A 72,089-nucleotide genomic window follows, 5' to 3' on the forward strand; every position below is an offset into this window, starting at 1 on the left:
CCCATATCATAACATCCAGGGAATACTTCTGATGTTCCTAATGCAAGGAATATATCCTGTATTCTCTCAGCCGTGAAATATATGTCGTATTTAGCACAGCTTGTTACCATTATTGCTATACGTTGATTGATTGCCACGAAAACAACCGATATAAATGATTTGCAGAGAACGAGTAATATGCCTATTACATTTGGGGGTTATCGATTCCACTCAATTAGCATAATTGATTGAAAACCTTAATGGTTTGGTGTGGATTGAATATTCCTTTGAACTTTGTGAGCTTTTTCAAAACTTTGGGTATTGTCTTTGTAAGTTATTGTCGCTTTGATCTCCTATTGATTCTGCTGTAAATTCCAAATTAACGTGAGATATCATTCTTGAGATTGGTTTAATTAGAAATAGTTGTGAAATTGGATTTGGCAGTATATTGTGTCAGTGGTGATATATCTTAAGTTAAAACCTCTTCAGTTTATCACAACAAACAAATTATCAATTACACTTCAAGTTGACAACTGGTGTGGTGATTGCGACTTTGGAAATAGAATAATATGGTAATGAGGCTCCAGCCTGTGTCAAACATGCCCTTCCGCAAGACCCACATGCCAAGTTCATTAACCCCACAAGATGCCAAGGCATGATCGCTGCCTTCAGCCATTCTGTTTCAATTTGTATTTATTTGTGTATATTGATATCTAATTCTGTCAATAAATATTTTGTATTTTGTCGTCCTAATAAGCCAGCTGGCGGAGCTGTAGAACACCATATGTCACGTGGGGTAAACGGTAAATCGCCAGGGAGCAGTTCCTGGCTCATGCCTAATGATCTATGTTGCTTCAGAGATGGAGATCGCACAGGGCAAATTGCCTGTCCCTCGATGTTTGTGATGATTTCGCAGTCTGCTTTCCGCATATCTTTTCTACATCCTTTTCAAAAGTTTCATGCTTCGTTTTCTTTATCATTTTAACAGATGGAAAAAGCTGTCTCGTTGAAGGTGCTAAAACACCAACATTTTTTGCAGGCAAATTTTCTGAATTGTTATGACTTTGCACCGCTAGGGATGAAGTAAAACCTGCAAATGTCGCTCATAAAATGCCCATCAGTATTTTTGCTCCTACAAATCATGTCAATATTTTCCTGGCCATTTTCTCAAACCATGAAGGAGATTTATGTTGTTACTTGAAACAATTTGAGAGACTCTGTAAAGTTTTTCTTGTAGTGCTTAGGGTTTACTGATGTCGTAAACATTAGTTAGTCCTAAAAAAATATCTTTGGTAAAATCATCACAAGAAGTATAAATATTTCTCTGAGGTTATCAATCTACCATGGTTTGGCTGTTTCAAATTGAGTTATTCAGTTAACTGTTTTGTCTAGCTGATATATCTTACATTAATCTGCAAGGAATGATGTTTATTGTTACAAGTATGAAATAAGCACAGGAATAAAGTGTTTTTTCTGCTATTTAGTGAAAGGTTGGTGGATCCCCTGTCTTAATGTTGATCCAAGGTGGAATTTGTGATGCCATCTTTGGGGTTCCCTGCTGTTTATGTATGTTGCTGGAATGGTGGAGAAAGCAACCTCACTCACTCGCCCACACAGCCGATTCTTCTCAACCTTCTGTTCTCCTTCCTTCTCTATTCCTTCCCCCTTGAGCACACTCCCCAGACCTCCCAGCCTCACACACAAGATTCAGTTGCATCCTCTTCTTCCCGCTCTGTCTCTCCCCATACCGCCCCCCCTCCCCCAAGACCCCCTGGTCCGAGGTCCAGGTGGCTATCTGGTAAGGACCTAGAGTGAAATTCTTCAAAGAAATACATGTTCTTATCTCACTAATGTCAGAAGCTCTTTCTGCATGTTCTCACAGAAAATGTTATGAAAGCGATGTTTGGCAGATAGTACAGGTGGCTGCTCTTGGATTTATCAATCTTGCATGGAATATTCCACATGAAATAAACTTGAAGTTAATACAGCTAATTTTCTGATATTACCAAGGGAGTGAACTCCTTGAATTGTCTTCAAATAGCGCTGTCAGCTGTTTTTAAGTAAGAATATAAGAGGCAGGTTTGCTTCATAGTGAGAGTGCAGATAAATGAAAATGAAAAAAGTCACATTCCAGTCTTATTTGTGTTCATATCTTAAAGACTTTCCTACGTTTTTTGGTTAATGAAACTGTTAACAGTTTAAATGCTCCCACGTTGATATTTATGGTTGTGTATTTAAGAACATCATTTGATGGGAAGAAAACATGTATTTGCTTCAGAGTTTAATGTCAGATACAGCTGGCATGAAACTCTCTGGGAAGTGAAATAAACAAAACTAGAATTCAAAAAGGTTTCAGAAGCAATTGAGCTATCGTTTTTTGGTGTCCATCAACATACATGTTTTATTAGAAAGTTTGAAAATTTACATGTTTAAGCAACACAATGAAACCTGCTGAACTGGAGCTGTTTTGGAAATCACTGTCTGTCAATTATGAACAGAAATGCATGTCAGTGATGCAGTAACTCATGTGGGTTTTTAATCGAGAACACGTTTCTTGTGGACATCACCTGTTGCAGTTTACCTGTACAGCAAAGTCAGTCTGGGATGTATGATGCAGAGCGTTATTGTGGATCACATTCACACATCATAAGTTAAGAAGCTTTTTGTGAGCTGGTTCTTGTTTTAAACTGATTCTACTTGTTCGTCATGCTTGGAATAGATGAGTTACTGAGCCATTAAGATAAAATCTATGGGTCGTCTTTTTCCTCTACGATGTTGTTACAACAAAGTGACTATGCTACCTAAATGTGGAATGATGGTTTAACTTGTTCATAAACATATTCAGGTGGGTTTTATTACATCTTTTGTTTTGATTCATCAGCTTTAGGCATGAATGTATTCATGCTTCCTATGAACCTTGTGATGTTGTTTCACCTGATATTTGTCAGTCTGACTTTCACAGATCATTCATTGCAGACTCAAATGTGGAATCAGTTTCAGCTGCTTAAGATTTTTGTATCAGTATTGAATTACACAAAAACGGCAAGTCATTTCAACGTTGTACGTCTGCAAGATGGAAGATATCCTTTCACAATGTCTTAAAAAAATGTTTAGTTTAGATTCTTATTTTCCCGAAACTGCACACAGCAGTATGTTTCACCAGCTCACTGAGCATAACTATTGAACTCATAAAGACAGGAAATTCAAGAGGTCTGTTTTATGTAAAGTATTTGTTCAGAAGTGTTTTGTACAGACCGTCTAGTGTTTTAGAGCTCCAGAGCTGCTTAGCTAATGGCTTGTTTTCTGTTACACAGGCCTTGCCAGACGCCAGGGAAACCGACCTGCTTGATGAAAGCAGTAATAGGTTACACTGAAAGACGAAAAACACAAATCTTGTTCTCGTTCAATCATTTGCTACTTTGGCAAACACTATCAACAATCTTGAAAACTTCTAATGTGTATTTTTTGGTCAATTTGTTAAAATATGCTGTTTAAATTATAACGTAATTGAGTTTGCATTGAGGTGGATATTAGTTCCTCACAAAGATGCAGACAGTTTTGTTGAAATCTTTTGTGTTTGACTTCATTCATTTCAAGAATATTTTATACTTTCTACAGTTAGTGAATGACGTCTGCTCAAATGGTACAGGGTATGTTCTTGCATGGCCATAGAGCAGGAAGTTTCTTCTTGATCAAATTTCAACTGGGGTAGAGAATGACCACATATGTTGTGTAGGAATCTCCAATGCTTAAAATAGTAATGCCAGAGATGTTTTTTTGTCAAGTTTTACAGATAAACCTCAAGAAAACCTCCCAGGTCTGAAATTCTGTTATCTAGCTAATAAAACAGACCCCAACTTGATGAAAGTTTGAAACTAACAACTCGGCTATGAAGCACCAAAGACACAGAAATAAATGTTTTGCCATTTTCTAAGTACTAATGGATCGTTAAATTGACTCATATTTCAGGTAGCCTCATGTGTTGAGACATAAATTACTGCCATAATTACTTCAGTGTTGAATAGCCAGCCAGCCATCTTGACTTGAAGTATTTCCTCTGATGGGGTTTTCCTGACAACTGCTATTGTATACTTGCCAAAGTATGGCCAACCCTCATTATTTTTTCAGAAGGAAAATACCTTTTTTTGTTAGACAAAGAAAACAATACTCCTGTGGTTTCCTCAGAGTGAAGAAAACAATTATTTATGATGATACAAAACCTGAAGCATATAGAAAGAGGAATGTTTTCATTTACTGGTGAGTTTGTTGAGGGCACTGTTGGTGTGGATTAAGACAAAAGAAACAGTTGTTCTGTCTGTGGGTTCAAGTCTCCTAGGTACTGATATCTTGATCATAATGAAGTTAATGATATTGGAATGTCATCGTAGAGAGGTTTGCAGAGTTTGATCAGTTACAAGTACACATTCTATGAAAATGTTTTCTTTTGCTTTTGAAGTAACAAGGAATTGAAGTTTATACAGAAACAGCTTTGTGGAAAAGGGTGCATCCCATCCAGCACACAAGTCATACCAAAAGGTGGGGGCGGTGGGGTAGCCTAATGGTTAAAGCGTTGGCTCGTCACGCCGAAGACCCGGGTTCGAATCCCCACATGGGCACAATGTGTGAAGCCCATTTCTGGTGTCCCCCAAGGTGATGTTGCTGGAATATTGCTAAAAGCGGCGTAAAACCAAACTGAGTCAGTCAGTCTTACCAAAAGGTGATCTCACGACAGGGAAACGTCACAACAAAAGGGAGCTTAATTCTATAATCCTGCTGCAATTACACATGGCGTGAACCACTGCTAATTTTTATCCCTGAAGGTGATGCGAGGAATTTCAGTTGATATCAATAATGTATTGGAAACAATTATTCATCAAGGTGAGGAATGAGCAGCAGACTGTCAGTCATGTTAGAGGGTTGTTAGGACTGACTTGAGCAACTGTCCAGGTAATATAATATGCAATGGCCATACTCTGAATACCTTACTGGTGGCCATAGACAATCGGTCCTCAATAATGGATGACTTTGTGCGTGCTTCTAGGTGCTTCGTGATGAAGCCTTTACAATGTCGTGAATAATTTAGTTTGTTTCAGTTTAGACCAAATTATCTTTGAATGGACTTTTAAAATTGTGAGGAAGAGTTTGAACATTTGCGACAAGGGAAGCTGAATGATTGATTTCAGTGAAGATAACTCATAAAAGTGTGCATTTTAGGGGGGTTTGAAGTGGTAAATATGTTTATTTTGTCTTGAGGGAAAGTGCTCATTTGCACAAAGTGACCTTCGTGTCACGACTACCTCCTGACATGTGGTAATGTTTAATCCAGTTCCCATGTTGATTGCAGGGCAGAATAGGTCCCCTTTACCCTGACCTGTTTTCTTGTCTTGGCCTAGGAGTAGACTGTGTTTGCCTTGAGTGATCATGCTGCACGAACTAGCAGATGTTGTGTTATCATACCCAACTGCCAGGGATGAAAAAAGAGCAAGTTGATCTCTCATTTTGAAACATTCTCCAAACATGCAATTGATGCGAATCTTAAAAGCGCAAATTAAAACCGCTACTGGTCGTGTGGATAGAGCATGATAGGAGAGCAGAATGTTGTAGGTCTGATGCCCAGCAGTGTCTTTGCAAAAGAAGTTATAAGGTGGTACTTCTTGTTATCCTGCCTGATGCTTGGCATAAAGGTGATAAAACAATGGCTGCTGGGCTCGTGTTAGTACAATGTCAGGTGTCCATGTTAAACTGCAGCATGGTATCTCATTGGCTGGCACTACCAAACTGGCATTAGTCTGGGCTAGTATTAGCAGCCACACATACACTTGAATACACATCACTATGTAGAGTTAAGTGCAATAACCTTGAACACTACATTAAACTCCATTCCTCCTCCACTTTGAGGCATGAATTAAGCCAAATCATCTGAAATGTGTTCACAGCGTGATGGTGGAAGAAGTAAATATTCTGATTTTTCTACTCTGAATTATAACGTAATCATTGATTAATTACCACACCGGACAGAACAGCCTGGACTGAGAGGTGAGACATTGCCACAATGAGTTCCATCTAGATGGAGATATTGTACTCTCATCGTAACTCTCCTGAGTAATTAACGATAGATTGATAGAACAAATGTACGCATGCTGAACCTTCCTTGTTATTTATGTGGCCAGCAAGTGATCTTCGGGGACTGAAGCTATCTATTGCCCTAGCCGAAATCAAATCAACCTGCCTTATCGGCAAGGCCTTTACATGGAGACTTTGGGGTATGACGGCCATCAGGGACAGATCAGAACTCTTTTTCAAATCTGCCGAGTCAGGGCAATATTTTCTGACTGTCTGTTTCAGCACCTTTGCTCCTTAGAGAATGACAAAGTAAATCATATTGTCCACTTTTATCTTAATGAAATGTTTTTTCACCGTGGGACATTTTTATTGAGTTTAATAGGATCTTAAAGAGCATGAGATTTCCAGAATTGTTCATGGCTGTATAGCGTGATGTTCGGTGTGAAGCCGGAGTTGTTGATGGTCTGGCCTGCCAAGGGACAGTTGCATCAATAGGAGTAATTCTCATCTCCTTAATTTTCCTTTAAGCTGAATAAACCCATTTGCTCAGTGAATCATGTTTGAGTAGATGTGATTAGAATTAACACTGAATTGCAAGCAGGCAAAAATGTAAGGGTTTTTAATGGTAGTGATAGATGCAGTTGAAGTGTATGCTTCATGATCAAAGCAACATGAATTGAAACAAACTGTAATTGTTTAAGAGGCATGAATGTGCATTAGATGCGTTCTTGATTATCTGTTGAATTAAGAGAAGGTAAGGATCACCCAATTCTTTCTAGTGTCATGTGGCAGATTAGCTTGAGTAAAACGAAAGAATCATCTGGTCCTGAACTTCTTTGAGCAGCTGTAAGTATGTAAGTTAGCAATCTATCCTTTCCTTTCCTTTCCTTCCTTGTAATAATTACACAATAATGGCAGAATACATGATATCCTTGAAGCTTTATGTCCACGAGTTACTATCACAAGTGACAAACATGTTATCATCAGGTTCATTTGCACACCAAGATTACCTCCCTTTGTAATTACAGGAAATGTGATCTCCCCTCCCTTATTAGTAAGTACAGTCCCATGTCACTGATTATCAGAGCATATCTATTGCAATGGCAGGTTGTCTGTCTTGAAATGTGGAGGAAGAGACATGGACGAAAAGGGGCTGGAGAGAAAGATGATTAGATAGTCGGTGGCAAGCACATGCTGCTGGCGCATCTTTGATGTCAAACAGTTCATCAATGTGTGATCAGTGCCAGACAGACATTGTTAGCCTGCATTCTGTACTTGTCATTATGTTATTGAGTTGAGTAAGAAATCAGTACGTGTGGCTTATCTGGAATTTCATAACTTGGGTGGTGATGATATATATGTGTGCAGGTTAGGTTGACATGGGAAAATATGGAAAATATCCATGGCAACAGATGAGAGTTCCAAAAATATTAGAATCGATAGATTTAATTTTATTATCTGCTGTGAAATTGACTGGATTTGGATTCCAAAAATTCAAATTCAAATTTTTTTGGCTATTACTTTTTTAAACGTGGTTTCATTTTGTGGGGTTCTTTTAATATTTCAATCATACTTGTTCTGTAAAACATGCAAACTGTCAAATCATAGATTCCTGAACTTTTCCTAATGGAATGGCCTACAGACTAAGGGAAATTGGTTGAAGGGGCAGAGACCCTTTATCACTAAAGTTAATGCCTGCTTGACAGCCTGCTGCTGAAATTATCAGTCTTGTAATGACAGTGCCTAGATAATTGCTTAATGGCGCCACTCTTACCATTTTGTCCAGTTGACCACAAACCAAAATCTTGATAGTTGACGTTTTATTAGAAGATGTCAGTATTATTAAGAATACAGTGTAAAGGAATGTTGATAAATTTCTTTGTGTGAAGTTAATTTACCGAACATAGATTCTGTTGTGAGACAAGGCGTTGTCATTAGTACTAATGAGTGTACAGAAGTAAGAATACAGCACATCTGACTTTAATCATTGTCTGAATCGTTGTAGCGGGTGTGAAGAGTGTCCTAAAGGTTAGTCTGTTCGAGAAAGGATAGGAATACTGCTGCTGAAGGCTTCCTACTGATAACGAGCAGCGAAATAACCATTAAGTTCTAATTTGTAACTTCAAAATAGAAGAGCCATTTAGGTAACATTTTTGGAAAATGTGTTAGAATTGAAGGAACTTTGGCTTAATGTGTCCTGGTTGAATCAAACCTCATCACTTTTTGCAATGTTTCTGAATCTTTTTAATGCTTTTAGTATCAGAGGATTGCTTGAATATTGACTGTATTACAACGTTGGATTTCTTCGGATTTCTTTGTAATGTTCGGAAGGTGTGAGTGATGGCATGATGACATGCTAGAAAGTCGATAGTGCATCTTGGTTTGATTCCCATCCTGGACATGTGTGTTGATGTGTGTCCCTGGCTCATGTGACAGCTGTAAACAGCTAGTGATTTCTCTCTCAGGATCATCACAGAGGGTGGTCGTCATCCAACATCAAAGTTTACTGGAAACAGAGGAGGAGGCAATTCTCTTTACAATACCATGAATAACTCCCAAGTGTGAATCAATTTCTTTATTTCTAGATCAGCTGTATAGTGTTTACATGTGGGAAGCTGGTGCAGACATATTACTCCTTGACCCTTGATCTTTTAGCAATGTCTTAATCCCATACATAGGGACCTTCAATACTTGTAGTATTCTCACTGGACCAATTTGTGACTAACAGTTCTCCAGTTGCTTCATGGATACCAGGTTAAACATTGGGATTAGCGGAACCAAGTTCGTCACAATGCTCTGAAGGACAGTTAGAGTTTAATGCAGGCCTGGCCAACCGATCACATGACCAATACATTGCCGTAAAACGGTAATAAATACTGCCACAGCAGGAGGTTAAAGAGAACAAACTGTTAAGGACTTACATTGACCAGCAGACCGCTGGAGGCAGGTCTAGCGGCAAGTCCGAGAGGTCAGTCACAAAGACTGCTCTCACTGGCCTCAAGTGACCGATTGGCCATCAGGTGGCTGAAAGGCAGCCGGGTTGTAGATCCTGCTTGCAAGCCTGGGTGATTTATTCTGATAGACTGCAGGTAATTATTGACTGTAGACGGAGCACATGTTGTGAACTATTCAGTCATGGAGATTGGGTCGCCAACGGTGGTAAAATTATAGGTTTGTTGAGAATATTCTGTATGAAGTTGACAGAACATGGAATTAAAGCTTTTATGATGGATGGAGTCTTGGATGACTGGAATGTGAAGAGAAAAAAAGCTATAAGGAGATGTCACACTGGGTGTGGTAATTAACTATAGATAGCCCCTCCCTCAGGGAGGTCACACGTTTCTTGCAGGTTAACGAGGGTTAATTTGTTGAGGGGTGAAAGAAACCTAGGGAAAGGATCACTATCAAAGGGTTTTCTTCTACTCATGTATCTATTGCTCCAGTCGTATTAGGTTGGACAATTCGAGGAAAGATATTTTGGGATTAATTAACCCCATTTGTTGAGATTTTGAAATGATTCCACAAGTCAAGTAGTCGTGCACAGGTGGTTTGATAAAATGTGTTGAGGCATTTAGTTGTCTTCAGATCTCAGGAATGTATTTGGCAAGGAAACAAATGAGGTTTGTCTTGGAGGACCACCTTTGAGCTTACCAGTAATGTTAGGACTATGAGCTGACCAGCTATCTGCCTGACCACCTATCAGCAAGTGCCACATGTGACTGAGAAGAAATTGCTCCAGTTGTGTCAGTGGAAAGCCCTAGAATAGCCTCATTGTGACTGTTACCAGCTTGGACAGAATGTCGAGGGAAACTATGGACTTTGTGGTAATAGGCACAGAATGTCTCAAGACATTGTAATCAAGTTGCAGAGGTCAGGCATAACATTCTGACATTTCCGATGTCAATACACAACTCTTTTCAAGTCATCTGGGCCAGAATCCACCCTGTTTGAGGGCTGTGTTGAACAGACATTAGTCAGAATACTTTCAGTGTTAAATCACTAAATGAACCGCAAATATAGCTATAGAAAACCACAATTGAATTAAAGTATGCCTAGTTAACCTCTTGTAGTTTAATGAACTGTTTGGTAGTCTATATAATGAAATTGGCAAGTTTTTCTATTTATTTTTTGTGTATTTTCACGTGTTCTTTCCAGTTCATGTGGCTGAGACGAAACTTCGATTTTGTTGAGATAATAACAGAAATTTGGTGAATGCATTGAAATCAATTTTGTACCCCACTGACTTTGCCCAGGCATGTGATATTGACTCAGTAAATATCTCTCTTTTGAGTCCATAGTCTTGAATTTTAAAATATTTCACAACATCACAATATTTTCTCAGACGTAAAGCTTTGTATTTCATTGAAAATTCATAGGATTTTTATACACATTGCTAAAATAAACACCATTTCCTTTCGCATAAACACATTCAGGGTTATTTATTATCAGCATGAGAATACCATGTTAAAGCAATACACAAAGCTGTTGAAATCATGTATATTTTATCTGTCGTTTTGCAAATGTATTTGGCTGAAGTCTTGTCTGACTCAAACTTGAAGGCAGGATACTCCCACCCTTCTGAGCTGTTTATCTAAGTCGATGTGCAATCAACACACGTAAATGTCAGTAGAACTGCAGCGTATTGTGCATGAATTGAAATATACGCCTGTCGATTGCTGAATGCTCTGCGGAGATGAGGTCACATATGCATTCCATCTTGTGAGTGATGGTGGCAATTACGTCGTGTTTTCACATGGCGCATGTTAGTAAACATTGCATTTATAGAGACTCTTGTTGCTACCACACAAATCTGACGGCAATCAGACCGATGATTTGACAGCTGTAATCGGAGCCTGTTTGTGTCTTTTGCACAGACATTTAAAAAAAATGAGTTTCTTTGTTTGATGTTCTTGACAATTTCCTTGTAACACGTTTCGTTCACTGCTCCTAAGATGAAAAAATGTGGATTTCAAATTCCAAAGCGTTTGGGTTATAGATGTGTTACATACATGACACGTGTACATTTAACTACCATTAAGTATATGTTGTTTGATAAAACAAGATCTGGGTGTGATTAAATCTCCTCGTACATCTTGAAAATATGTTGTGAATTCATCTCAAGGAATACCAGCTAGGACTGTGTAACCAATCTGTATTGATTTTACATACTGATAATCAAAGCCTGCCTTTTGTGAGGTATTCAATCTCTGTTAAATGCGTCCATGTTTTTTACAAAATGGTAATCTTCTGTCAGACTAGTGTGGTATTATATCCAGGATATGTATGTTTATGAAACTGGTGAATACACTTTACAGATGTTGCTGGTATTGTGAATAATGAGCAAAACAAAATATGCGAATTCAAGCATTAACCCAACTGACCTAAAAACAGTGAAATGTATGTATGTTCAGTATAACAGTAGGACCGCAGCATCCTACCTTGTCTAACCCACATGTATGTAAAGGTTGGGGGAGTCGTTTTGTAAACACAATACCTTGAAATGTTTAACAGAATTCGCAGCAAAGTGAATGATAACAGGGAAACATGCTGAAGTTTCCTCAACAATGGAGATGTCATTTAGGGAGTTATAACACACGTGACGAGGAATATATATTTCGGGATTGAAGTAAAACGCTAGATTGGCGTCTCAACAGAAGGTTACTCCATCGCCCTTTGGCACACTCGTTCCTTTTCAATAGTTGTGTGTATTTAAACTAGCAGCGATTGTGGCACAGGGTTGATACTTTAGGCACCTCGATGGTTGTTATTGAGTTGCAAACCGACAGATCACTCCTGCTGGGTACAGCCGGCTAGAGTCCGGATTACCCATTGTGCCAACTCTAAAGCTGAACACTAACTTGACCAACACAATGTCCAAGTTTTGTTGTGGAATTCTTAAGGTGGATTAGGGAAAAATCTTCAGGGAATTGGTTTTGAAGTATTTTAATAGAAATTTGAGATGTTTCAAAAGATTGTGATTTCGGGCTATGATTGAGAGGTTGATGAATGTTATTGAAATTGTAGCTCTGCCTCTGCAATGGAAGTATATTTAGTAAGGATACAAATAGACCAGGTTTGAAGACAAATAGACAGCATCTGACAGGACAAACAGTTGTAAATGTCACTATGTCCTCAAACTTAACTTTTGAAGCCAAATTGATGGCATGATGGTGTAAAATGGATTTTAGACATTAACCGAGCAAAATGATCACAAATCTGCAGCACAGCTCTGAGCATCACGTCAAACTGACAGATTATCTGACATTATCGGGGTGAAATTGTCACTCTTTATCAAGATGTAATAATACTGGTAGGAGTGAGTACACATTTGTGTCATTGCTTAAGATCTGTTCATTTTTGTGGGGATTTGGCTACATTAGCGAACACAGTCAGTGAGTTGTGAAACGTGCAGCGTGGATTAACACAATATTCTGTTTCAAACAAGCAGAGCAAAATCTGTTCACAGTAGATTTAGTTCTACTTACATAGTTACACTCACTGAGAATTGTTTTCTTCGAGGAGGAATTCAAGGCATTGTTATGCTGGAAAATGGGGACAAAGGTTTTCCAAATATATCACGTGCCTCTTCAGTGTAGAGGTGTTTGCTGTAATGAATTCAACTGTTAAACTGGTGAATACTTTGATAGTAAACTAAACTTTAATTGTGGGATTTTTGTTGTATTGTATTCGTGTGAATTTTGTGTTGTTGGTTATGACATTTAAGGGAATTGAAAGTAGATTTTTATAAAGTAAAATGAAAAAGATAAAATGGACACTCAGTGTGTAGTGATGCGTGTCTTGATTATCATGAGGGGTACGTGACTCATCCTAGACCTTAATTCTTTCACTCATGCTATCACCTCCTCAAATTACTCATCCTCAGTAATTTAACCTGTGCTCATCACAAGAGACAAGTGATGAATTAGGTGGTCAGACTTTCCGAGTTTGCTGACGGTACATTTGTACCCCAGCAGTTTGGTGCTCATGGCATCAACCGCTGAGCTGTCTCATCCGGGTCTGATTATTTATTTGTCGGAATATTGCTGAGTGCAGTAAGTGTTACTTGCTCACAGAAACAAAGCTGTCGGTGAAATTTCCAGAATATTTTTTAAATGTCGACCTCAGGACTCTTTGACCAACAAATGAAGATGATGCGGTAGAAAACTATTAGCTGAAACTGATTCCATGAAGCTGAGACATTCAGCAAAAAATGTCATCCAGGAGCTTTATATTTTTGTTTTCAAATCAATAGAAACTGTTTTAATGTTGTAGTGTTGAAATGTTATTGTGGTTTTAGTGCCATCGGCATGTCTTCAAATTGCAGCCCGACATAATGGCGAGAGGCGTGTGATATCATGTTGTATCTTGCTGTCAGTGAATGGATTACTAATGGCACATGTATTGTTTTTGTAGGTCTCGGCGATTGATCCCGAGTACGGACAGAATTCACCAGTCACCTATGACATGGACGGAGTTGGCCAGCCCCAGGAGTTCTCAATCAACTCCGATTCTGGACAGCTGTGTATTGCGAGAACCTTGGATTATGAGCAGAACCCAACATATAATTTCATGGTCAAAGCTAGTGATAGAGGTGAGTAATTTACCTGCATCTACCATACCTACAATCTGAAAAACACCTTTATGAACCCAAACACTCTTTCATGACCTCTGGCAACCATCTGCAATCTCAAACCACCTTTCACTAGCCAAGACACCCCCTACAACCCCAGATACCTTTCAACAACCTCAGACAACCTTCTACAACCCTAGATACCCCTGACACCCTTGCAACCACAGACACCCTTCCACAACCACAGACACCCTTCTACAACCCCAGACACCCTTCTACAACCCCAGACACCCATCAGCATCAAACACCATTACAGAGCTTGAAACACCCTTACGGAACCTCAAACACCCCCATACAACCCCCAACACCCTTGCACACCCTCAAATCACTACACCACCCCAAGCACCGATCCACATGCAGTATCCACAACTAAACCACGCAACACACTTCTTTCCACCCAAATCTCAATCTCCAACAAGATCCACAGCACAAGACCCACATCTGCAACACCCTTCCAGTCGCACAGCTTAGTTCCTCATATTGACCCAAAGCACAATCAACACATTAGATGTATAAAATACTCATTCATATTACGAAACCTATCTACTTTACCAAAGCCGTTCTCATACTCCGAGATCCGTCTTCCTGGACACCTATCTGCAACCCCAATTTCCTGCTGTGGTAACTGATCATTCAGAAAAAGCACTAGATTACAGCATCGTTTAGGCAAGGGTCTAGTGAAGGGCAGCACTAGATGTATGACATTGTTTAGGTTGTGGGACTACAGCCATAATTTCTGGGTATTGCTGAATCACTGCTGATCATTCAAAGGAAAACCAGACTTTGGCAAATAAGACGTCCATGAAGATTCAAGATTTAAATCAGTCAGTTGCCATGGTGTTTGCTGCAAGCTCAATTATTACTATGTATAACAGCCTATAACAGTTAATGATTCCAGTAACTGCGTAAATATAATATCTCAGTTCATGGTACTAATTATGTCATCATGACCTTGACAACAAATGGCCAAGATAATGTGGATCCCTCTTTCTGCCTCCAGTAAATGCTGGTGTAGCAGGTTTTATTAGAATTACAAAGCAAAGACACTACTCCTGAATATATTTGAATTGGTAACGGCCTATATAAGTTACAGCTGGATTTTGAGACAGTATGACAAGAAAAACTGTTAGAAAGTTAGAAAATAATAAATCTCTTGACGATTGGGGCAGAAGGGTAGCCTAGTGGTTAAAGCGTAACCTCGTCACACCGAAGACCCGGGTTCAATTTCCCACGTGTACAGTATGTGAAGCCCACTTCAGGGTGCCATTTCACAAAGCTCTCGTAAGCCTAAGATCTCGTAACTTTTCTCGTAGCATTCGTACTTCCTATACTGTAACATTGACTTACGACAGTCGTAGCGCTACGAGAGCTTTGTGAAATGGGGCCCTGGTGTCCCCCGCCGTGATATTCTGGGAATATCGCTAAAAGCGGTGTAAAACAAAACTCACTCACTCACTCTTGATTTGTTTCCGCTCACTGTTTAATGATCAGGTAATATTTTATCATTGTAAGAAATGTAAAGAATGTGCTCAAAAGTCTTTATTCTAGCAAAGCTATATCATTTGTCTTTCTTTATCTTGTGATTCATTTGTAGCAGTGCTAATCTGGAAGTTAAAAATTATGTTTTACTTTTTGACTGCCTACATTGAATTTTGGGAAAAAAGTTAGAACTGACAAATGAAAAAAACTGGCAAGTGAACTCATCAGTACAAGTGCTTGATAATGCCAATTCCGTGGTTCCTGTGCAGTTATGACTAATGAAACTACAGTGAAGTCAACTGAAAACATTGGTCAGATGAGTAGAGTGAATCAAGGCAGAAACATATTTCATCAAGTCCAATTTTTTAAATCAATTTATGTGCTTTTTTAGAATTAATTACTGCACAATATCTCCATCACACGATACGTTGGTGGAACAGAGTCAGATATCAATACACCAGCTCATCCTAATATCTTTGGTGACATTTATCTGATTTGTACAACGCAAAATGAGATAGAGATGATATGTAATATTTTCTATGACCTGAAGTAATATCTATTCCCGTTACACACTGGCATTCACAGAATGGTTTAATATGTGAGTATCAGGTGACATAGGATGCCACCAGTCTACAGATACTCTGCAAATACAATTACCTCACCAGCTTCACGTGCAATTACCCACTGTTGGGATCTCAAGGTCTCATTGAGGACATTAAGAGCTGCATACCCACATTTCTTGGTGTTCTCTACAGAGGTTACCCTTCTGGCTGATCTTTATGATTACAATGTGATTACACCATGTCGCTGGATAATTACTCTTATCCATGTTATGGCAGGGGAAGTACAAATCACATTATTTGTCTCAATCTTTTCCTGGCATGAAGACACTTGCACAGTACAGGGACAATTGTGCGGATCTTCGGTCACACTCACAAAGATTAATTTTAGGCTCACGTCAGTGAGGAGACTTTCTTTGCACTTCTGCTCCTTCCAATGAATGTCATGCACGACGGACATTTTGGGGTGAAGTCCGCTGGGAAATATGTTGCTCTTGTTCGATGAAAATTAGCCATGGACAAAACCTCCATGTCACCTAATCTTTCAGTGTTTTGTACAAGCTGTAACTTGGAAGCTGAACTCTAATGCTAAGTCTCAGTGACATTTGGAATTTCTTGCGTTTGATAATGAATTGTGTTTCATTATCGATATTTCTGATTTTTTTATATCCTTCCAAATGCATTCATTTGAACGAGATGGTTACAACTTTCCCTTTGAATGGTTGAAATTGAGTCATTGATGGAGTGTGAAAATATTAATTAACTCTTTCAATAAACACACTCCTTTCATGTTGCTTGACATTGAAAAAAGAAATCTGTAAATGATTCGTAATTGTGTGCTATATGAATGATCAAAATCTCATGAAAAGGTTATTCTCTATTCAAGTACATGTAATAAATTCTCCTTCTTGTGTTGAATTTACAATTAAATGTCATTAACTGGTGTTGATCATGATCAGTTCAAACCAATTTTCTGGATATGATCAGATAGTTAAAAAGCCAATACTTATGTTGGACATATGTTTGTATTCCAGAGGGTTTGAGCACAAACACTTTGGTGAGAATCTCGGTGGAAGATGTCAACGACAACAGCCCAGTCTTTGACCCTGCAACCTACAACACCAACATCAAAGAGGGACTGTCACTGCAGCCGTTGCTGACCGTCCATGCACAAGACCACGATGATGGCGTGTTCGGGACAGTGAGATACTCCATCCAGAAAGGAAATAATCAGGGCTTCTTTGCTATCAATCCAAGCAATGGTGAGAGAAAATGAAATAGTTTGTTGATTTAGATGAAATATTCAATATGGAAACATGGCTGCTTCACAATTAATAATGGATAACTAAGTGAGTCATGAAATTAGGTCCTTTGTAGACCGTGGAAAAAAATGGAGTGTCATTTTGATGTACCACGGAGGAATATTAATCAATCCAGTAATTTTGTCTCAACAAATATGAATTATGTTGTGACAAATAATCTATTCATGATGTATTTTTCTTCATAATATTCACAATTGAACAGCTCAGGTGAGGCTGGAAAATGAAGGTCTTGTATGTCGGGTTATCTTTTTGTTTGGGTAATGATCAGCTCGCTGTGTATTTAGGAATTACAAATATATCTGCAAATATAAACTGAGTGTGTGACATAAGTGAAATAAGACAAAATGCAAGACCTTTTCAGTGTACTTCAATGACATGATGTTAGGTACACTATCACACAGATTCAGTTGCAAATTATTTAATGAATGTCTTAGATGAATATGTTAGAAAATATATCTCTCTCTATATATATATGGCCAATTGGGACCTGTGGAGGATGTCTCTGTCGTTAAATGCCAGGATGTGAAGACTGAAGTTCCCTTTGATGCTTGGATGTGAAGACAATAGTGTGATACCCAGTGTACAACGTTGATAATGGAGTGATTATGCTTGCAGGAGTTATATCCCTTGCCAAGATGTTGCCCAATGGAGAAAGGACCTATGATCTGGAGGTACAGGCGACAGACGGAGGCGGCCTTCAGGCCAGTCAGCCAGCCAGGGTCAAGGTCAGCATTACTGGAGCCAGTGCCTTTCCACCGACTTTCAACCATCTTCTGTACAACTTCAGCATCAGTGAAGGTGCAGGTGCGAACCGTGTCATTGGAAGCATTTTTGCAACATCGGAAGATCCACACTCACCAAGAGGTAACATTTGAATATTTCCATGAAATCTGTAAGACATTTTAGTAACCAAGTCGTTTCATTACTGAGCGTTCTGGCTTTTTCTTTACAATGCTGGTATGGAACCCCTTAAAAACAGAAACTGTCTCACCAGAATTGTTTTATTAGCCAGTAAAATTGCAGGTGTATCTTTTGCTAACCTAAATGAAATATATGAAGAAAGAGTTCTCAAGTCAGCCCATAAGATTATATCTGATCCAGAACATCCCATCTACTATGAGTATAAATTACTGTCTTCTGGGTGCTGTTATAATTTACCCCGTTTTAAATCCAATCGTGCTATGAAATCCTTTGTTCCCGCCAGTATTAATCTTTCAAATCATTCCTAGTGTATTATATGTGTGTTATTTATTGTATGAAAATAATTTAATCATTTTATCAATGTTTGAGCTCTGTACTTTACACAAGAATTCCCTCACGGGTAATGAAGTATTGTCATTGTCATTGTCATTGTCATTGTCATTGTCATTGTCACACCATTGAGTAAACAATGCATTGTAGTTTGGGCTTTGTGTAACATGAATTTGATTTTTGCCTTTCAAACACTTGAAACTGAATTCATATTCAGCTGTAACTTATTCTGTATCATGATCTGCTTTTAGTTAAATACAGGATCCTCTCTGGCGGCAATAACTGGTTCGCCATCAGTGCATCCACAGGCTCCATCACAGCTGTCGGTGACCTTGACCGAGAGACCAGAACCTCGGTGCTCCTCAGTGTGGAGGCGGAGTCAGGGAACCCTCCATCCTTCTCCACAGCTCAGGTACATCAAATCACACTGCATAGCCATTTTGAGAAGTTTGGGAACAGATTTAGCTTCAGTTTGTTGAAAACGTAGCAATAAATTTTCGTCTAAAATGTTAAATTTTGTAGAGGAGGGAAAATATCTTGTGATGGAAACAGATTACCATTATATCAGAGTTATGTGCCCTTGTCTTGTTTGACGGTAAATAAGTTATGTGTCATTGCTTTATGTAATCATTGGGAGAGTGAGTGAGATTTAGTGCAGGTTTAAGAGTATTCCAGCAGCATCACAGTGTCCCAGATTACTGTGTGAGAAAAGCATCAAGTGTTGCAGGTGTCGGACTTACATGGTATGGTTGGTTGACACATGTCATTGGTTCCCAGTTGCGCAGATCGATGCTCATGCTGTTGATCACGGGATTGTCTGGTCCAGACTTGATTATTTACAGACCGCCGCCATATAGCTGGAATATTGCTGAGTGCGGCGTAAAACAAAACTAACTCTCCCTCACTCACTCACTCACTCACTCCTCACTCACTCACTCACTCACTCACTCACTCACTCACTCACTCACTCACTCACTCACTCACTCACTCACTCACTCACTCGGGTATGGTGCTGACAAACAAAGACACATAATTGGATTTAACGGGGATTTCAAATCTAGATGATAGCTTTCTAGTCTGCCATATTGTGGCATAGAAATTTGTTTCACCTTACAGAAAAACTTGTGGCACCTTACAGGACTCGGCTAGCTTTGCCCTTGAATATCACTCTTGAATGACTGCTATATCCTTGTTTTCAGGTGAATATTACCGTAAAATAAGTAATTTATCTTTGTCTTCAGGTGAATATTACCATCCTAGACATCAACGACAATTCTCCAGGTTTTGCAGTCAGCAACAACCATTTGGAAATCAATGAGCGAGAGGATCGTGACATGACATCCAACATCTATGTCGTCCAGGCAACCGATGGAGACAATGAGAGGAATGGAACAATTCAGTACAGCCTGCTGAACAATCCAGGAAACCTGTTCCGCATCGATCCTATGAGCGGAGAGATTCGGCTACAGGGAAAGTTGGACTACGAGCATCAGCAGAGATACGAAATGCAGATTGTTGCTGCAGATCAGGGAGTGCCAACACCTCGCAGTTCCACCATGACCTTAGTGATAAATGTCAAGGACGTCAACGACAACCCACCAATCTTCTCCAGACCGGTTTATAATTTTAGTGTCAGGGAAAACATACAACTGACTGCTTCATTTGCTCAGATAAATGCTACAGATCTTGATTCAGATGAAAATGGGCGAGTGTATTACACTTTCAAGGATGGCATGTTCTCATCAGTGTTTGGCATCAATCCACCAAACGGCAATTTATATGTGAAGGAGCCATTGGATCGTGAAGACAAAGATTTGTATGTTTTGACAGCCATTGCAAGTGATCATGGCAAGCCTTCAAGGCTGACCTCCACAGCACAGATCAGAATACATGTCACTGATGACAATGACAATAGTCCAGTCTTCTCAAATGGATTTTACCACTTCACAATTCAGGAAAATCTTCCCATCGCTAGCACTGTCGGACGAGTCATGGCAGTTGACGCTGATGTTAACAAAAACGCAGAACTCCAGTTCCGGTTCCTGAATACCCCACCCAAATTTGTGATTAACCCTCATAACGGAGAAATCACCACAATGGAGAGGTTGGACAGAGAGCAGGAGAGTGATGAGGTGCTTACAGTGATCGTGTCGGATAAGGGGACGCCACCAAGATCTGCTTCAGCAACCGTGAAGATAGACATCCTGGACATCAACGACAACCCCCCAGAATTTGACAGAAGGGAGCCCAACACAGCCACCGTGGATGAGAACCGACCTAAAGGGACCAAAGTGATGCAAGTTATAGCTACTGATCAAGATGCAGGGGAGAATGGCACAGTATCATATTCTCTAGCAAATGGTAAGAAATTGAATTAATACGTTGATCAGTAGGATGGGGAAAGTTCAGAAAGGTGTATTAAAAGTGTTTAGTTTCCATCCTCTTTACAAGACATTCACGTACCATTATGTCAAAGAAACTTCTTTAAATAATCTATTATAAACCAAACCATAGACAGATTGTTGATTTCTGCCGCTTTTCCCAAAAGCACACCAAAATTGGGCTTCACACATTGTACCCATATGGGAAGTCATGGCATGACAAAAGAATTCTTAAACCCTCAGCAGTGTATGAAATAAGCCCAAAATCCAGCCAGACATCAGGACTGGTAACTTCAAAATGTTACCAGCCCAAAATGGATTTAACCAGACCAAATATGGTGAATTTACTCAGATGTATGAACATCTAACACTTATACCAGACCATCGGGCTGGCTAGCTGTAAATTTAGACCATCCGTCAGAAATATAGCCCGTCTTGGGCGGTCGGACGGCTTTATTTCATACACTGCCCTCAGCCAAACCAGACAATCATGTATCTATGTATAAAAAAACTACATACAACTCATGGTTAAACAAAAGCTCAAATTCGCCTTAGTATAAATGTGGAAGAGCTACTTGTTTTCTCTCTTTCAAACTCTACGTTTGGAATAGATTTAACTTGTTGTATCTACCACTGTAGTGCAGAAAGAGATGCATCTTGTTTACTGAAGACTTCATACCTACTTTTATGCTTCAATATTTGTTTTTCAGCCCCTGGAGAGAATGCCGGAACCAATAACTTTGCCATCCATGCCTCATCAGGCTGGATTACTACAAAGGAAGTTCTGGACTATGAAACCAAACGACAGTACAAGCTGGAGGTCATCGCCAGGGACAACGGAGTCAGGTCACAGCAGAGTAGGCAAACCATCACAGTTGCAGTTGGCGATGTCAATGACCAGGCACCTTTGTTTCATGCAAAGAACGTCACATTTGATGTTGTCGAGAACACTGAGATTGGGACTGTCGTTGGCGTTGTTACTGCCCATGACAGGGACTTCGGGTGAGAACGGCCGAGTGTCGTACTACATCATATCAGGGAACGTGTTCAGCCTTTTCACCGTGGACCGCACGTCAGGGGAGATAACTAGTATTAGGGAAATCGATTACGAGGAATCCTCATCGCATACATTGGGAATTCGAGCCATCGACAACAACGCCTTGTTCCCCAAGAGCAGCAACATCAGCGTGACTATTCGGGTCTTGGATGTCAATGATAATGCTCCAGTCTTTGAACAAGATCCTGTTCTACTGAGAACCGTCAAAGAAAACACTCCTACAGGTCATGCCGTGTATACGTTTACTGCAACTGATAAGGACTCCGGACTGAACGGAACTGTTCAGTACAGAATCACCAGTGAGTCCTACTCCGGGCCTAACCCAGACACTGGTAGCTATTTCATGATTGATCCCAGTTCAGGACAGTTGAAGATCAAGAAGAATATCGATTACGAGAAAGTCCATCAAATTTCCCTCATAGTAGAAGCTCGGGACAAGTGTCCTAGTCAGGACTGCGTGCTGAATGCGTCTGTAACGACAATTGTGTATGTGATAGACGTCAACGACAACAATCCCATCTTCGAGTCACCAGCCCAGGTGGAGATCTTCGAGGACGAGAATGTCAACTATCCTGTGTTGTATGTGTTGGCAACTGACAAAGATGCAAATGAGAACAACAGCGGAAATAACTTGGTCACCTACAAGATCCTCTCTGGCAACAACGCGGACAAGTTCCACCTGGAGAGCACCACAGGTAATGAACAAGGGCAGGGTAACTTGAAAATAAAGTTTCTGAACAGTATTTTCAGGTGAAAAGCATTCTGAGATCCTCTTGTTGCAGGAATAATAATCCTGGCATGTCAATACATCACACAGTTCAAACAGCAATGAAATAGGTGTATCTCATCCATATCAATTATTCAACAATCATAGAACCTTTGTACTGTTGTTATTATATTTTGAATGTAATAAATACAGTGCATATATTAGAAAAACGTTGAATTTAATAAAACATCATGTAATTTGAAAACTGCAATTAATATGAAAAAAAAGAATGAAATATGGTAAAATGGCATTGAATGTAGTGAAGCAGCATAAAATGTAATTTGTGGTACATGAATGAAAGCATTTGATGGAAGGTGAATAAAAGAATAGGTGTAATGAAAGCTGTTCAATGATTGTGCTGTAATGGTGATTTTAATGGAAGGAACATGGAGGAAAGTGGAAAATATGGTTTGTGATATAATATGGTTAGGTTCTCATGGTGATGTTATTTCAGGGTTGCTGACGATAGCGAACTCTCTGGACCGGGAAGAACAAAACTCCTATGCTCTAAACATCAGTGCTGAAGACCACGGTTCACCTAAACGGATTTCACACAAAGTGCTCAACATCATCATAAAGGACGTCAATGACAACGCTCCCCACTTCACCAACTCTACCTACCACGCCGGTATCCCCGAGCACGCCAGCTCAGACGGCGTGGTGGTCACTGTCCGTGCTACAGATGCTGACGTGGGCTCCAATGCCAGACTGACGTACATGATTCCTAGTGGGATTGCTGACAACAAGTTCATGATTGACAGCACCACTGGTGTGGTGAAGGCCACCATGTCGCTGGACAGGGAGGAGAAGGATACATACATTGTATCAGGTAGGTGTATCATAGGGTTAGAGATTGAAATGTGACCGCATACACGTTGATGGCCAGCATGTCGCTGGACAGGGAGGAAAAGGATACATACATTGTATCAGGTAGGTGTATCATAGGGTTAGAGATTGACATGTGACCACATACACCTGTTGATGGCCACCATGTCGCTGGACAGGGAGGAGAAGGATACATACATTGTATCAGGTAGGTGTATCATAGGGTTAGAGATTGACATGTGACCGCATACACCTGTTGATGGCCACCATGTCGCTGGACAGGGAGGAGAAAGATACATACATTGTATCAGGTAGGTGTATCATAGGGTTAGAGATTGACATGTGACCACATACACCTGTTGATGGCCACCATGTCGCTGGACAGGGAGAAGGATACATACATTGTATCAGGTAGGTGTATCATAGAGTTAGAGATTGACATGTGACCGCATACACCTGTTGATGGCCACCATGTCGCTGGACAGGGAGAAGGATACATGGGTACAGGGTTAGGAGAATGTGATACACCTGTTGACATTGTATCAGGGTAGGTGTATCATAGGGTTAGAGATTGACATGTGACCACATACACCTGTTGATGGCCACCATGTCGCTGGACAGGGAGAAGGATACATACATTGTATCAGGTAGGTGTATCATAGAGTTAGAGATTGACATGTGACCGCATACACCTGTTGATGGCCACCATGTCGCTGGACAGGGAGGAGAAGGATACATACATTGTATCAGGTAGGTGTATCATAGAGTTAGAGATTGACATGTGACTGCATACACCTGTTGATGGCCATTATGTTAAGAATGTCATTAAACAGAAGGGTCTTTATGATTTACCCTGTCTTTGAAAAGGATCTGGTTGGAGTCCTAATTAAAAATGACAAAAATTCCCATAGAAACATTTACTAATGGCAGAGATCATTGTACAATTCTGACTTACCGTAAGGTTGTTATAAATTATGATTATAATAGATCTTTATTCAACAGGTATTTGTCGGAATGTTTTATGTTAGCCGTGAAAGATCCTACTTTACCATTGGTCTGTCAGTGTTTAGGAGAGTAAGATATTTTGAGAGTAGAATTGTTCAAGAGTACACCATGATTGTCAGTCATCTGGTCATACAGGGTTCCGTATATGCTTTTGTTGATGCAGTTGATGATGATGATATGATGATATCTTCATTTCAGTGTATGTTCGTGATGGAGGCTACCCCACCAACTACGACCAGGCAACAATCATCATCAGTGTTCTGGACATCAACGACAACTCTCCAGTCTTTAAAAGTAAAACCTACAAACTTAACATCCCAGAAAACAGTGAGCAGACGTCCATCTTTGCTTTTACCGCCTACGATGCCGACACTGGGCAAAACGCTGACATACTCTACAGCATCACCGGTGAGTTGAATAAAAAATACATTGCTTCCTATCAAAGAGATAATATTTAGAATTCCGACTGGCTCTTATCAGACGGGCATGAGTTCAGATGTGACAATAATGAAGTGCAATCTCTTTACAGGGCAGTGATTGGTTTGGAGAGTTTGAGTCCAGATGAGTTTGATAGGACTAATTTAAAAGATTAATGCATGTTTGGCTTCGATTGATCTTCAAGTCTGGTTGAAAAAGTGTCACTTCAGTGGCACTTTGATGATTGAGATATTTTTAACACTTTTAGCTATTGATGTTAAATTAGGAAATTCATCCCCAAGGCATTAACTTTCGTCTCACAGAGAGTGTCTCTCTGGCAGGGATAGTTTTTGTGTCTGAAATATATTGCTGGATGATATACTGGTACCTTGATTGATACTAAAGTGAGGCAGATTCTCAGAGGCAAGGTTGGATCATAAGGATTTTACCAGTAGTATTAATTCACATTGTTTCAGGAAGTTTTAGTTTATTGTATTTGAGAAGCTGGTGTTTTTTTTAAAAGTTTAAGGCTGAATTAATGACAAAACATTCAGATTTTACTTGGATCGTTCGTTTACTCTTGACTTAAGATGCTAATCAGTCATTATTTCACCTCTCAGATGGAAATGAAGAAGGGAAATTTTCTGTGGATCCAATTACTGGAGACCTGTCTTGTAAACCTTTGGACCGAGAATTGACCGAGGAATACAACCTGACCATCGCTGCTACAGACAGGGGTTCAGTGCCTCGCTCTGGGGAAAGCCTAGCCTTCATCACAGTGCTGGATGAAAATGACAATGACCCTCACTTCAGTCAGCCCATGTACAGCTCAGGCATCCCAGAGGACATACAGAGAGGTCACACCATCCTGCAGGTCATGGCCACAGATGCTGACAAAGGTCACAATGGTGATGTCGCCTACTCCCTCGGCAACGACACTGAAGGACTGTTTAGTGTAAACGCCTCTTCAGGGGAGATAACCACAAGCGGGTAATCATCTTTGCATGTTGTTTGCCTTCATCTAATCTGTCACACAGTACTGGAACCAGAATATTTTTCTGTCTGTCAAGCCCATATTGTAATGCTTACAGCCTATATGAAGCACACATTTTGAATCTCAAATCTTACTAGATAGAGCTCTTTCAGCATTAGGGTCGGTGGGGTAGCCTTGTGGTTAAAGCGGTCGCTCGTCACACCGAAGACCCGGGTTCGATTCCCCATGTGGTTACAATGTGTGATGCTCATTTCTGGTGTCCCCCGTCGTGATATTGCTGGAATATTGCTAAATGCGGCATAAAACTAAACTCACTCACTCATTCAGCATTAAAATGGAGTTGTTTGTTTCTATCAAAATGATCGAAGTGTTAAGGCAGTCTTGTAATCGATGTCATATTGTTTCAGTGACTAGTCAGGAAATGTGATTCCTGATGCTTAAAATTATTGTCTGAATATAATGAACATTCTGTGGATTCAAGATGTGTACCTGCTGTTGTTTGTTATTACAGGTTGTTTGACAGAGAGAAGAAGAGCAGTTACTCATTTGATATTGTGGCCATGGATGGAGGTATTTCAGGCCCAAGGAACAGCACTGCTCGAGTTGACATCATCATCACTGATATCAATGATAACGCCCCAGTGTTTGCAGAAGTGCCGTACCGAAGGAGCGTGGGACCAAGCACAGGGAGGGGGGTGGTGGAGATACTCACAGTATCAGCCCTGGACCCTGACGAGGGTGACAATGGAGCTGTTGAATATCGTATGGACCTGGCGTCTGGCAGTCAGCAATTTTTCGAAATGAATGGAGCAGCTATTGTTACGAAGAGGGACCTGGGGGGTGCCGTTGGCTATCACAACATTCAGATTGTCGTGATGGACAAGGGCAGCCCGGTCCTCAGCTCCACCGGTCAGTACTTTTTGAGTGTTTTGAATGTCACAACTTACCATATTTTTTTAAACATTTATTACCCATAAGGGTAGGATGATAATGTGTAATTATTTTCTGGTAGTTGCACAAGTTGCACATGTGCATTTTACAATTTCTTGATACTTATTGCTCCGTTGATGCCATATGACATCAAAGTGCGTCATTATTAAAAATGAAACCAAACGTCATCCATCGTTGATGACATATTTTGTTATCTGAAGAATAGACATGTTTCTTCAAGGTTGACATTTTCTGTTTTAAGTACATTTTAGAGTTGGTTTTGGGGTTCCAATATCCCTGTTCTCTAACTGAGTAGGACCCCAATCATGCTATTTGAACATTGTACCCATCATGGGAATCAATTGTAGGTGTTTGGCTTGAAAAGTTAGAGCTTGAACCACCAGGCAACACCATACCCACCTAAAATTATGATTGAAGTGAACCAAATGGAATATGTGTTGACAGTATTGATGTTTGTGTGCAGGAGTTGTTGAGATCACAGTCGGCAACCCCAGTAGCCCGTCACTGTCGTTCACTCGGGAAGAATATCATCAGACCATTCCGGAAGATAATCGCAATGGGACTGAGGTGATTCAGGTGGGAGTCATCCAGGTTTCCCCAGCTGTCACTTACAGACTTGCTGGCGGCAACGATGGCAACCCATTCAGCATCAACGTCAACAATGGTGAGTGCAATATCAAACAGAGACATTTTCTCAGTGATGAAAGTCCGGAAGACATTTTCATGAGGCTAACATTAAGTATCAAATATATGGTCTTGCTAATTAAATGTTCAGTACCTTTAAACATACAATTAGTACTTGGGAAAACTCATTTCTAACTTTTCAATTTCAGGAATGATCTCGGTGCACAACACTAATCTCATTGACTACGAGACGAGTCCGAGATTGCGCCTGATTGTCCAGGCCTCAGCAGGAGGAGCTGTAGCCTATGCCACTGTCTGGGTCAACTTGACTGATGTCAATGACAATGCTCCGAAATTTACACAGAACAAATACGTCACATCAGTCTGGGAGAACAATGCTCCAGAAACCTTCGTCACCATGGTAATTGTCTCCAAAATAGAATGGATTTGTTTTTATTTAACAGTATTCTGGCATGTGCCTCAGAACAATACTCTTAAGTTAAGACTTAAGGTGTATTAAAAACCAACTTTTTAAGAGAATTTATAGACACCTAAATTCTTTAAAGTATTTCATTTTTCCTTTTTTTCAGTCAGAAAAAAGCACAGAAAAACTAAGATGGGAAAAATAGAAATTCTGATATTTTAGAAAGTAAATCAAGTTTCATTGTGTATAATGTGTACTGTAATATCAAAGTGTATTGTTCATGCAGGTACAGGCCAATGATGAGGATACTGGCAGGAACGGACAGGTCCTGTACAGCATCATCAACGGCAACGACGACAACGCCTTTGTAATTCAACCACCTTACACTGGCATCATCATAACGTCGAGAGATTCCTCATCACTGGACAGGGAGATCCAGGACACGTATCAGCTGACTATTGAAGCTGTTGACCAAGGAAACCCAAGCTTGTCTTCAAGGTGCATCGTGTCCATCAATGTCAATGATGAAAACGACAATGCACCGTTCTTCCGCACATTTCAGTCTGTGCATATCAGTGAAAGTAAGTACAAACTGTAAATATTTTGCATTTTTGTGCTAAAAGAGTACTGTGGGCAAGTGTCTATACTGTATTTCATGCTTGAAGATCCAGGTGAGAATTAGTTTTCTGGCTACCAGTGCTTCTTGTAAGTAGTTGCTCATGGGACCTGGTGGTCCGACTGACAGACTTGGTTGATGATGTTATTGTGTTTCATGTGTGTTGCTCATGCTATCAATCCAAGACTCATTAACCAAAACTTATTTACAGCTGTCATAAAAAACTGGAACAGGTTTATTGTGGTGTAAGAACGTTTGCTAACACTGATGGAGTGAATAGATCACTTGAGTGTCTTCTGCCTCTCCCCCCATACACTTCTGTCAGTCTGTCAGTAAGAATAATGGACCATGCTGATAGATACACCCAGTGTGCAAAATAGTTTACAAATTTTGCTAGCCAGTCGGGCTAGCTATGACTGAAAGTTACTAGCCCACTAAATAATTCACTAGCCTGAAATTGGAATGTAAAAACTAAGCAAAATATTACAAAAATAAATGAGAATAAAATATTGTCGACATGACACGGGTTTCATCATTAAGCTGCTAATATGATGAACATTTTTATCCGGTCATAATTTTGCATAATTTAAAAGTGTATTGTAACTTAACAAGTCGGAGAGAGTGATATATTTACAAAATGACCCCATGAAAATTCACAAGCCAGTCTGAACAGTGACTGTGGAGATTTACTTGCCCGAGTGGATTTTTACTAGCCACGGGTTCCCTCATGAAACATTATTTGGTGGAATGTTGACCACATCCTCAGCTCATGCACATTTACAAGTTCTCTTCCTAGTGGGCTCACAGACGTGTATGTTTTATGTTTTCAGATCGTAAAGTGGGCTCCCAGGTTACCACAGTAACAGCTACAGATGTGGACTTCCAGCCCAAGCTGGTCTACTCCTTCCAGCCCAACAGTAACGGTGATGGCAGCTTCAGCATCGACAGGTTCAGCGGCAGCATCTCCCTCGCCAAAGCAGTTGACCATGAAGTCAGGAACCATTATGTGCTGGGAATTATGGTAAGAACTGTTGTCTCGCACATTAACGTGTCTTAAGAATTTAAAAAGTGTCAGATGAATAACTGACAGAATTATTTTCAATCAAATCTGTCAATCAGTCCAATCATTAGCATTGAACATCATCAATGTAACGGCGGTAGGGTAGCCTAGTGGTTAAAAGCGTGAGTTGTCCCCACATGGGTACAATGTGAAGCCCATTTCTGGTGTGTGCCCGTGATGTTGCTGGAATATTGCTAAAAGCGTCAAAACATCAGTCAGTCAGTCATCAATGTAACCTGAGAGCATTGAGTTGTTGCAAGTAATCTTGATTAAAAGAACGTAATAATTAATTATTAATATGAGGTCATAAATGGTGTTATTATTAATATGTTCCTTCAGCAATCACATGAATGTAATATAGATTCTGATTATTGACAAGTATTGGTCTTACTTAGCTTTTGTAACATTTTGTTTGAATGTTGCAGGTGTCTGATGGGAAACACAATGCCTTCACTCAGATCGACATCTACATTGACGATGAGAATGATAACGCTCCTGAGTTCAGCCAACAGAACTACCAGGTGAGCAGCTCCCATCAACACTGTTCTTATGTAATCTTTTGTTGATCTAAATATTAGAAACTTAAATGTTAGGGGACATGATGGCTGATGAGGTAGTAAGGAAGGTGTCTTTTTTTCTTTATGAATGGTGACAAGTTCTTTAAATCAAAATCTGACCCGCAAATGATGGTCTGGTGATTTATTCAAAGAGGCCTGTATTCTCACTTAATGGTTATTTTCATTCATTTTCAAAATGATAATTCCTGTGACATATTGTCATTTTAAGGAACATTTTAGGGACTGACTGTGGTTCCATTGCCAATATTTGTCTGCTGATTTTGAATGTTAATATAGCCTTGATATACCTTTAGTTGAATTGCATTTACATGAGAAGTCCAAAAATTGTTTTCTTCCAAAACTATAACTATGAGTGAATCAAAGAATTGTGGATTTAAAAGTCGGTATTATGATATTTCTGTACAAGGTGGCGCTAGAGGAGGCCACACTCCCAGGCAGATCTGTGATCACTGTCAACGCCACTGATGCCGACTCTGGGGTCAACAAGATAATCAGCTACAGTCTCCGGTCCGACTTCAACCACAGCTTCTACATCAACTCCAACACCGGTAATGATGGATGGATGACAGGACAGTCAAGCAGACTGTTTGATCACCTACTTGATAATTACTTACGTTAATGTACATTAGCTCAGTCTAGGGTTCATGTTAAAGGCTTACTCCTCACCTGAATACAATGATTAATACACAACCTCAGGTGTGAATATTTTCCTACATCACTGTCCTTCCTATTCATGATGAACGATGACGTAACTAAAATACTGCAGAAGACTATCACAATCACTTATGACTTGGCCTTTGTCAACATGCTTTTTAGAGCATCCACCCAGAGAGCGGAAGGCCGCGGGTTCGATCCCCGACCGCGTCATACCAAAAGACATTAAAATATGGTACTTGTTGGTCCCTGCCTGGCGCTCGGCATTAATGGGTACAACAAGGACTGGTCGGCTCGGAGTCAGTATACTGTGTCTGAGTGGGGTATTCATGCTTCACTGCGGCATGGTATCTCCGTGGGATAGCACTATAAAACCAGCTTAAGTCTGGGCTAGTACAAGCAGCCGCACATACCCGTACACTCGCATGCACGTCGTCATATGAGCGAAATATTCTCAAGCAAGACGTTAAACCTAATTTCACCTCACCTCACCTCAACATGCCTTTGTTGTAATTCTGATGACAGGAAATCCATTCTTGTTCACTCTAACCAGTGTATTGACAAACATCTGTTTATTTGCAGGTACGATCTACACCAATAAGTCCCTGACCTACGAGGCATTTTCTTCCATCATTGAGCTTGTGGTCATTGCACAAGACGGTGGCTCCCCCACTTTGTCTGACATGGTGGCAGTCCACATCCAGATCACAGACATCAACAAATACAGTCCACAGTTTGAACAGCCCAGTTATGAGTACGTAGTCATTACGGTCATGGTTAAGATGCTTGATGCTGCTTTCCCCTTGCTTGTTGGTAGAAGCCCAAGAAAAGATCTAGGTTATACTTGACCATCAGCATTCTAAGCTTGTCGTAAGAGGTGACTAACGGGATCAAGTGTTAATACTCGCTAACGTGGTAGCTGCATGTCCATGCATGCCATATTGTAATGTTAATCATTGGATTGTCTGGATCGAAGAAGGATATTTTTTTACTGAACATGGTCATATCTGAAATATTTATAGGTACGGTGTTCAACAACAAGCAATATCAGTTTGTTCCATCTGATTAAAAAGATATCTCAGCAGAATTCCAAAGCAACTTCTTGGAGTTCCATTTTGAAACATGATTTAGATGTAATGTTGAAGTGTCAGTTAGTTAACTAACATTTTGTTCTTCCCCTCAATAATAAGAGGTCCACAGCACATTATTAAATATTTCCTGGTTTTCTTCAGGGTCAACATCAGCGAATTCAGTGTAAAAGGCGAGTCCATTCTTTCTGTGAGAGCCATTGACCGAGACATCACTCACATACATCGTGACGACAACATCAACTACAAACTTATTGGAGAAGGAGCCAGTACGTTTCAAATTCGCAGAAAGACTGGCCAGATCTTCCTCATGAGCCAGGCCAATCGAGAAAATGTCTCCCAGTACAATCTCACAGCCATTGCAACTGACCGTGGTCACCCACCAAAGAGTTCATCCGTGCCGGTGAAGATCATTGTTGAGGATGAAAATGATAATCCACCTCGTTTCCATGAGCCAGATAATATATATCATGTTCCTCTTCCTGAGAATACCCCACCTGAGCAGGTGTTTCTGCATGTTGTTGCTGACGATGCCGACGAAGGTCTCCATGCTGAAATACAGTATACAATTACATCTGGAAACAACGAAGGTATATTCCATATTCACGGAACCAATGGCAGCTTGTTCATCATGCCCGGTGCTGAACTGGATTACGAGAGTCATAAATCTCATCGACTTATTGTGAGAGCAGTGGACTGCACAAGGTGTCTGCCAAACCAGCCCCGGTTGTCAGCGTTTGTGACAATACAGATTAATGTGTCGGATGTGAACGAGTTTCCCCCTGAGTTTCCAATTTCACCTTACAATGAATGTGTGAAAGAGAACCAGCCCCCGAACACCACAGTGTTCCAAGCTCAAGCTAACGATGGGGATGGTGGGATTTATGGGATTCTCAACTACAGCATCATCCAGAACAGTTCCGATGCTGCTCTCTTCTCTATCAACAGCAAGACAGGACATGTACTAACCAGAGCCGAGTTTGACTACGAGCTCCGGAACTCCTACGCCTTCCACATCAAGGTACAAGATACCCAGTACACCAGTGTTGTGTATGCCACAGTAAAGGTGCTGGATGTTGATGAGTATGTTCCCAAGTTCATTAAAGACCGTTACAATTTTGCTGTGTTGGGTAGTGCTGGACGTGGTGACTTCGTTGGACAAGTCAGTGCTACAGACCAGGATGGAGGGAATGCGGGGAAAGTGGTGTACATGATTGAATATTCAGATGATTATTTTGAAATCAACCCAACAACTGGGAACATTACCGTAAAACGAATATTCAATGAAGATGCACCTTCTCAAAGACTGAGACGAAAGCGTGCATTGACGGGTGATTCCACCCCTCTGATTATCAGGGCGTGGTCAGGGAGAGAGGATTCGCTGGAAGCCACGTCAAGAGTGGAGGTCGACATCGATCGTGATTGTGAAGGATGTGCGTATGCTCCCCAGCCACTTCAGGGTGGACTGAGTACAGTTGGCATTGCCATGATCATTGTGGTGAGCGTGTTGGTCCTGCTGGTCACCATCATTGTGATTATTTGTCTTGTGAGCAGAAGGCGACGACGCAACAAGCGTCCACCTCATGACCCTAACGAAAATGTCGACAGTGCTGCATTTAGTTTTACACCCCCTCCTGCAATGAGACCTCATATCAATGGTGGACCTCCACCTTACAAAGAGCATCTGCATTTCGGACCAGACGCATCAAATGTGACTAGCTCTGATATATCTGACCAATCTCATTCTGCCTCCAGTGGGCGGGGCTCAGCTGAGGAAGAGGAGGATGAAGAAATTAGGATGATCAATTCCAACACACAGCTTCAGAGTTCACAGACGTTCATGCGCCGCAAACAGATGCCAGATTCTGGGATTCAGCAGGATGAAGATACTCTCTCCGAGCCATCAGTTCAAAACCACCAAGAATATTTAGCCAAGTTAGGTATAGACTCTACAAAGATTGGCAAACCTAAACCCAAAGCCCATCAAATTGCTCATTCCGTGGAAAGCATGCATCAGTTTTCTGATGAGGGTGGAGGTGAGGGGAATGTGGATATGGGTCACAGTGACTATGATAAAATGACAGACATGGAGACCGATGAAGAGGTCGCCATGATTGATAGAAACAAAGACTTGGGCTTCCATGAGCCAGAAACTCAACATGCCGGCTCTCTTTCTAGTGTTATTAATAGTGAAGAAGAATATAGTGGGTCTTATAACTGGGACTATCTCCTTAATTGGGGGCCACAGTACCAACCCCTTGCTCATGTGTTTGCTGAAATTGCCAAATTAAAAGATGATAATGTTCAGCCAAGGAAACCACCGGTGCGGACAGTTCCTCAAAGACATTTGAACACACAGCTGACCCCCAAGGTCAAGATGGTGCCACCTCCCATGATTACGAATGCACCACCAAAAGCCTTTGCTCCTCGGCCTAGTCACACATCTTCTGGCAGTTCTTCCCGTGGTATCCCTTCAGCAAGAGCGAGCACTATGAACACTTCCATGCCGAGTCTACCCCGCTCGCCAATAAGCTACGACTCAAGCGTCACATCACCAGCGCTCACCCCATCTTTCACTCCTTCCCTGTCTCCCCTGGCAACAGGCTCCCCCTCTCCAGTTGTTAGTGCTCACGGGTCTACACATAGTTCGGGACATAATACTCCAGGAAAAGGTGTCTCAAAACAAAATATCCGGCTCGCTATGAGTGCTTCTTCAGAGTCTGAGCAAGAATTCCGGATATGAGCCGTGACATTCAACTTGATGAATGTATTGATTTTATGAAACCATATGGATATTTTATGAATGATTGTGATAAAGAGACCTTTCCAAGTGACATGGTTGCAAGCATCTAGTTGTCCATGTTGTTGTAACGTGCTGCCAGCATTATGGACAAACAGTGAAATAATTATGCAAATGTGGACCATTGTTTCTGATGTTGCCATAGTAACAAAGATGCATGTTCAACGATCAGCAGTGCAATGCACCTGCTTGCTGAGTTATTGGTAAAGTGTCTATTTTTGTAGATCATCTGTGTATATAGGTCATTGATTATTTTAGTCCTGTTAGGCTGAAATTAGAAGCATTAACAATGAGATTATCTAAAGTGTCATGCTTCCTGCAAATTTAACATTTCCATGCCTTGTAGATATATATAAGGGAATCGTAACAGTGTACAGAGAGCGAATGTATTAAGAATGACTGTAGTACCAGATTCACACAAGGTTTTTAAGTTAAATATGCCAAACTGCTGCATCTGCATTTTACATCTGAGATGAAGGCACCAAAGATACCTGAATATGAAATAGACATCTGTCACATTTTATCTTGTTGATTTTAGACTTGTTGATGCTGAAATACAGGTGTCCGTTCGTCTTCTGGTGACTCACATTCCAAACATGCCAGGGAACGTTATTTTAAACTCTTCCCCTCCCTCAATAAAATCCTCTCTTCCTTCCTTTACAGGAACAGTTGTCTATTTCATGGTCAGCATCACAGTTTATTCCAGAATCAGAGTATCAGTTAGGGCAGAGAAGGACTATGCAAACAGCTTTGCCAGTGCTGTCAGTTTTATAATTCATTTCTCATCAACTTGGTAGGATTCATCAATCATCTGTATCGTTTAAGTAAAATATGATTTTTTTATAGTCAACAATTACTGAACTTACCAGAGTAATCATTCAGTCCATTCAAGTACAGTTAACAGCTGTATTTTAAGTCAAATACATCGTTATCGCTGGGGAATGATGGCTGCACTATTTTGGCTGTTTGTCCCTTATTGTTTTTCATATCCAAGTGAATTTGTCACATGTTTGGTCCCAGTGTTGTGAAGCTAGGTTCAAAATAGAAACTCAAATCTGGAATAAAATGTTTTTTCAACTCACGTTGAGTATAAACACAAATACTTTTTATTGATTAGTAATGAAATGTTAGTGATAAATAAGTTGTTTTATTTTGCATTTATGTGTCTGTCAGTCCTGTGGAAATGAAATCTGGACCACAATAACTCTATAACCAAAGAGCTAAGGTCCTTCAGCACAGTCTGATCAAAGGAACTGTTTACTGTACTTGATAAGGATTTGACGGCAATGAATTTTAGAAAACAGTCAGTGGAGATTTGAAGTTGATTAAACAGAAGATGGAGTGTTATTTGAGTCATAGATGTACCATATGCCTTCATTGAAGCTGATCATTGCGTGAGTGTGTGATGTAGGATATATGAAAGCTCATCTTATAGACTGTAACCAGCTAAATACATATCTTCATCTGCATTCATTTTGTACAGTGTAAATGCAATGTTTACTTATTTGTGGGTTTGCATATTTATTTTTATGTGCGAGCTGAGCTGAGATATTAATATGTTTTGTTAAGCTTGTAAATAATATACAGTTTTTTTTGTATGTGTCACTTTGTGACGTCCGCAATCAAAATATGAAGTTAGAGGCAAAAACTAGTAAAGGATACTTTGCAATAAAATGTCAAGAATGATTTTAGTGTTTTGTGATTTTTGAAGTATTGCTGAAATAATTTGATTGTTAACTGGCTGAAATATTGCTGATTGACGACTTCCTGATGTACTGCTGATGGTGGGTATGGCCAAGGTTCTCCGAGGGATCTGCCTGTTGGAACCTTTGTGCCCCCAGTTGACAAATGGTTTTCATTGGTTTGGTAAACCAACCAATCTGTAATGATTTAGATGTCAAACAGGTGCACACATCAACAATATATACGGGGTGGTGGGGTAGCCTAATGGTTAAAGTTCGAATCCCCACATGGGCACAATGTGTGAAGCCCATTTATGGTGTTCCTTGCCGTGATATTGCTGGAATATTGCTAAAAGCGGCATAAAACCCATCTCACTCACTCACTCATCAACAATATATACAAAAAATATGTCTCGGAGCATTTGTATTTAGCATTATACCACAGCATTACTTTATTTGAGCATATTATGTACTTCAATCAAACGTTTTAGTTCCTACAGCACAGCAACCATAAGTAAGTTATTATGGGTACAAATCCCAAATAACATACATGTAAAAACGTAATAGGTAAATGCATTTACAAATAATTATTGGAGCAAAATGCCAAGTCTCCAGGACTCGGGAGCACCAAGGTGAATCCACCAGTAAGCTAGATATCTATTTGTGGCTCCTGTACCGCCAAACAACATATTCCCTTTGCAACGGATTTTAACTGTAGAATCATTGCAAGCACGCACGAAGATGCTGACACACACTGAGCTTATTAATGACTGAGAGCAAGTGAATAATTTGTCTTTGTAACAGTATTGTTTAAATGTCATCATGAACTGAGTGTGTGGGGCGTGGGAGTAAAGCCCAGAGAGATGCAGATATTATACATTTAGCATTCTGCAGGAACCTACGATTACGGCTATGGGGTTGACCAAAGCCCAGAGAGATGCAGATGACCAAAACCCAGACGCCTAAGATGCAGATGTTATACATTTAGCACTCTGCAGGAACCAACGAGTACGGCTATGGTGTTGACCAAAGCCCAGAGAGATGCAGATGTTATACATTTAGCACTCTGCAGGAACCATTAGAGTACGGGTATGGTGTTGACCAAAGCCCAGAGAGATGCAGATGTTATACATTTAGCATTCTGCAGGAACCTACGAGTACGGGTATGGTGTTGACCAAAACCCAGAGAGATGCAGATGTTATACATTTAGCATTCTGCAGGAACCAACGAGTACGGGTATGGTGTTGACCAAAGCCCAGAGAGATACAGGTCTTATACGTTTAGCATTCTGCAGGAACCAACGAACACGGCTATTGTGTAGACCAACGTTAAGAAAACAAAAATTGGCCTAACCAGGATTCGAACCAATGGAAATTGGTTTCTAGCGTGCCCAAGTCATCTTTAAGGTCATGCAGATCAGATACACGACAAAGAGACTTTATCTGCCTTTAAAGGTGTGTCCACTCAGTCATTAAATGTTATAACTAAAGTTGCTTGGTCACCATGCAGTTATCACGGGTTCCTGGAGTGTCCAGGGGACGCAACTCACAGCGATTTCCGGTGTTTTGATGACTGACTGGGGCACCCATATCGCCGGACCCACCCATCATTGTAACTATATCCACGATATACCACCACAAGAGTGAGTGAGTGAGTTTGGTTTTACGCCGCTTTTAGCAATATTCCAGCAATATCACGGTGGGGGACACCAGAAATGGGCTTCACACATTTTACCCATGTGGGGAATCGAACCCGGGTCTTCGGCGTGACGAGCGACCGCTTTAACCACTAGGCTACCCCCGCCCTCCCACCACAAATCATGCAATTAGGAAGAAATATGTTCCAGTACACCTTGAATAAATAGTTTTCAGAACGGGATACTTCCAGCATATCTTTCTGGAGTCCCCCGCCGTGATGTTGCTGGAATATTGCTAAAAGCGGCGTAAAACCAAACTCAGTCAGTCAGTCAGTCCAACATTTCTTATTCAAAAACCGATTTACTGCAAAATCATTATATACATTCAATGATTTTCAACGACGAGTTCTGCTCAAGGAAACAAATGCTATTAAAAATCCTATATGTAGCAAATGTACGAAAGCTGATCAGATGTCATGAAAATGAATCTCCCGCTTTGTTGCTCCGGGGTGATATGGAATGGTTGGCGTGTTCGTTTCCTGCAGGAAGCCAATCTATCCTTGAGATCAAACCGTTCTTCCGGTCAGCGAGTCCTATAAGGTCATTTTTTACGATATTTTATATAAGAAATGATTTGAGTGGCATATATACCATACAAAAATACAGTGAAATATGAGTCATCGACTTAGACATTAAGTAGAGATCGCTGAACAATGGACAGAGTGAGAAGACTCACGGGAGGATTCGTAGAAAGGATAATCCTTTTACGGCAGCACTTCATCGATCTGGGACTCTGTAAGATTCAAGTTAACCTGCCCGAGGTGAAATATTATTCCTAATTATATTTCATATGTTTGAGAAACCATAAAAAGAAAATCTTGCACTGTTAGGCGGAGTACTGCGGTTACTGCGTGTCGTATTGATTTTACAAGGCCAAGTGGGGTATTTCGAGAAATTCGGGAAATACAACTTCAGTCTTGTATAGGTAGTAGGATAAGCACTTGCATGTGATAATCTCACACTGTATGATGTTCACTGATAACAGACTGACCGTCCTTCGTTATCAAGTGGACAAGGTGTCGATGGTTCGATTATCCGACCCGGTTGTGGTAGTGGTAGTAGTAGTAGTAAATTTAGTAGCCTTAGTAGTTGTAGCAGGATCAGTAGTAACTGTAAGGGTTGTGGTTGGGATAGTAGTGGTAGTGGTGATGATGTTAGTGGTGGTGGTGGTAGTGGTCGTTGTGTAGTAGTAGTAGTAGTGGTGGTGATACAGGTGTTAGTGGTAATGGTAGTGGTGGTGCAGGTGTCAGTGGTAATGGTAGTGGTGGTGCAGGTGTCAGTGGTAATGGTAGTGGTGGTGCAGATGTCAGTGGTAATGGTAGTGGTGGTGCAGATGTCAGTGGTAATGGTAGTGGTGGTGCAATGGTAATGGTGGTGGTGGTGCAGGTGTCAGTGGTAATGGTAGTGGTGGTGCAGGTGTCAGTGGTAATGGTAGTGGTGGTGCAGGTGTCAGTGGTAATGGTAGTGGTGGTGCAGAGTGTCAGTGGTAATGGTAGTGGTGGTGCAGGTGTCAGTGGTAATGGTAGTGGTGGTGCAGGTGTCAGTGGTAATGGTAGTGGTGGTGCAGGTGTCAGTGGTAATGGTAGTTGTGGTGCAGGTGTCAGTGGTAATGGTAGTGGGTGCAGGTGTCAGTGGTAATGGTAGTGGTGGTGAAGGTGTCAGTGGTAATGGTAGTAGTGGTGCAGGTGTCAGTGGTAATGGTAGTGGTGGTGAAGGTGTCAGTGGTAATGGTAGTGGTGGTGCAGGTGTCAGTGGTAATGGTAGTAGTGGTGCAGGTGTCAGTGGTAATGGTAGTAGTGGTGCAGGTGTCAGTGGTAATGGTAGTGGTGGTGCAGGTGTCAGTGGTAATGGTAGTGGTGGTGCAGGTGTCAGTGGTAATGGTAGTGTGGTGCAGATGTCATTGGTAATGGTAGTAGTTGTGCAGGTGTCAAGGTGTCAGTGGTAATGGTAGGTGTGGTGCAGATGTCATTGGTAATGGTAGTAGTTGTGCAGGTGTCAGTGGTAATGGTAGGTGTGGTGCAGATGTCATTGGTAATGGTAGTAGTTGTGCAGGTGTCAGTGGTAATAGTAGTAGTGACGCAGGTGTCAGTGGTAATGGTAGTAGTGGTGGTAGTGGTGGTGCAGTAGTGGTGTATGGTAGTGGTGATAGTGATAATTGTAGTAGTGGTGCAGGTGTCAGTGGTAATGGTAGTGGTGGTGCAGATGTCAGTGGTAATGGTAGTGATGCAGGTATCAGTGGTAATGGTAGTGGTGGTGCAGGTGTCAGTGGTAATGGTAATGGTGGTGGTGTCAGTGGTAATGGTAGTGGTGATGGTGTTGACTAAAGTTCGATGTCTGATACAAATCTTTATTCCTTAAGGTTGGGAGGGTTCTCAATGGTAGAAGAATCTGTATCGAATCGTTGTACTCACGAATAAAAGAAGTTGTTATCCATAAAGGGTTAAACGCTGCAAAGTTTCCATCCATCACAGTCAACTTGCCTTATTCCTCAATGTTTATAGTAACTAAAAAACACACACTCACACTGTTTCACCGATCCTATTGTAACCATACGATCATTTTCCAAAGTTGTGAACTTTCCTATGCTCATTTGTCATTTTAACTTTTGAACTGGTCGCAAAGGAACATCAAGTGTTGAAACATCAAGAAGGTATATGAGCTGCTTCAGTGTTAACGGTAAATTCACCCCGGGACCTGCACGCACGTGACAAGTCCTACCCCCTCGGGACATTACACTCATACAACGTATTACTTCTTGATAATAACGGCAGTCAAAGCAGTCATTATGTTTCAAAGAACAAAACTTAACTGTGAAAGTTTACCCTAAATCTTGAGCCTAACGCGGTTACGTATTTCATTTCAATTTCAGAACTGACAAAAGTTTACGAAAATGCCATAGTTCCATGTCGAGAACTTTGCACATCACCTTTCTTTAATGGTATTAAGTGTCAGACACACGTTATTCCGACAGTTAGCGTTGTATTAACTTCACCATTGTGTTATTGTTCCCGCGAGGCAATGCTGACGACATGGCAATTCCGATCTGTATGATGTATATATTTCAATTTAAAGTTCTTTCGGCAAAGAATCTTTCATGAACAACATATACATCGTTTTCTTTCAGAATTGGTTCTGCTTTAACAATTCTTCAGCTGTGTTTTCATTTCCTATTATTCCGAACCGCCCCATCAATTAAGGTATGAGAAATGTAAGCTGTCGGGCGATCTCGGGGGTATTTCGTGAGCTCTGATTGGGCGAGATGGACATATGTTTTACCGACATCCATTCTTACAGGTCCAAATATACGTCTAGTTCACGAGTTGGCAGACGACAAAATGAACGTTTTACCATTTAGCATCCATTCATCGCCTCGCCCCTTCCAGCAATATCACGTCTGCAGACACATCATGTTTTGTGATAGCACACTTTAACCACTGGCAATATTCCAGCAATATCACGGCGGGGGACACCAGAAATGGGTTTGCAGCAGACGACACAACCACTGAACCGCCCCGGATTAAGTTTCGCCGCTTTATATCACGGCGGGGACACCCAGAAATTCCATTGTACATCGCCTCTCGCCCTTTTCCACTGCTACCCGATCACCGTCGAGCAGCCTCGTAGATACCAGAAATGGATTGGGTACGTTTCTTTGCTTTGGTGGTATACCTGTTTTACTATGACACAGCAGAGAATACATGTTACAAGACTGACTCATGAGGAATGGGCTTCTGACGTCATGAAATCAATAAATATATTACGAAGGTCCCTTTCCGAAAAGAACATATTTCTTATATTTAAAAAGTAATGGGTAGCGTGTTAACTTCGTCTCACTTCTATAGGGAATCAGTCTGTTGAAAGTAACAATTGGACGTAAACACGACATTATAGTTTCCGTTGTAGTTGTCCGCCAACACAAATTCTGAAATAAATGGTGTGCGGTCCTGTCTGACTCCAGTCATGGTCCAAGGGAGGTAACTCATTAATCACTTCTCCAGACGATGTCTGCCATTCGTCACCACTCGCCCCTTTCCGTACAATAACACGAGTGGGTCACACATGGATGTCTGCATGACAGACAATGGAACACCCAAGGAAGTGTAATCAGCCGAATATTATTTAACGCTATGATTAATGGTTTGTTTGAGAATGTCAGTGTACTGGTCGAAATATCACAGTTTGCAGAGGATGGAGCGTTATGGAAACGGTCCGGCAATTTTGACGCTGTCTTCAATGGCATTCAATAATCTCTCTATCTTGTACACAATTGGGGTTTGAAGATTTCAGCTTCTGAATCATCTGCAATCATTTTTACTCGGAACAAGATTCCTATTATTTCAAAATTAGTTTTGTGTAGTCCTCATTTGGAGTTTGTGGATAATGTCAAATCTCCAGGACTCGGGTTTGATAAGAGGCATACCTGAAAGGCAGCCAGGTAATCAACAAGCATGTGTAGTGATATTTCAATTTCACACATGCAACTCGCACACCTGGCTGTTCTACCAGCAAGTGCCCCTCCAGACAAATAGCGATAAGTGACGATAAAATAATGATATTTGTTAAACAACTTTTTTATTCAGGTGTCCAAGATTATGAAACAAATCACCAGAGTTGGTCTGTCGATCAGAGTTGGTCTGTCGATTTCATGTGACTGTACAAATATCTCAATCTGGTTTTGTTGCAATTATTAGATTTTGTGTTTGTGAGCATTTCATCGGTCTCAAGTGAAATCAAAAGGACTGTAGGCTGTCTGAATCAGAACTGCACTTAAGTCCTAAAACTTCTGAGACGTATTTTCAGTATCAAATGGGGTGCAGACAGGAAGTGTTTATTACTGTTATATGGTGCCCTCATCAGATCTCGACTTGATTTCAGTTGTCTAGCCTGTGGATCTGCTTGTGCCACACAAGAAGCAAGACTAGATGTTGTCCAGTCAAAGGCACACGATTATGTCTTGGAGCGTTCAGAACCATCTCTGTTGAGGCTTTGCAAATTGAATCGGGTGAAATGGCTTTAGATCTCAGACGCGAACCGTTAGAAATTAGATATATGTTGAAATTGAAATCTTTTGGGCTTAAACACAACTGTGTTGGGAGATTGAGTTAAGTAATTTCAAAATCCTTGGAAAGATGGTATGGGGCCTTATGTTATGCGTTCTCAGATAGCTGCTTTACTGTACGTCATGTTGTCATAAATGCTACTGCTCTGTCTGAGAAGCCACCATGGCTGCTTGAACTTCCATCAGTTTATCTTCATGTACTGGAACAGGTGAATAAATCCACACCAGAGGAACATCTCCAAAGTTTACAATGGATAAGTTCTATGCAGATTTACACTGATGGATGTAAGTTTCCAGTGTCCGTTCCTGTTGGTGCAGGTGTCTTCCTTGCTAATGAAAAGAGACATTTCTATACGATTAGCTGATCCGTAACACGACATGAATATGTTCAGTATGTTCTGCCGAAATCACAGCAATCATTGCAGCATTGCGATGGGTTCATTTTAAAGACCTGGTCAGCGGTCATTTTCAGTGGTTCTGTCAGTGCTCTACAAGCAGTTCAGGCAGGTTCTTCCTCAGCGAGGCAGGATTTAATCAAATTTACTCGACCTTTTTAATGGCAAAGATCTTTTCGATGTTGAATTCTCATACCTGCTCATGTTGAACTACTTGGAAATGAGAAAGCTCTTAAATTTGGCAAACGCCAAACCTTCTGCTGATTATTCACCGTCAGTAAGGTCCATGCGCAAACGAAATGGTAACAGAGATGGACCTCATTCTTAAAAGGACGCCATCTCTATGACATCGAGCCTTTTGTAATTAAATTGCACTTATCTCGAAACAATCGGAGAGAAGAGGTTCTTTTAACCCGACTTCGTCTTGAGCATAGTGGTCTTGGTGCATGTCTCAGTATTATTAATAAAGATATCTCTGCGTATTGTGCAGTGTGTAATCAACCAGATATTGTTGCGCATTCTTCACCACATTCAAAACATGTAAATCCACGTAAGGCAATGGTGGAATATATCTTACAACCCTCCATATTGACCTCTCATTCACTGGACTCTTTTGTTCAAGGAATATCGTCCGCCATGAAGTGCAGAAAGTAATTCTTGCTTATATTATAGCCTGTGGCAGCTTTTCTATTTGATAAATTTTTAGAAATTTAGCAAACTGTTATGATGGGCAAGGTGTAAATTGGCCTAGATGCCCGAACACCACTTGAAATTTATTTTCTGATAATTACAATTGTAACAATCAATCGATCCCAACCAACCAACCAACCGACCGACCGATCGATCGATCGAGATCCATCCATCCATCCATCAGCGGAATGGGGTCGTCGTGTGGCCGACCGTTCACCACCAACTCGTCTTATGCCGGGACACGGAAAGGGATGAGTGGTGAGGAATAGGATTGCAGAGGCATGGTCAAAGGGAGACAACTTTGAAAGCCTTACGAATAACAACGGAAGACACGTTCTTCAGTGCGATTAGAGATGAAACTTCATTGTAGATGTCCAATGAAATAAAGTTTATTGCGACATAAAGAGCTTACAAAAATATAAATATTTTATATGATATAATATATAATATGCGACCTTTCAGGTGGAGACAAGCTGGTGTACCTATGAAACGACGACAGTCAACATCCGATAGCAAAATGTATCCTCCAGCTGGTTTAATTTTTAAAATATTAATGTCGCAAAAATGTAGGGAACCAAATCCCCCCCCCCCCCCAAAAAAAATATATATATATATATACACACAAAAAATAAAAAATAAATAAAAAATAAAAAATAAAATAAAACAGAACAAAACAAAAACAAACTAAATATGCACTTACAATTAAAACAAAACACACGCAAACAGTATAGCTAACGTAAGGCCTTTCAGCATTCTTAGAAAAATTGGGGGCGGTGGCGTAGCCTAGAGGTTAAAGCGTTCGCTCGTCACGCCGAAGACCCGGGTTCGACTCCCCGCAAGGGTACAATGTGTGAAACCAATTTCTGGGTGGGGGGGTGTTTTCCGCTGGAATTACACGAATTGGTCACGAATGATCCTCCAGAGGTGCCAAATGCTACAGATGTCTCATCCACAGAATATGGCCGTTGCTGCATCTCTGATTCACAGCCACAGCAGGTAGGGCTACTTGTACTTTGCCACTTTCATCAGACTAGTCTTGACCATCAGTACGACTAGGAGTTAGCCCGCCTCCTAAATGTCGTCGAAGATGTGTCGCCTGAAACAACAGGAAGAAGCGTGGGTCATTAGACACTGACAGAAACTGTAAACAAGAGCTAAAGTATATGCTAGAGAACCCATGAAGATCCGGGTTAGAATTGATCTTCAGTAACCCATGCTTGTCGTAAAAGGGGACTTACGGGATCGGATGGTTGGTTGACATATGTCATCGTATCCCAGTTGTGTAGATAGATGATCATGCTGTTGATCACTGGATTGTCTGGTCCAGACTCCATTATATACGGATCGCCGCCATATAGCTGCAATATTGCTGAGTACGGGCAAATTGTCCAGGTAGATAACAACGGGGTTTCGTTCAACAATACAGTGTTATGTTTCTTACTAAGAATTTTGAATATATTCCCGTCTACCTAAGCGAATTTAAAGCGTCGAGCCTTTTAGAACAGATCTGCCTCAAAGATTCAGCGAGGGTGAAGAACATCAAAGAGGTGTGAAATACCGAGGTGTTTTAAGGCGCTTCTTTCAATTGTAAAGCGTCTCACATTTCGTCAAATGATTCGGGAAGAGCGAGTGAGTGAGTTTAGTTTTACGCCATACTCAGCAATATTCCAGCTATATGGTGGCGATCTGTAAATAGTCGAGGCTGGACCAGATAATCCAGTGATCAACAGCATGAGCATCGATCATTGGTGATCTTGTGGCAAGATTTTCTCATTTGAGTAAAAACGCACTAAGTCAACAACATAATGGGACACGATGACCTAAGTCAACAACATAATGTCACAAGTTGATGTCACAACCTCTGTTGGGACACGATGACCCAAATCAACCAAATCAGCGAGCCTGACCACCCGATCCCGTTACTCGCATCTTACGACAATCATGGGTTGCTGAAGATTAATTCTAACCCGGGTCTTCACGGGTCGATTCAGGAAGAGAAGAGGTGAAATGGGGTTTAACATCGTACTTGTGAATATTTTGCTCATATGACGACGTGCATGCGTGTGTATGTGTATGTGCGGCTGCTTGTACTAGCCCAGACTTAAGATGGTTTTATAGTGCTAGCTCACTGAGATACCATGCCGCAGTGAAGCATGAATACCCAACTCAGACACATTATATTGACTCCGAGCCGACCAGTCTTTATTATACCCATTAATGCAGAGCACCAGTCAGGAACCAACAAGTACCATATTTTAGCGTCTTTTGGTATGACTCGGCCGGTGGTGGAACCATTCGGGAAGAAACATTGATTAATGAAGTATAACTAGTCCGTTTGCTGCAGAATCGTACCTATGAAATAGCAAATAAATATACATTCGAAAACAACACATCATCTTAAATGGCATGAAAGTTTAACATTTATAGTCCACACCAGATCGTAACTATAATTTCAGACATGGGCATGAAGAAGGAGAAAAGTTGTGCAAACGATCATGTAAATGTTCTTTTTTAAATGACTGTTGTAACAAAGGGGTATGCACGATAAACAGAACAGCTAAAGGTATCGCGAAACACTTCCAAGTCTCAAAACTTCTAGTCTGAAATAGCTTTCATTGTCACTGTCATTCATTCTAACGGAAAAAAGTAACCGTGCATAACATGGAACGGTATTTGAAAAGTTATAAAAATAACCCTTAATATACATGTAGCAAAGCACATGAAAATGCATGAAAATCGATGTCGCGTATTGCGCCTGACACGTGCACTTTGTACACAATGAACTTGCTCACTTTTCGCATCACATCCTTGAAAATTAAAGACGGTTGATTATTCATGGCAATCTCGCAGACATCCTGTCCCCTATCGAGCAGGTTTCTCCAGACCTATCCCTATCGAGCATTGGGATGAAATGGAGAGACGTTTACGTAAAGCCCTGAATCAGCCATTGACGTCAGGTCAATTGGGACATGCGTTGGTTTAGACATGGAACAACATCCCTAGACCTTTCTTCAATCGCTTAGTGTCGTCTGCGCGTCGTCGTTGTCAAGCCTGCGTCAACGCCAATGGCGAACACACGATATGAATTTTGTACTGACTTTTGACACCACATCTCTTCAAGGGCGTGTCTCGATGCCTAGAGTCAAATCGTACAAATTTCGATATTATCCTGTTAACCAGTGATTAAGGAAAACACCACAAATCTTGTTATTATCTTTTTGCATTAAATATGGCATAGCATCATGTAATGCACAGTTGCTTTATTCAAGTATCTGAGACTACACCCACAGCGTGTGTGTAACGATCATTCGTTGGTGGGGTAGCCTAGTAGTTAAAGCGTTCGATCGTCACACCGAAGACCCGGGTTCGATTCCCCATATGGTGCAATGTGTGAAACCCTTTTTTGGTGTCCCCCACCGATATTGCTGTAATATTTCTAAAAGCGGGGTAAAAGTAAATTCACTCACTCAAGGTGGCAGTCAAAAAAGGTCTTTTTCCCTATGATGTCGAACAATATTTCTGAAGCTCTAGCCTTTGGAGTGTAACAAGGGATGTGAATTACTCAACAAGAGCAAAGCCTGTCTTGAGTCTGCACATTAGCAGTGTATCTGACTTTAACGATCATAACAAACGTGAAAGTCCAGACTTACAGCAGTGCTGGATGGTATGTGCGAATTTCTTATATACTGAAAGGCAAAAGAAATGTCGTAATATTGGAAATGACATTTAAGTATCAATGGAACATTTGAACCTATTTTTTATAAAAATAATACACCACTGAAATGCAGTACCGACTTTCATCAGAGAAGATAACCCCTCTCTCTATTGTCCCCCACGACAGTTTTGCCGCTGTTGTGTCCACTTGGATACGTTCCCGGCGGTGACGTTGGGTGAATATGGGTCTCCTGGCAGGACATCGACAAAACAGGTTCCTGGCTTGGAGACGTCGCCGAATGGTAGGTCACTGACTGGTCGCTGGTGGTTTCCTATGGTCACCCAAGCTGTTTCTCTGGCCCTTGCGAATAGGTCTTGCACGTGTTTATGGACGATATGACGGTCCAGGCGACGTGTTCTTACACGTGGTTGACCACTACGTGCACGGTCATCAGTGCTGCTGGTGGCGTTGTATCGCACTCTAAGACGTTCTATCGTTCGTACGCTGCAACTGAAGTCATTAGCAATGACTCGAGCATGTTGACCAGCGTGCAGACGTCCCCAATAGCTTGTTGTGGTTGATCTCTCGTTAACCTAGTCATAGCTGCTGTGTTCAGAAAACAAGTGAACGATTGCCATTCAAGCCGGCAATTTATGCCTAAATGCATTTATGATGCACGTGCATCTCGATTTAAATGTTATGTTTGTGGGAACTTTTCCCTCTCCAAAAAAAAAAAAACATGTCTAAGTTCAATCTCAAACAATACTTTATTGGGCAATGCAGGCTATACGACCACGATTCATGTTTCCTCAAACTTGACTTCTGGTGTATATTTAAAAAAATAGGTTCAAATACTCCATTGATACTCAAATGTCATTTCTAATATTACGACGTTTCTTTTGCCTTTCAGTATATAACCACAAACAAAATGTACATGTGTTGATTTTAACAGACTGAAAGGAGTGAGTGAGTTAAGTCGTACGCCGCACTCAGCAATATACCAGCTATATTACGGCGGTCTGTAAATAATCGAATCTTGAACAGGTAATCAAGTGATCAACAGCATGAGCATCGATCTACGCATTAGGGATATGATGTCATGTGCCAACCAAGTCAGCGAGCCTGACCACCCGATCCCGTTACTCGCCTTTTTCGACAAGCATGGGTTACTGAAGATCAATTCTAACCCGGATCTTCACGGGTCCGGACTGAAAGAATACCAGAAGGTGGAATAAGTGTTGTACAAAGCCTGACTATGTTTAGTGGGTTAGCCTTGTGGTTAAAGTGTTCGCTCGTCACGCAGAAAACTTGGGAACGAATCCACACATGGGTAAAACATGTGAAGCCAATTTCTGGTGTCGCCTGACACGACATTGCTGGAACAATGCTACAAGCGGCGAAAACTAAACTCTTAGCCAACAGACGAAAAAATCAAAGTAAAATGATTAAAAAACAGATACTCACTCTGTTACACAATCAGGAGAAACATGGCCAGAATCAAGGTAAGTCTTTTTTTTATAGTTTTTTTTATATTTGTTCCCATGGTTACAAAGTCAATAACAAGGGTATATGGTAGCAACAAGCACAGAAAAGGTGAAGATACATTGCTGTAGAGATGTAATTAGGAGATAAACCTAGTGTGTTTGAAAATCAGAGACAGGCTTACTGAATTGATGGCGACTAAATATTTCAAAATATTTAGTCGCCATCAATTCAGTAAAGCCTGTCTCTGATTTTCAAACACACGAGGGTTATCTCCATTCTACCATGAACCATTTAAAATCGAACTTCCTCGCTCTGCGGAAGACACTGCGTAATCCGGCATGGGACGAGAGGCGAATTGAACTCGTCTGTGAAGGGAGCGGTAGGTGCCGTTCGTATATTCTGTCCAAAGAAATCAAACTACTGTTTATTCAATGCAATTATGTAATACCCGAGATCTTGGGGTTTTTTCATCCCAACTCCACACGACTAAAACCAGCCTATTCCTTGGAACTTTGTTTTCATCGTTTGGGACTGGACTGTGTCCAAGCGTGTTTCAAAGTAGATGAACATAACAGTGACAACTTTGCGGGGTAGCTGGCAGAGAGCAGAATTATTTTGTGAACGATGCAACGGGATATGATGGAGTATGTCTATGAGTGGCATAAATGTGGTGTTTCGCCAGACCGTTAGATCTATCTTGCAAATTTCCCATTCTAAACGGAATTAAATATACCATTTACCAGGTAGGTAAATGTTTACTAATGTTTTGCTGCATATTTTGTATAGATAGGGATGTATTTTTACAAGGCTTTCTGATTTATATGTTAGATATTGTTTTGTTTATGTTTGGGGCTGTGTATTGTAATTGAGTTTGAATATTTTTATAATAGAAGGTAATATGATAGTGAGGTTCCCTCATACTTGGGGGTGGGGGTGGGGGTCATATATATTGTATTTTTCGAGTTTAAATAAATGTTTTATCAGCATTTCCATCACGTCTGTTGTGTGGATATTAGTCATGTTGGTGGTCAAGCTGAAGTAGTGCGGCAGTGTTCTATAGGTGCGCAGTGAAGCGCAATGAAATCAAACGCATTTTTAATCCAAAAATTCCCAATTGCCTATGTGGAATATTCGAAAGTCAGCGTCAAAATCCATGGAGTTGTTGTTATGATCCGCCATCATTGTGGTCAAACGGAAGTAGTTCTCACAATAAGATTTGTTAATGCGCGGTGAAGCGGCCTTACAATCAGATGAGCGTCAATCCACAATTGATGCCGTCTGATTTTTCTGAACAACCAATCAGAATCTAGTATTATCTTGATTCATGGTAGAATAATAATTAGTTGCTGAATATTGGGATGAGCGAATTCCATTTAAGATTGAATTTTTCGATTTCTTTGTTTCTCTTTGAAATAAATTTTTCTACAGAAAATATCTCTTTTAATACATTTTTATAATTACTGAATTTTGGAATTGATTTTTTTATATTACATAAATTGATATGTTTTCTGGCAGAGATAATGATTTGATTTAGTAATACATCATTATGCAATGTACCAAACCAAATCAAATATTTTGTGATGTTTATTTTTCGTGGTAAATAGTTATTAATCCAGAGTTCTAGATCATTCCAGAATTTCATGCTTTCACAGCATTCCCAATAAACATGACAAATGCTCTCAGAAACATCATTGCAAAAACTACACAAATCATTGTCAATCAGGTTCATTGTCGATAATTCTTTTTTAGTATAAATAACTCTTTGCAAAAATCTGTATTGAAAATCAAGAAGTTTAACGTCTTTCAATCCATTTCTATAGAAGTTTGTACCAATCAAACTCACAATCATTGAATATAATTTCCCATTTAGTACAAATTTCAAGTTTATCATTTTTAGAAATCAGCTTGTCATAGAATATTCTTGAACGTTTGGAGAGCTTTAACATATTTCTTTGGTAAACATTGATGTATAAAGTGTAGAAAGGAATGATTCTTGTCCTTTTAATAACAATTTTCCAAATATCAGGTAAGATGTGAAGTAGATAGTTATAGTCTAATAGTGTCCCTCTTATTTTGTATTTTATCTTTAACTTATCAAATGGCATAAATCCATGTTCATCACATAAATCCTTTACTGTCAATAAGCCCTTATCCGCCCAGTGAATAATAACATGGCAAGGGTTTTATAATTATGATTGAGCCATAATGGTTCTGCAAGAATGTAATCGATATTGTCAGAATCAGCATTGAACTTTTTGCAATAATTGTTCCATGCTTTTAAAACATCCTATAAGGGTTTTCAATGTTGAGTATTTTGTCAATATTTGCTCCATACTTGAAGATATCATTGTAAGGTATATTACAAGGATTATTGTCGGATAATTTTTTACAGTAGAGCCTTAGAGTGGATAATTTTAGAGCTTCAATAAATATTTTTATATCTACCATACCCAGTCCCCCTTCAGTCTTTAATCTTTTCATTGTGATTCTTTTTATTTTATCATTTATAACTTCCAAATGAATTTGAAAAATATCTTTTCAAGGGATTTAATAAAGTCATCTGGAGGATTGGGCAATGAACTGAAAATATGTACTAATTTTGAAAGAGCTAATGTTTTTATGACAGTGATTTTTCCTATCAATGTCAAATGTCTTTTTCTCCATACTGCTAATAATCTGTGTATTTCTTCCAGTCTTTTTCTTGTATTAATCACTCATAGATCAGCAAGGTTTGGGGTAAATTTGATTCTCAGATCATCAAACTCTCCATTATACCATTCAATTTTCAAACTTTTACATAATATTTCGTCACTGCCTGCCTTTGAACCAATCCAGATAGCTTTAGTCTTATCTATATTTATTTTCAGACCTGACATCTTATAAAATGTATTGATTGTTTCTATAGCTGCATAAAGTCTCTCATCTATACCATCAAGAAATTGTCATCTGAGATTAACAATATTGATCAGAACTGTGATAAGGTTAAACTTAAAATAAGAGATAGTTTATTCATGGAAACCTTTCTTATGAAAGTTAGAGGCAAAACTATCTCTTTTGCATCTTTTTTGAAGAAGCAAAAAAATAATAAGACTACTGAATTGGAAATGAAAATAAAAGACTGTGAAGACAATATAAGGAAAGATTTCCAAAATATAGATGAGGCCATGCTGTCAGAACTTTCTAAACATAAGATGGAATTAGAACAAATAAAGGAAGAAGAAGTAAAAAGTATTCAGATTAGAAATAGAATTTTATAGTATGAAGAAGAAGAAAGACCAACCAAATACTTTTGTAATCTAGAAAATTCTTCAACTTTTTCTAAGCAAATCTATAAATAAAATTGTTACATCTAGCTCCAAAATACCTATCATTTTCAGAATATTCTTCAAATTGTTTCTTTTAGAATTTTCTTAACCAAATTACTGTATTCTGGATGAAGCAATAACGACGTATTAAATTTCCAATAGCCCCTGCCTCTTTTCTGATTAACAGTGTTTGAGAGGGTTAATGACATAGCTGAATGGTCGGTTTTATGGCCTGGTACGATAGCAGAATCCAAAGTTATATCAAACATATCATGAGAAATCAGGAAAAAATCAAGTCTAGCTTGTTTCCTTGGATTCTTTTTCCACCATGTATATTTTCTAGTATTTGTGTTCAATTCCCTGCAAACATCAAAAAGGTCATAATTTTGTAAGTTTTCTATGACAATACCCCTTGATTTAGGATTATTTAAATGTCTGTAATTTTCTAAATCAAGTGAAGGGTCCAAAACAAGATTCCAATCTCCAACAATTACTAATGAATCATTGTCAAGAGAAAGTATATTTTCAAATAGCTTGATATAGAAGTTAGGATCGTCATTGTTTGGACCATATAAGTTTGTTAATGTAAATCTTTTGTCTTCAACAGTAATGTCTACAATAATGAAATTGCCATTTTCATCTTTGATGATTCTGTGGATAGTAAGATCTACATCATTATTAAAGAGTATTGCCACTCCCCTGGCGTTAGATCTAAAAGGTGCTATGGTACTTTGAAGTCCCCATTCATTTCTTATAATATTGATGTCATCTTTGGCTAAATGGATATCTTGTAAACAGATAATTGAGTAATACTTTTTCCTATAAAAATTCATAACTTCCCTTCTTTTGTTTTTATCACCTAGTCCTCTACAGTTTGCTGAAATCATTGTTATCTTTTTGATATTATCTGTAGACATCTCAGAAAAGTATATAATTAGACATGAAGTAAATCAAAGTATAAACTGGGATGGCAAGGCAGTGGTTTGGTTGATTTTCTAAAATGAGTGTATGCTCAAAGTATACATTTGCAGAATTTAATTGGCTTTTGTTATCACTCAAGCTGAAATTAAAACAATTGAATTGAGAATGAATACAATATGAGAAACCGTGATATACATTCAGTACCTGGGAAAATTTGAAGAACAATGTAATTTGAACCTGATGGGAACCAGTTTTAGTCAACAACTGAGGAAATGAAATAAATAAAAAAAGAAACATGAAAAATATAAAACAAAAGAAAAACCGGGGCATGCCCCTTGACTGAATACTCCAGATATAAATAAATCATCCCAAATGTGGAAAATAGATGTCTACTGGCAATCAATATCACTCGTGGTGGAGATAAGTGTTATACAGTAGGAACACGGTACTCGGTACTGACGGTAGAACAAGCTAGCAGGCTTCAATGAATAAAGTTCACACTCAGTCAAAGTCTTTGCAATGCAAATACACATCTGCAAAATAGAACAGTAACACTCTCAATACGTACCTGCTGATATATTTCAACATATTCATCTCATCAAGGTATGTCTTGCATCACAGAATTGAAAGCAACTAAGCATTTAAATGGTCTAAATATATGCCCTCGTCATTACTATAGAGGTCAATGGGTTCTAAACATAAGGGACGCCACAACACTCATAGAAATCTGACTTCACCAGTAAGTTCTTTTTACAAGATATGTTACCGTTGTTTTTGTTCAAAACATATGTATCGAAGAAGCGCATTAAGATGGTTATCGATTCATATGACTCAAAATTCCGATCGTATAATGAGACAGTGCGTCAATCCTACGATAAATGACAGCAACAAACAGCTGATCACCTGTAATAGACCAAGGAAACACTAAACATCATTGTATGATACAACCCGCCCCGCAGGCTACATGTTATTCGGTCCGGATATGACACCACAGAGCGAGTCTATTTTAAGGAGCAATCCGTCCCGTAACATCCTAGCATTACATCATATCCACGTGACTGCAACACAAGTGAGTGAGACTGGTGTACATATTGCGATGTACCATCTTTGAGGCATGCTGTAGAGTGCCAGGCTACCAACCTCAAGTAAGTCACTGAATGCTGTTGAAATATGAAAGTAATTTGTTTCTACCTGAGCTACAGCACATACTTGTCTGTATAATTACGTGTCTGTCTTGTGTCGTAACATCCTGTTGAATGGAGGCTGACCATTCACAATGTTTCCCAATCAAGCTCTTTCTCCTTCACCGACCATAATTTTAATATTATGGCACTGAGAATGTTTACCTTGTAGGTTTCAGCCGAGACTAGTTATCCCTAGTCATTCCCAGTGTATTTGAGATACAGGTAACGACAAATTTGTCGGATATGTGAATAACTAACGATTTGGATTTTTGGTTGTGATTCACAAGTCGTAAACACTCGCTAATGTACAATGGACTCTGTTTTTAGTTGGAATGCTTTATACTTATGACAATGTTCTTTTTGGCTTTTACAAAGAGAAATAAATAATAGAAAATGATAATGATAAAATTTGTTACGGAAATTGAGTACTATGCTAGTGACAGGGCCATGCTAGTGACTCCAGGTTTTTCCAGTCATGCATGATCTGGTCTGAAGCCCATTCTCATTTAGTGTAAATGTTCGCAAAATCCTTTTCCTTGCCTCCCTTTTTGTATGACCCTTTGAATAAGAATGAAAAGTGAATGTGTTTGTATTTCAGATTGACACGGCGTGAATGTGATGCACTTGACCAGTCAACCTTGGAGGAAGAAGATGAGGAAGTGGATGATGAAAGGCCACTTCATTAATTGGTTGTGACAAGGATGGGCTGGACAGCCATGTTCTGTTGTTAGAATAATAGCAATACATGAAACGTATCCCCCAAAGTGTGTAAATGTGTTTGTCAGTGAACCAGCAATATGATTGAGCGTTGGGGAAATGAAAGGATGATAAATTCCGATAAATATCGTGCAACAGCTGTGTACCGCGTCCGTACAACTAGCTAAATTAACTACAAGTACATGGGTCATGATGACTTACGAATTTGATACACGAATCAAATATGGGGTGAATACATTTTACTGACTCCTCCTTCACGATGGCAGTTTTGGAAAAGGCTTTTGACAATCTGTATGATGAACTGGTGTCTCGTCTTGATCCAACTGAGTATGTTCTGGACTTTCTATATGAAAGAAGCTGTTTGACGGATCTTGTTTATGAACGCATACACGAATTCAAGGACAGGAAGGAACAATCCAAACAGTTGTTGGATGTAGTGAAAAGGAAAGAACATATTCCTGAATTCATAGAGGCGCTGTCATATGAAAACAGCCACACAAAGCTGGCCATGAAGATGAAAAATGAAATTGAACGGTTAGAAACATTCAGAGGAAGATATGACTATAGTGGAGACAATAAAGTCCTGCCTGATAATCACTTGGCCTATGAAGTTGGTAGGGAAGGTGTGGAGCTGACTGAAGGTGTCCCCTCAACAGAAATGGATGTCACCTTAATGTGTGAGAAGGTGTTGCCCTGTAGGAAGCAAATATATGGAGAGCAACATAAATACGTTGTCGATAAAGGTCTGGCTAGTATACACATGGAATTGGAAGTCAGTTTGGAGGGTGGTGAAGAGACAGACAGTGTCACTTTAAGAGAATGTTCTGAAATGGATGTCACGACTACTTCTGAAGAGGGACTCCTCTCTCTTCCGAAGCATCCTTCAAGAACTGATATCATGACAGGGAAGCATATTACTCTCACTAATATCAATTTCAAACTAAGAATATTGTCAAGCGACGGAAAGAGTCACAGTGGGCGTCTCCAGTTTGATGAGGTTGTGACTTGGATGAGATGCAACTACCGAAATGATCCCGATGTACTGTTTCATATGTTGGACGCTGAAACCGCCAGACTGAGAGTCTTTCATCAGAACCATGTGGACCAAACCGACACGCTGTCTCTAATGAACGACCTGGTCAACCGTCTTACACACCCACATGCAGGTCAGATGATGTTAAATGCACGGAGAGCGTCAGTATTGGCCATGCAAGGGAATCTGATTCAGGCTCTACATTTGATCCGATCTACTCGGTCCCAAGCAGAGTTGATCCAACCTTGCAAAGACACCGGCGCAGTTGTCTACATTGAAACAAACCTGCTTCTTCAGTGGTATGAAATTCATCCGAGTGAGGAAATAAAACAACACCTCATTAACAATTGTAATGAAGCAATTGATGTCCATTTCGCCAATGCCGCATCTCATATCAAAGAGGACTACACCCAAATGTTCCTTCTGAAAATGGCTTTTTCTTTTCTTGGGATAGGTTGTTTCCTGGGACTTGTACCATGTCAAGTCAGCTCAGGAGATATCCAAAATGCAGAACAGTGTTTGAGACATGTTGATACCAAGGGTCTGTACAACCGACATTCAATGTTTCTCTGTTTTGCCAGGGCAGTCATCAGTTACCATGGAGATGACATGCCGACTGCATATGGATTTGCCAAAGAGGCAAACTTGATTGCAGAGACTTGTGGTTTTAACACAGAAAATGAATGTGTGAAAAAGTTTATGGTCCTTTTGTGTAGCAAGTACAGTAAATTGATAGGGGCACCTGATCGTGATACCAATGGTGTAGATACCTTTGCAGTGATTTTACCTCAAGTTCCTGAAATTCCTGCATTGGGCCCTGGTGCCAGGAATCTTCAGACATATCAGCGAGACATCAGACCTGATATACATCAAGATCTTGTGCTTCTGGAAATGACAGTCAGTTCAAGGATGTGAACAGATGGTGAATGTTGATATCGACAGTACCATAGAACCGAATACAAGTTTCTTTTCTTTGTTTTTGTTAAAGCGATGGTCTTACGTGACCTTAACTAAGCTCATATTCCAACAATGAATGTCAGATCAGTGCATATGTGTTTGTCCACCTTCCGCCAATGAGCACCATATCAACAGATCCTCCATGTACAATCTAATCATTATTATTAGAAAAACGTTACTACCTCAGCAGTGGATTTACCTGATACCTCGGAGCCGCATCTCTCATCAAATTCGTTATTACAATGATGTAAACATTCAACATGTCTTGTTATTTGGTGTCACAAACAGTCAATTGAATTTCACAGCACTGATTGTCTTACTGACTGACTGAGTTTGGTTTTACGCCGCTTTTAGCAATATTCCAGCAACATCACGGCATGGGACACAAGAAATGGATTGTCTTACTGTACTTGTATAGAGATTAGTGATATTAATTATATACATCTAATTAGGTATACATTTTTTTGTTTGTTGAAATACAACTATCACCGTTATAGTTTGGAAAACGGGTTATATGCATTCAATATTAAGATGTAATAACTTTGAAAACTTTGGATAGTATTATTCCCACTGGTTTATACTATTATGTGTTTTATCATTTCCGAAACAAACCAAATTTATTATTATGTTTATGTGTGGTGGTTTGTTCAAAATGCATTTAATATATATTGAAGTTACATGTTGTATAATTTTGATGATATTTATTCTATAAATTTCCCATCAGATGGATTCTTCGTGTTTTTTGTATTAGAACAGTGCTTTTTGTTGCTAAAATTATACATTTATATATTTCATTTGTAGTAATCAACAAGCACTTCTTGTAATTGTATATAAATAAACTAGCCTGCCATTTCTGAAATGTAACTTATATGCTGACAGCTATACACTTGTTTTAGAGTGTGACAGACACAATCCCGTACATTTGTAATGAAGCAGGTATAAATAATATATTCCACAAAGCCCACAAAAGTGGTAACATTTTCAAAAAAAAATTTATCTCTGGAAATGTGAAAACTTTGAGTTGATTGTAAATTATGACTCATGTTCATATGACTGATAACTAACATATTTTCTTACAGTTGTCAGGTTTGGATTTATGACATGGTTTGAATGTGTATATGGCGTGCAAAAAGCCCATGTATGACCAGGCATTTTAACCATATGTTTGACCTGTGTTTTCTACACATGGTTCAAAATCAGTTTGGATCATAGGCTTTCTATATTATATTTCAACTATCAGACAAAAAGACACATCCCGAAATCCTCCTCTGACACATTTTACCATTACTCACACATTTAGTGTTAAGATAATCCTAAACATATAATTGTTCAAATGAAATTATGTCTAGATATCATCGAAGCCCTTATAACTGTTATAACAGTTTTATTCAGTTCTAAAATTATGCACATGCTGTTGTCACAAAAGAAGGCCGTAACCCTACCTAGTCCTTTGTCAGCTTCATTTTAAGTGTCATGCGTTGAAGCTATTAAGAGATCAGCTTGTGAACGAATCTTTCAATACGTCGGCTGCAGATATCAATCAGCCCCACAGCCAGTGGAGCGTAATGTGTGGAGGTCACCCTGACCTGGTAAATCTGTCAACCTCCCATTCATCGTTCTGTTGTGGCTTTCTATTCTTTGTGACGTAGCCCTTCACCCCAGTTTAAATGACACTGCATTTTTTAGTGGGATTTTACATACTATTTTTGAAGCATGTGTGTAATTCCTCATCCGGTCTTCTGAGACAATTATCAACTGGCCTACTTTTCACACCTGGCAAGTATAAGAAAATTAACTGCTACCTTCGTTTGCTGTTACTTTGTAAATAACTGACACATTGTAGCCTAATGTATGTCTACCTTACATATACCTCCTATGAAAATGAACTTAGGTAAAAGACTTGTACATTTTCAAACATAGGGAAAAGCTTCTGATAAATTGTCTCAAATTACGGAAGAAATGAATTCCTGGTCAGCACGAACACTCACTCCCTTTGGAAGAAACACAGTTTTGAAATCACTCCTGCTTCCAAAATTAAATCACCTATTTGCTTCACTCCCAAATCCTCCAGATCATGTCTTAGATAAGCTTCAAAAGCTATGTTTTAGATGTATTTGGAAAGGAAAACCAGACAAAGTTAAAGTTGTCGATTTTAAGAAAGCATTCGATTCTGTAGATAGACACAAATTATGGTATTGCTTACGTAATGCCGGTTTAAGCGGGAAAATGTATACTATGTTAATAGCAATGTATTCAAATTTAAAATCTTGTGTACGATGTGGTTCTGGTGTAACAGATTATTTTGACTGCCCAATGGGACTACGACAAGGATGCATTGTAAGTCCGATTTTGTTCTCATTCTTCATAAACGAATTTTATTATGAGGTTATGCAAAAAGGTAAACATGGTGTACAGATGTTCCCAGATATGATAGAACTGTTTATGCTTCTATTTGCAGACGATGTCATTTTGATATCTGAAACTATTATTGGTTTGCAAAATCAGCTAAATATTTTAGAAAGTTATTCTGAAAACTGGAAACTATCCGTAAATTTAGACAAAACTAAAATAGTCATATTCAGAAGGGGTGGCGCTGTTGCATCTAAGGAGAAATGGTTTCTTCACGGAAAATCTGTTGCTATTGTTAATCAATGCAAATATCTGGGGATATTTTTTCAAATACGATGAGTTTAAAAAGTTGTGTCTATGACTTGTTCCTACGTGCAAAGAAAGCAATGATTTCAATTTTATCTATCTCACATGAATGTGGAATTTTAACTCCAAATATATTTTTCAAACTGTTTGATGCCTAGATACAACACATTTTATTATATGGATCGGAAGTGTGGGGATTTCAACGCTACGATTACTTGGAGAGATTACATCTTATGGCTTGCAAGAAGTTTTTATGTGTTGGATCCGCTACTCCAAATTGTATGGTTTACGCAAATACGATGTCTTAAATACTGGTTTAAGATTCTGTTAATGCATGAAAGTCGTCTACCAAAAATATCTTATAATATGATGGTTCATCTAGATAATATGGGTAAAATATCTTGGGCATCACATATTAGAAATCTTTTGTTTTCTAATGGATATGGCTTTATATGGATAAGCCAGGGTGTGGGCGATGTCTTTATGTTTTTAAAAGAATTTCGTGATCGAGCGGTAAATATGTTTCATCAGGAATGGCATTTCACTCTAGAAAGTAGCTCTCGTTACGAATTATATAGAACATTTAAAAACCTATTACAACCTGAACTGTATTTATCTAAACTTACTTTTAAGTGTAACAGAAATATATTTGTCAAATATAGGACAGGTTTGTTGGACTTAATGGTAAATAGAGGCAGAAAACTGTCCATCCCAAAATCTGAAAGATCTTGTCCTTTATGTAATTCTTCAGTAGAAGATGAACTACATTTTACCCTTGACTGTCCATTTTATGAAGATTTACGTTACATGTATATCCCAGAACGTTATCTGTCGGAACCACCACTGATAGCTTTTACCAGTTTATTAACAACTAATAATGAATCCACTCTACGTAATCTAGCTCTCTATGTTAAATATGCATTTATTCGTCGTAACGAGCACTTACAGTTAACCATGTCTTAATGCATGTAACTCGATTGTATAAGGGCCGGTGGCCTAAAATACAATAAACGATTGTCTTGTCTTGTCTGACAAAGTTAAAACGGACATTGTTACATCTCTCCCTAAACATGGTGGATTAAAGGTACCAAAAATCAAAGCGACAATTGCGGCCCAAAAGCTTGGATAGGTAAGAAAACTATTACAGAAATCAAATAGGTGGGACTATCTTTTTCTTAGAAAGATAACATGTAAAATTGATCTATGGTCTGCAGACAGCAATTATATTAAAAATGTTGTTACTCCAACCTTAACTAATCATTTTTGGAAGGATGTGTTACTTGCTTGGGCTTGGTTCACATCTAAGCAAAAAGATACTATTACAAGTGAATTTGAAATCCAGTCACAGTCTATCTGGTGTAATGATGACATATTGGTTGATAACAAACCTATTCTGTATAAATGTTGGTATAACAAGGGAGTTATGTTTGTATCTGACATGTTGACAGCAGAAGGGAAATTTCTATACTTTGATGACTTTATAGATCTATATAAACTCAGAACAAATTTCCTGACCTTTGAAGGGGTCAAACAAGCAGTTATTACATATATGTTAAAGGTAAATATTTCAGATTTTTCAACTCTGAGCATTAAACCGACATACCCTTTTAATTTGTCCAAACTAAAATTCAGTGAAAAAGGTAGAAAATATTTATATGAAACACTCCTATGCTCTAAATTTAAAACAGAACACTATAATAGAAACTGGGATAGTTTGAATCTAAATCTCCTACCAAAGGACTGGGAAATATTTAATATTATCCCATGGAAGTGCACCTATAGCACTGATCTAAGATGGTTACAATACAGAATTATCCATAATATTCTACCTACAAAACAGTTTTTGTTTAAGATCACGTATATAGACTCTCCCATTTGTAGTTTCTGTAAATATAACATGGAATCAATTACCTATCTATTTTGGGACTGTGAAATTGTTCAAGATATCTGGAAAAACCTCCAGTCATGGCTCTTAACTGACTTGAATATTCCGTTATATTTCACAAAACAGAATGTTTTACTTGGAATTAGAGGAAAAAATAATAATCCAATTAATGCCATAATACTTGTTGTAAAGCAAGTTATCTTTAGACACAGCGGAAATACAACTGTACCCTTTATCAGTCATGTGAAAAGGGAGATAATTAAGTATTACGACATTACAAAATATGTTTATTCCTCCTCTTGTGGTGTTGACAAATTCTTCTCCTTTTGGTCATCTCTACATGCACTCTTCCAGCACTGTAAGGAGAGGGATGAATAATTTTGACTATGTTATCCTTATTTCATATAGATACAAATTGAATGCATATCCCCCTGTGCATACATATGTTTCTGGTCTGAATATTAATATTCATATGATATCAGGTGTAAATGTATATATGTTATCTGGTCAACATGGACATATGATTTTTCGTGTGGATAATAATGTTTTCTGGTCTAAATGTATATATATCATTTGTTTCACACGTGTATATGATGTTTGCAAGTGTTGTCTGTTTTACATGTATATATGATTTGTAACTTTTCAAATAACTTTTATTTTATGTTCTGTACAGTTACTTTTCCCCCTTAGTATATGGGATCTAATCCACATGTATATATGCTTTGATTCACATGTACATATGATCTGATCCACATGTATATATGCTTTGATTCACTCACATGTATATATGCTCTGATCCACATGTATATATGATCCGATCCACATTATGTATGCTCTGATCCACATGTATGTATGCTCTGATCCACATGTATATATGATCCGATCCACATGTATGTATGATCCGATCCACATGTATATATGCTTTGATACACATGTATATATGCTTTGATCCACATGTATATATGCTCTGATCCACATGTATATATGCTCTGATCCACATGTATATATGATCCGATCCACATGTATGCTATGATCCGTGTATATATATGATCCACATGTATATATGCTCTGATCCACATGTATATATGATCCGATCCACATGTATATATGCTCTGATCCACATGTATATATGCTCTGATCCACATGTATATATGATCCGATCCACATGTATGTATATGCTCTGATCCACATGTATGTATGCTCTGATCCACATGTATATATGCTCCGATCCACATGTATATATGATCCGATCCACATGTATATATGCTTTGATCCACATGTATATATGCTCTGATCCACATGTATATATGCTCTGATCCACATGTATATATGCTCTGATCCACATGTATATATGATCTGATCCACATGTATATATGCTCTGATCCACATGTATATATGATCCGATCCACATGTATATATGCTCTGATCCACATGTATATATGCTCTGATCCACATGTATATATGATCCGATCCACATGTATGTATGCTCTGATCCACATGTATATATGCTCTGATCCACATGTATATATGCTCTGATCCACATGTATATATGATCTGATCCACATGTATATATGCTCTGATCCACATGTATATATGCTCTGATCCACATGTATATATGCTCTGATCCACATGTATATATGCTCTGATTCACATGTATATATGCTCTGATCCACATGTATATATGATCCGATCCACATGTATATATGCTCTGATCCACATGTATATATGCTCTGATCCACATGTATATATGATCCGATCCACATGTATATATGCTCTGATCCACATGTATATATGCTCTGATTCACATGTATATATGATCCGATCCACATGTATGTATGCTCTGATCCACATGTATATATGCTCTGATCCACATGTATATATGCTCTGATCCACATGTATATATGATCCGATCCACATGTATGTATGCTCTGATCCACATGTATATATGCTCTGATTCACATGTATATACGATCCGATCCACATGTATATATGGTCTGATCTACATGTATATATGCCCTGATCCACATGTCTATATGATCAGATCCACATGTATATATGGTCTGATCCACATGTATATATGCTCCGATCCACAGGTATATGCTCCATCCATATATGCTCTGATCCACATGTATATATGCTTTGATACACATGTACATATGATCTGATCCACATGTATATATGCTTTGATTCACTCACATGTATATATGGTCTGATCCACATGTATATATGATCCGATCCACATTATGTATGCTCTGATCCACATGTATGTATGCTCTGATCCACATGTATATATGATCCGATCCACATGTATGTATGATCCGATCCACATGTATATATGCTCTGATCCACATGTATATGCTTTTGATCCACATGTATGTGATGCTCTGATCCACATGTATATATGTCTGATCCACATGTATATATGATCCGATCCACATGTATATATGCTCTGATCCACATGTATATATGCTCTGATCCACATGTATATATGATCCGATCCACATGTATATATGCTCTGATTCACATGTATATATGCTCTGATCAACATGTATATATGATCCGATCCACATGTATGTATGCTCTGATCCACATGGATATATGATCCGATCCACATGTATATATGCTCTGATCCACATGTATATATGCTCTGATCCACATGTATATATGCTCTGATCCACATGTATATATCCTCCGATCCACATGTATATATGCTCCGATCCACATGTATGTATGATCCGATCCACATGTATATATGCTCTGATCTACATGTATATATGCTCTGATTAACATGTATATATGATCCGATCCACATGTATGTATGCTCTGATCAACATGTATATATGCTCTGATCCACATGTATATATGCTCTGATCCACATGTATATATGATCCGATCCACATGTATGTATGCTCTGATCAACATGTATATATGCTCTGATTCACATGCATATACGATCCGATCCACATGTATATATGGTCTGATCTACATGTATATATGCTCTGATCCACATGTCTATATGATCCGATCCACATGTATATATGGTCTGATCCACATGTATATATGCTCCGATCCACATGTATATATGCTCCGATCCACATGTATGTATGATCCGATCCACATGTATATATGCTTTGATACACATGTACAGATGATCTGATCCACATGTATATATGCTTTGATCCACTCACATGTATATATGCTCTGATCCACATGTATATATGATCCGATCCACATTATGTATGCTCTGATCCACATGTATGTATGCTCTGATCCACATGTATATATGATCCGATCCACATGTATGTATGATCCGATCCACATGTATATATGCTTTGATACACATGTATATATGCTTTGATCCACATGTATATATGCTCTGATCCACATGTATATATGCTCTGATCCACATGTATATATGATCCGATCCACATGTATATATGCTCTGATTCACATGTATATATGCTCTGATCCACATGTATATATGATCCGATCCATGTATGTATGCTCCGATCCACTCTGGTCTGATCCACATGGATATGATCCGATCCACATGTATGTATGATCCGATCCACATGTATATATGCTCTGATCTACATGTATATATGCTCTGATTAACATGTATATATGATCCGATCCACATGTATGTATGCTCTGATCAACATGTATATATGCTCTGATCCACATGTATATATGCTCTGATCCACATGTATATATGATCCGATCCACATGTATGTATGCTCTGATCAACATGTATATATGCTCTGATTCACATGCATATACGATCCGATCCACATGTATATATGGTCTGATCTACATGTATATATGCTCTGATCCACATGTCTATATGATCCGATCCACATGTATATATGGTCTGATCCACATGTATATATGCTCCGATCCACATGTATATATGCTCCGATCCACATGTATGTATGATCCGATCCACGTGTATATATGTAATCTTTGATCCACATGTACAGATGATCTGATCCACATGTATATATGCCCTGATCCATCCACGTGTATATATGCTCTGATTCACATGTATATATGATCCGATCCACATTATGTATGCTCTGATCCACATGTATGTACGCTCTGATCCACGTAATATATATGATCCGATCCACATGTATGTATGATCCGATCCACATGTATATATGCTTTGATCACATGTATATATGTATGATCCATCATGTATGTATGCTCTGATCCACATGTATATATGCTCTGATCCACATGTATATATGATCCGATCCACATGTATATATGATCCGATCCACATGTATATGGTCTGATCCGATGTATGTCTCTGATATATATGATCCGATCCACATGTATCATGTCTGATCCACGTGTATATCACGTATGATCCGATCCACATGTATATATGATCCGATCCACATGTATATATGCTCTGATCCTCATGTATATATGATCCGATCCACATGTATATATGCTCTGATTCACATGTATGTATGCTCTGATCAACATGTATATATGATCCGATCCACATTAATAGTATGTATCTGATCCACATGTATGTATGCTCTGATCCACATGTATGTATGATCCGATGCATGATCCGATCCTCATGTATGTATGATCCGATCCACATGTATGGTCCGATCACGTATGTATGATACACATGTATATATGTTTATGATCCACATGTATATATGATCTGATCCACATGTATGTATATATGCTCTGATCCACATGTATATATGATCCGATCCACATGTATGTATGCTCTGATCCATGTATATATGATCCGATCCACATGTATGTATGCTCTGATCCACATGGATGTATGATCCGATCCACATGTATGTATGCTCTGATCACATGTATATATGCTCTGATTCACATGTATATATGCTCTGGATCCACATGTATATATGATCCGATCCACATGTATATATGCTCTGATCCACATGATATATGGTCCGATCCACGTAATGTATGTATGATCCGATCGTATGTATATATGCTCTGATCTACATGTATATAATGCTCTGATTAACATGTATATATGATCCGATCCACGTATGTATGCTTTGATCCACATGTATATATGCTCTGATCCACATGTATATATGCTCTGATCACATGTATATATGATCCGATCCACGTAATGTATGCTCTGATCCACGTGTATGTATGCTCTGATTCACATGTATATACGATCCGATCCACATGTATATATGGTCTGATCTGCGTGTATATATGCCCTGATCCACATGTCTATATGATCCGATCCACGTATATATGGTCTGATCCACATGTATGTATGCTCGATCCATGTATATATGATCCGATCCACATGTATGTATGATCCGATCCACATGTATGTATATGCTTTGATACACATGTATATGATCTGATCCACATGTATATATGCTTTGATTCATCCACATGTATATATGGTCTGATCCATCACGTATATATGATCCGGATCCACATTATGTATGTCTGATCCACATGTATGTATGCTCTGATCCACATGTATATATGATCCGATCCACGTATATATGATCCGATCCACATGTATATGCTCTGATCCATGTATCGTATATATGCTCTGATCCACATGTATATATGATCCGATCCACATGTATATGTATGCTCTGATCCACATGTATATATGCTCTGATCAACATGTATATATGATCCGATCCACATGTATGTATGCTCTGATCCACATGGATATATGATCCGATCCACATGTATATATGCTCTGATCCACATGTATATATGCTTTGATCCACATGTATATATGCTCTGATCCACATGTATATATCCTCCGATCCACATGTATATATGCTCCGATCCACATGTATGTATGATCCGATCCATATGTCATGTACGTATATATGCTCTGATCTACATGTATATATGCTCTGATTAACATGTATATATGATCCGATCCACATGTATGTATGCTCTGATCCACATGTATATATGCTCTGATCCACATGTATATATGCTCTGATTCACATGCATATACGATCCGATCCACATGTATATATGGTCTGATCTACATGTATATATGCTCTGATCCACATGTCTATATGATCCGATCCACATGTATATATGGTCTGATCCACATGTATATATGCTCCGATCCACATGTATATATGCTCCGATCCACATGTATGTATGATCCGATCCACATGTATATATGCTTTGATACACATGTACATATAATCTGATCCACATGTATATATGCTTTGATTCACTCACATGTATATATGCTCTGATCCACATGTATATATGATCCGATCCACATTATGTATGCTCTGATCCACATGTATGTATGCTCTGATCCACATGTATATATGATCCGATCCACATGTATGTATGATCCGATCCACATGTATATATGCTTTGATACACATCTATATATGCTTTGTTCCACATGTATATATGCTCTGATCCACATGTATATATGCTCTGATCCACATGTATATATGATCCTATCCACATGTATATATTCTCTGATCCACATGTATATATGATCCGATCCACATGTATGTATGCTCTGATCCACATGTATATATGCTTTGATCCACATGTATATATGCTCTGATCCACATGTATATATGCTCTGATCCACATGTATATATGATCCGATCCACATGTATATATGCTCCGATCCACATGTATATATGTCTGATCCACATGTATATATGATCCGATCCACATGTATGTATGGTCCGATCCACATGTATATATGATCCGATCCACATGTATATATGCTCTGATTCACATGTATATATGATCCGATCCACATGTATGTATGCTCTGATCCACATGTATGTATGCTCTGATCCACATGTATATATGCTCTGATTCACATGTATATACGATCCGATCCACATGTATATATGGTCTGATCCACATGTATATATGCTCTGATCCACATGTATATATGATCCGATCCACATGTATATATGGTCTGATCCACATGTATATATGCTCCGATCCACATGTATGTATGATCCGATCCACATGTATATATTGTCTGATCCACATGTATATATGCTCTGATCCACATGTATATATGCTCCGATCCACATGTGTATATGGTCTGATCCACATGTATATATGCTCTGATCCACATGTATATATGATCCGATCCACATGTATATATGCTTTGATCCACATGTATATATGCTCTGATCCACATGTATATATGCTCTGATCCACATGTATATATGATCCGATCCACATGTATATATGCTCCGATCCACATGTATATATGCTCTGATTCACATGTATATATGTTCCGATCCACATGTATGTATGCTCCGATCCACATGTATATATGCTCTGATCCACATGTATATATGCTCTGATTCACATGTATATATGCTCCGATCCACATGTATGTATGCTCTGATCCACATGTATATATGCTCTGATCCACATGTATGTATGATCTGATCCACATGTATATATGATCCGATCCACATGTATGTATGCCCTGATCCACATGTATATATGCTCTGATTCACATGTATATACGATCCGATCCACATGTATATATGCTCTGATTCACATGTATATATGATCCGATCCACATGTATGTATGCTCTGATCCACATGTATATATGCTCTGATCCACATGTATGTATGATCTGATCCACATGTATATATGATCCGATCCACATGTATGTATGCCCTGATCCACATGTATATATGCTCTGATTCACATGTATATACGATCCGATTCACATGTATATACGATCCGATCCACATGTTTATATGTTCCGATCCACATGTATGTATGCTCTGATCCACATGTATGTATGCTCTGATCCACATGTATATATGCTCTGATTCACATGTATATACGATCCGATCCACATGTATATATGGTCTGATGCACATGTATATATGGTCTGATCCACATGTATATATGATCCGATCCACATGTATATATGATCCGATCCACATGTATATATGCTCTGATTCACATGTATATATGATCCGATCCACATGTATGTATGCTCTGATCCACATGTATGTATGCTCTGATCCACATGTATGTATGCTCTGATTCACATGTATATACGATCCGATCCACATGTATATATGGTCTGATCCACATGTATATATGCTCTGATCCACATGTATATATGATCCGATCCACATGTATATATGCTCTGATCCACATGTATATATGCTCCGATCCACATGTATGTATGATCCGATCCACATGTATATATGGTCTGATCCACATGTATATATGCTCTGATCCACATGTATATATGCTCCGATCCACATGTATATATGCTCTGATCCACATGTATATATGCTCTGATCCACATGTATATATGATCCGATCCACATGTATGTATGCTCTGATCCACATGTATATATGCTCTGATCCACATGTATATATGCTCTGATCCACATGTATATATGATCCGATCCACATGTATGTATGCTCTGATCCACATGTATATATGCTCTGATCCACATGTATATATGATCCGATCCACATGTATATATGCTCTGATCCACATGTATATATGCTCTGATCCACATGTATATATGATCCGATCCACATGTATATATGCTCTGATCCACATGTATATATGCTCTGATCCACATGTATATATGCTCTGATGCTATATGATCGATCCACATGTATGTATGCTCTGATCCACATGTATATATGCTCTGATCCACATGTATATATGATCCGATCCACATGTATATATGATCTGATCCACATGTATATATGCTCTGATCCACATGTATATATGCTCTGATCCACATGTATATATGATCCGATCCACATGTATGTATGCTCTGATCCACATGTATATATGATCCGATCCACATGTATATATGCTCTGATTCACATGTATATATGATCCGATCCACATGTATATATGCTCTGATCCACATGTATATATGATCTGATCCACATGTATATATGGTCTGATTCACATGTATATATGATCCGATCCACATGTATATATGATCCGATCCACATGTATATATGCTCTGATCCACATGTATATATGATCCGATCCACATGTATATATGATCCGATCCACATGTATATATGCTCTGATCCACATGTATATATGCTCTGATCAACATGTATATATGATCCGATCCACATGTATGTATGATCCGATCCACATGTATATATGCTCTGATCTACATGTATATATGCTCTGATTCACATGTATATATGATCCGATCCACATGTATGTATGCTCTGATCCACATGTATATATGCTCTGATCCACATGTATATATGGTCTGATTCACATGTATATATGATCCGATCCACATGTATATGCTCTGATGTATATATGATCTGATCCACATGTATATATGATCCGATCCACATGTATGTATGCTCTGATCTACATGTATATATGATCCGATCCACATGTATATATGGTCTGATTCACATGTATATATGATCCGATCCACATGTATATATGATCCGATCTACATGTATATATGCTCTGATTCACATGTATATATGATCCGATCCACATGTATATATGCTCCGATCCCCATGTATATATGCTCTGATCCACATGTATATATGCTCCGATCCCCATGTATATATGCTCTGATTCACATGTATATATGCTCTGATCCACACGTTATATGATCCAACCCATTGCGGGGATCTACTTGTGTATATGCTCTCCCGTTATATTTTCAGGTCTATATATACATATGCTTTGATAACATGCTGATATAATCTTGGCTACAGGTATATATTGGACACAATATGACACTCCTCTATTTGATATATTGTATCTTGTAAAAATACATATGAACATCTGTTTACCAATTTATGTTTTGTATTTTCTAATTGGGGCAGTTGACCAGATACTGGCATCTAAAACTGCTGCAATTTTCCTTTTGAAACATTAGGATCGAATACCACGAAAAAGACTAGAGTATTATTTACTAGAGGTGTTCTTTTTACATAAATCAATACACATGCATATATTGCATACAACAGTGACGAGCACCTCTGTTTCTAAGAGTATTTAAGGTCGACGTCCAGAGATTTAAAACAGCTCACTTTTCCTAATAGACGCTAAAAGTAATTGGAAAGCAAGATGTTCAACTGTTAACTTACATACCTGTTGTTCAAGGACATTTGACTAGTATACATTACACATTGGATGAATAATGCAAAGCATAATGAAGGTAGGCGATCGGAGGTCATAGCTTCCTCTTTTCGATAAATATTAT

At 39.2% G+C, this 72,089-nt stretch overlaps 2 protein-coding genes across 2 annotated transcripts; both read left to right on the forward strand.

The window, feature by feature from the left end:
- The first annotated feature begins 20,506 nt into the window (after positions 1–20,506).
- Positions 20,507–36,210, forward strand: LOC124272270 (protocadherin-16-like). The gene is made up of 14 exons (XM_046707437.1): positions 20,507–20,645; positions 21,376–22,417; positions 22,943–23,317; positions 24,517–24,726; positions 25,356–25,725; positions 26,241–26,638; positions 27,144–27,344; positions 27,514–27,725; positions 28,015–28,309; positions 29,175–29,365; positions 29,830–29,925; positions 30,389–30,530; positions 31,219–31,390; positions 31,869–36,210. The coding sequence occupies exons 1-14, from the start codon at positions 20,643–20,645 to the stop codon at positions 34,465–34,467; spliced, it is 6,306 nt and encodes a 2,101-aa protein (XP_046563393.1). The 5' UTR covers positions 20,507–20,642; the 3' UTR covers positions 34,468–36,210.
- An 18,247-nt stretch (positions 36,211–54,457) lies between these two features.
- On the forward strand, positions 54,458–57,759 carry LOC124272272. Its single transcript, XM_046707440.1, has 2 exons — positions 54,458–54,558; positions 55,196–57,759. The coding sequence occupies exon 2, from the start codon at positions 55,574–55,576 to the stop codon at positions 57,260–57,262; it is 1,689 nt and encodes a 562-aa protein (XP_046563396.1). The 5' UTR covers positions 54,458–54,558; positions 55,196–55,573; the 3' UTR covers positions 57,263–57,759.
- Positions 57,760–72,089: the final 14,330 nt, after the last annotated feature.

This window comes from Haliotis rubra, unplaced genomic scaffold (assembly GCF_003918875.1).
Source record: "Haliotis rubra isolate DU_JTF1 unplaced genomic scaffold, ASM391887v1 Scf168, whole genome shotgun sequence".
In the NCBI taxonomy this organism is placed as follows: domain Eukaryota; kingdom Metazoa; phylum Mollusca; class Gastropoda; order Lepetellida; family Haliotidae; genus Haliotis; species Haliotis rubra.

Excerpts from the sequence above, each read along its gene's own strand:
- LOC124272270 (XM_046707437.1), top strand. Across the intron at positions 24,727-25,355 it reads CATACTCTACAGCATCACCG|ATGGAAATGAAGAAGGGAAA; the intron begins GTGAGTTGAATA and ends TTCACCTCTCAG. Across the intron at positions 25,726-26,240 it reads GGGGAGATAACCACAAGCGG|GTTGTTTGACAGAGAGAAGA; the intron begins GTAATCATCTTT and ends TTGTTATTACAG.
- LOC124272272 (XM_046707440.1), top strand. The coding sequence starts at position 55,574 with ATGGCAGTTTTGGAAAAGGCTTTTGACAATCTGTATGATGAACTGGTG.